Source organism: Muscardinus avellanarius, assembly GCF_963383645.1.
Source record: "Muscardinus avellanarius genome assembly, chromosome: 19".
Classification (NCBI taxonomy): Eukaryota; Metazoa; Chordata; class Mammalia; order Rodentia; family Gliridae; genus Muscardinus; species Muscardinus avellanarius.
The window spans coordinates 46767197-46838118 of NC_137805.1; the positions used below are offsets into that span (position 1 = coordinate 46767197).

Here is a 70922-nt window from a genome sequence, read left to right on the forward strand (position 1 = left end):
ACAGATAGAGATAGAAAAAGGCTAAAAGCTCCCCAAGGACACCGGTGGATGGTACAGGCCTTCTCCAAAGCAGGCATATACCATGTAACCCCTGACCTTGTTACCTAAGTAACAACTGTGGCCATAAATCTAACCATGGAGATGATGGGTGGGTCTGTGCTAGCACTGGGTTGGGGAAGGTAAAAAGACTATTGGCCAAGCAGGATGGGAGGAAGGAGATAACGAGTCCTTATAAAAACAGCTCTGTGTTCAAAAACTTCAGTGTCTTGCTTTCAAGGTACTCCGCTGCATCCCTCTGATGCAGTGCTGGGAAGGTCCTGTCCCTTCTTTCTACCTTTGTAATAATAAAAATTGCTTAAGCTTGCAGAGTATAGTTCTGGCTATGTTTTTCTAAACTAGCTAAGAACAAGAACCCACGTCAACATCTTAATCTGTTACAAAAAAACATTTTTTGTTTTGTTGGGGATGCATCCCAGGGCCTTGTGCATGCTCAGTACATACTGTATGACTGAGCTACATCCTCAATGCCTATGTTTTTATTGATAAATTTACAACTCTACTTTAGTGTACCAGTATTGGGAAATATTGAATGTGCCAGTATTGGGAAATATATTTTAAAAAAAAACCTCTGGCTGGCCGGGCGTGGTGGCGCACGCTTGTGATCCCCGCGCTTGGGAGGCGGAGACAGGAGGATCGCGCAGGTTCGAAGCCAGCCGCGCTGGTTTAAGAGACCCTGTTTCCAAATAAAAATATAAAATAGGTCTGGGAGTGTAGCCCGGAGGTAGAAGGGCTTCCAGGAACCCCAGTACCACCAAAACAACAACAACAACAATAAAAAAAGAACCTCTGGTATTAGGAAGCTAGAAGCTTCAAGGAAAGGGCTGCAGATTTCCAGGTGCCCTGGGTGATTAGCAAGAGAATAGAAGAAGCCAAAAGCCTAGGGTCTTTTTACATTTCTAAGAGAAGGAACTTCCTCAAGGATGTGGGGGGATGTCTTGAGCCTCCAAGAAATCCCAGACTCCGATATCAATGAACACACTTTGGAGTGTAACAAAAGGTGTGAGATCTGTGCTGGAGACAAGGCAGGTCTACAGGAATCTCCACATTAAAAGACCTGCCCTGGAGAAAGGGCAGATCTAGTCGGGTCAGAAGACTAGTTATAAAATACTCTGTATCTGAAAAGACTTCGGTGACTTCTTTTCAAGTCACCCCCCCATACTATTTTGGGTATAGGGCTGTATTAATCTATATTCTATCTTTCCATCTTTATAATAATAAAGTGGCTTAAGCTTGCAGGGTTTGGACTAGAGTTTTCTATACCTAGTTCAGAACAAGAATCTGTGGCCACATCTCTCTTACCATAACTGAAACAGCTTCAGGAGCCCCAAAGGGCACCCAGAAGTAACAGTTTCCCAACTGTAACATTTAGGGGTCAAGCAGTTAATGTAAGATAACCTGATGTACTGGTTGGGAAAATGGTGAACACACTTATATTACCTACCGGAGAATAACCATCATTCAAAGTTAAAAAAAAAAGTCTATCAGATTTGACTGGCATAAGTGCAGCCAGCTGGAGACTCTTCAGCCAACTCAGTTTCTCAGGTGACCATGACTAGGCAGAAAATAGCTCTGTAAATGTTAACCCCCCACCCATAAGGGATTTTTTTCCCCATTTGTTTCCTGTCATGGGGCCCTCTAAGACCTGTATCACCAAAGGACTGGGCTGCTGTTCTCTTGCTTGCCAGAGGCAGCCTTTTAGGTCTCCCTTCCCCCTGCCTGTAAGAACCAAATAACCCCATTTTGTTTCTGTTAGCCATTTTCATTTACCATCCCCTCCTTTTCTTCCCCACTGTGCAAAAGCAAATTGTGTTGCTCAAGGTTGAGACATTAAGCTCTTGCCAAAATATAGATAACCACCAGTTCTGCTTCTATAAGATGGCTTGCTTGCTCTGGCTCATCCCAAGTCCACCTGCATATTTTTTTTTTCCTTTATAAGCCTCTCTCCCTGGCAGACAGCGAGCCTCTCAAGTCTGAAATTTTGGACTGAGGGTACCACCTCTGGCCAGCTGACAAAGGCTTCTTATTGGAAATTTCCTGGGCTCCCATGTCTTTCTTTTCTTTTCTTTTCGTGGTACTGGGGTTCCTGGAAGCCCTTCTACCTCCGGACTATACTCCCAGACCTATTTTATACTTTTCTTATTTTTGGAAACAGGGTCTCTTAAGCCAGCAGGACTGGCTTCGAACCAGCGCGATCCTCCTGTCTCCACCTCCCAAGCACGGGGATTACAAGCGTGCACCAGCATGCCCAGCCATATCTCTCATTTCTTTCTTAACTTGGGTTATAACATTTGGAGGCCTTCGTGAGATTTGTGAGAGATATCGGAGTTACGGGTGGAACTCAAATTCTGCCTCCCCTGGGGCTGGCTAGGAGGGTAGATTGGAGCTCCTGAGAAGACATTCCTCAGCTCACTCTCTGCCGCCACACTAAGCCCATGATTGGACACCCTCCGGTGAAGCCGCCTGGATTTCTGGTAGGTCGACCATCTGGGGAGTCCAGACAGGCTGGGCTCAACCACTCACTCTGACTCCAGGGTTGGGCCGAGACATCATCCTGGCCCCATCAGGTTTTTCTTTTTGTCCAAATGTCTCTTAATCTTTGTTGTGATTTTCATTTCGTGATGCTTTGGTGTTGCTTTGGCGTGTTTTGCTCGTCATACTTGACGTTATGGGGCAAGGATCAGCGGCCACGTGCCCCACTGTCCTTCAGTGTTTTCGTGACCATTTTCAGGATTTTCAGAAACGCGCTGCCGGATGCAGCACATCAGTTGACTCTTTTGTCCTCCGCAGTTTGTGTGAGATTGATTGGCCAGCTCTCAATGTCCGCTGGCCACCAGAGGGCACCACCAACCTTCTTATTGCCCTCTGGGTCCAATGGGTTGTTTTTGGTTGACCCAGACTTCCAGATCAAGCCATCTTTATACAAATCTAGATAGATACCCTCTTTGAAAAAACCCAAGTTTGTCTTTCAGGTTGCCCGTGTGATTTCCTACCTTCAGGCTCCTCATGGTCAGTTGTATGTTGATGAGAGAGGGGGTATTGCAAAGGGGGTTCTTACCCAAAGCCTGGGACCTTGGAAAAGGCTGGTAGCCCACCTTTCCAAATTTTTGGACTACGTTGCCTCAGGATGGCCAAACTGCCCAAGGGCAGTAGCGGCCACAGCTCTGCTGGCTAAAGAGGCCTCCAAGCTAACAATGGGCCACGAACTTCAAATATTGGCACCCCATGCCCGTCCACAACCCGTCCACACCCGAGCATGACTGCTTTGAGGTTTTTAGTGAGTTCCAGGGAACAAGACCTGACTTAAAGGATTCACCCTGAAAACAGCTGGATGAGGAACTCTTCACAGACGTAACAGTTTCATCCTGGACGGTGTCCGATATGCTGGTGCCGCTGTGGTGACGGCCAACAAGGTAATGTGGGCTCAAGGCCTGGGACATGGGACTTCAGCCCAAAGAGCAGAACTGATTGCCCTGACACAAGCCCTCCGGTATGGGAAAGAAAAGACTATTAACACGGACAGTCACTATGCTTTTGCCACTGCCCATGTACATGGGCCATATACAAAGAAAGAAGCCTCCTAACTTTGGAGGGATGAGAAATAAAAAATGTCCCCAAGATTCTAGCCCTCCTAGAGGTCATCTGGCTCTCCAAAAAGGTGGCTTATTCATTGTCAAGCCCATAAAAAAAGCTCCCCTGAGGCTCGAGGCAACAATTTGGCTGATCAGATGGCAAAGGAAGTGGCCCTAAAACCAGTGGGGCCTCTACACATTTTGCCCACTGTACCTGACTGATTCCTTCCCACTCAGCCAAAATACTCAGGCCAGATGTCAAAAGATTAAAGGAGGCCGGAGTGGGAAAAGACTAAAGTGGGTGGCCATACTTCCCAATGGAAAAATTGTCATCCCTGAGGAAACAGGAAGGACCACTGTCAGCCAGGTACACAGTTCCAACCATCTAGGAGAGACCAAGCTATATGAACTCCTTAAAAGAGACTATTACATTGAGGGATTGCATAAAATAATCCAAAGTGCAGTAACCAGATGCTCAGTCTGTGCTCAGGTTAACCCCTGGTGGCACATGCCGATTTCAGAGACCCACTGGTCGCGAGGAACTTCGCCTGGTGAACACTGGGAAGTGGATATCACAGAGGTAAAACTTTGCAAATATCACTACCAGTATCTCCTCGTCTTTGTGGACACTTACTCGGGCTGGGTGGAAGCATTTCCTACCAGAATAGAGATGGCACAGGTCACAGTTAAGAAACTAGTGTTAAAAATCATTCCTCAATTTGGCTTACCCTTAACTGTGAGGTCCGATAATGGCCCTGCTCTCACAGCCAAAGTCATCCAAAATCTCTCAAAATTGTACAGGGCAAGTAGAAAGAATGAAGAGGACGCTTAATAAGTCCTAACCAAATTAACCCCGGAGACTGGCAAAAACTGGGTAGACCTCTTCCCCTTTGCCCTTTTCCAAGCCAGGTGTACTCCTTATGTGCAGGGCCTACCTCCCTCCTGACCTGGCTAATGCCCTTGGTAGGACCAAGGGTTACTGTCTGCCTTCTATGCATGGTCGCACTGCCTCCTCAAGCTTTTAAAACCCATGTTAATAAAATGTCTCGGGTTTCCTTCCATCAACTCCTGCTCCACTGATATACACCATTACATGCCGTGGATACTCTTGGCCTTAGAAACAAAGATTTGCTTCAGTATTCACAAAAACCAGTGGGAAATGTAAGAACCAAAGTAACCCTGTTTTATTTCTGTCAGCCATTTTGCACTGTTTCACTTACCACCTCCCTTTCTTCCCCACTGTACAAAAGTAAATTGTGTTGCTCAAGATTGAGACATTAGGCTCTTGCTAAATAAGATATAACCACCAGTCTGCTTCTGTAAGATGGCTTACTTGTTCTGGCTCATCCCAAGCCACCCGCATGTGATTTTTCCTTTATAAATAAGCCCCTCTCCCCCACAGACAGCACACCTCTCAAGTCTGAATTTTGGACTGAGGGTACCACTGCTTCCTATTGGAAATTTCCCTAGGCTCCCGTGTCTCTTAATCCTCGCTTATGTTGGGTTATAACACCCCCACCAATAAATTTCTCTTCCTTCCTGATCCTGGCGTTTGTGTGATATGTCCTGAGTGTCCACCCCCTTATAGTTAACACCCTGAGCTCTGGAATCTGACTGAATGCTGGGCCACTGCTCATAAGCTCTGTGACTTTGGGTTTTGGGGTTCTGTCTGCCTTAGAAGAGATCTTTCCAGGACAGCTAGGAACTGGGCCCCTGATGACAGGAATGTTCATCCACTGGACGGCCACTGGGAGGGATGTGTGCATCCGCGCCCTCTGGTGGTCACAGGCTGTGTGAGCACTGGTGCCAGTTAGGGGCCTACTGATCCAGGAAATCCAGCAGGAGGGTGGTCAGGGCTCATGTTCTCTGGATTCCAGTTGTTCATACATCACCACCATGGCTCGTGCCACACAAGCCACAATTCGTGTGTGTGTGGGGGGCACTGGGGATGGAACCCAGGGGCATTCTACTTCTGGGCTACACCCCAGACCTCTTTAGTTATTCAGAAACAGTGTCTCACTAAGTTGCTGAGAATGTCACTAAGTTGCTGAGGTTGGCTTAGAACCTGCAATCCTTCTGTCTCAGCCTCCCAAGTACGGGAATGACACGCATAGGCCACCAGGCCTGGCAACATTTACCTTTTTATGGTACTGGGGACTGAACCCAGGATTGTTCTGCTTCCTAGCTACACCCCCTGTTACAGTTTAAATGGTGGCGAGGGCTCTTTTTGTTATTCAACTAAGGTTTGTTGAATAGAAAAATTAAAACTAATAGGCAGCTTGTTGCAGCTTTAACAAAACTTTATTACAAAATCAGTAGGAAATAGAAAGAGAAGAAAAAACCAGCATGCTGGTACACATGCTGGAGAGCCCGAAAATGGAACTCTGACCCTTTTTGGGACCCCGGCCCTTAAGTAGATTTTTTATTGGTATTTTCTTATCAGTTTTACCAAGGCAATGGGCTAGTAAGTTATTTCTTAGCCGGGCGGTGCCTCTTTGTCTTTGGACAGTGCAGGGTCAAGAATCCACCTGGCTTCTGCCTCTATTGTATTGGGCAGTCTTAGTTGCTCATCACCTATGAGTTCTTCAAAGCAGCACATGGAGTTTACCTTCCTATGCCCAGGCCAGGCCACAGAGGAGAGGAGGTACACAGAGGCGCTGACTGCCTCTGTATAGTTTTAGGGCTAAGGCTTCAATTGACTCGGAGGCTTTTACTATAGGTTAATCATTAGAACGAAGGGCAAAGAGAGAGGGGAACTCTGCATTGTAACAGCTGCCGCCCCTCCCTGCCCGAGTGCCTGCACAGCACCTAGGCCCTGACTACTTTTTTACATTTGGGAACTAATATCAAAGTAATTTTCCAGTACTTTCACACCCTAGCTTTTTTATTTTTTATCTTGAAACAAGGTTAGGGTTAGGGTTAGTTTTTGAGACAAGTCTTGAGCCTACAACTCTCTTGTCTCAGCCTCCCAGATATTGGGATTACAGGTGTGTGCCACTGTACCCGGCTCCCCCTTACCTTCATTTATCTAATATGTGGCTTCCTATATTTAGTTCAAAAAAATTCTATTAAAGCAGAAAGCTTTACATATTATTTTAGGTTATAAACCCTAACCACAAAGTAAATTGTAGTGTAACCCTTTCTTTCTTCCTTCCTTCCTTCTTTCTTTCTTTCTTTCTTTCTTTCTTTCTTTCTTTCTTTCTTTCTTCTTTCTTCCTTTTTTGGTGGTCCTAGGGTTCCCAGAAGCCCTTCTACCTCCGGGCTACACTCCCAGACCTATTTTATACTTTTTTATTTGGAAACAGGTCTCTTAAGCCACCCACCAAGGCTGGCTTCGGAACCAGCGTGATCCTCCTGTCTTCGCCTCCCAAGGGCAGGGATTACAAACATGTGCTACCACGCCTGGCTCTTTCTTTCACCTTTTTTTTTTTTTTTTTTTTTTTTTTTTTGAGTACTGGGGACTGAACTCAGGGGCATTCTACCTCTGAGCTGCTACATCCCCAGCCCTGTTTTTTTTTTTTTTTTCTCTCTCTTTCTTTCTCTCTCTCTGTTTTTTTTTTTTCTTTTTTTTTGTGGTACCAGGGATGGAACCCAGAGATGGAACCTTCAAGAAAGTGCTGAAAGTGTAACTCTGAGGTAGAGGCCCCCCTGGGTTCAACCCCCAGCACCACAAAAGAGAACAAAAGTGTTGTTCCTTTGCAATTCAAAGTTCTTTCCTGCTACATCCAGGTGCACCTGAGTCTGCGTCTGCTAGAGTATTTCTGCTTTCTCTGAAAGACAAATTGCCATTAAATAAACAGTCAGAACAACCACAATAGAAAACTAAAATGCTGAACTGCAGTCATTTTCACCTGTAAGAGAGGCTGAAGAACTGGCCTCAGGATGAGAGGCCTTTTGCTGAGGAAGCCTGCTCCAGGGCCTTTGGCCACTGGAGGCCATGTCCAGGGTCATATCTAGAATAGAGAGGGATAGAGTGGCCTCAAACATGTCCATAAATTCTCTGATACTCTTCCTGTAGGAGCGGGGGTCTCGTTCTCCTCTTTGGAATGGAGCAGGCTTAGCAGTCCATCTCTAGTGAAGAGGACAAGGCAGAAAGTGATGGTGTGTGGCTCTGAGATGAGGCCAGGAAAAGACTCTCTCTCTCCCCTCATATCACTTGCTTTGGGCAAGTCTGCTGCTGTATCACGAAGACACTCAGTCCAACAGAGAGGCCCATGTGGCCAGGAGCCGAGAGGCCTCCGCCAACAGCCATGTGTGACCCACCTGAGGTTCCCTGGGCCCAGAACAGCCATGTGTGTGACCCACCTTGGGTGCCCTGTTCCAGAACAGCCATGTGTGTGACCCACCTTGGGTGCCCTGGGCCCAGCTGAACCGTGGATGAGACCATTCTGGGAATATTTTGAATGTCATCTCCTGAGAGCCAGGACCATCCGGCCAGCCACTTCTATATTCCTGACTCACAGAAAGAGATAATATGTGTTTGTTGTTTTAAGCCACCAAACGGGATATTTGTTATGCAGTGATAGATAAACAAATATAAGAAGAAACTAAGGGAGCTGAGTTTATAAGGGAAACGGTGCCTTCGTGAAGGAAGGTTCTTATCTGAGACAAGCACTCTGTTGAAAAGCCTCGAATTCCACAGCTGAGAAGACCGAGCTCCCATGAGGAAGATGTCATGCAGTGAGTTCTGTGGCTGCTGCCCTGCTGTCTGGGCTCAAGAAGGCCGTGGGATTGTGACTGGTCTTGGCTAATTCTCATTCTGTGTCACCTGGAGGCAGGGGCAGCCTCCAGTACAGCCCCAGGCTCCTCCTCCGCCGCTTCATCAAGTCCCCAGACTCTCACAGGTGCCACTGAGGAGCAGCAGCCCTCCCCTCATCTTTGAACTTGAGGTTTTATTATTTATTTATTTATTTATTATTTTTATTTTTTGTGGTACTGAGGGTGGAACCCAGGGCCTTTCTACCTCTGGGCTACACTCCCAGACCTATTTTATACTTTTGTGGAAACAGGGTCTCACTTAGTTGCTGAGAGCCTCACTCAGTAGCTGAGGCTGGCTTCGAACCTGCGCGATCTTCCTGTCTCAGCCTCCCAAGCGCGGGGATTACAAGCGTGCGCCACCACGCCCGGCTGAACTTGAGATTTTAAAAGTGACTTTTATAAAGCCCGCACGCAGACTATTCTATGATGAGCCACTTTATAAGTGAGCTCCATCTGTATGACCAGGAGTAAGTCAAGAAGATCTGCCAAGGGTCAGTCTTTATATGGAGATTGTATTAACAAGATGCAATGGGCAGAAGGCTGGGAAGTCTGTACTGTGCTGGCCGTGACTGCATGGGATAATGATTAGTACTCGTAAAACAGCCAGCTAGGAGCAAGTACCCCCCTGTGCACCACCACAGGTGTCCTTGCAAAAAATCATCTCCGTCAGATACCTGGAGAAGCTGAAGTACTGCTGAAATGCTGACGGAAGCACCCTGGGAAATGAGCGTGCACCCGGGAGTCACACTCAGAGTCCAGCTGCAGAGTCCTCACCTCATGACTGTGTGAGTCTCTGCCTTGAGGGATTCAGTTGCCGGAAAAGTTAGTGAGAGCCAGCCACAAAGCCCCAGCCTCCTGTCTTGAGCTTCTTGTTAACTTAGAGACACTGGTCTGCCTCCAGTAAGAGCAGGTGTAAGGGCCTTTCTCCTTCAGATCCTTCTGGACACTCCTGGCCATACCGCCTTCACACACTCAGATATTCATTTAAGTATCTTCCAAGGTGAAAGTCACACCGACACCTGCCTGGCAAGTGTTTGAAATGTATGTCTACTGCACAGTGATGGTAAGTGGCCTCACTCAACTAGATTTGCTGAGCACCTATTATGTGGTAGTTACTGCCTGAGATGCTGGGCATAAGAGACAGGAACTCTCACCTCCTGGGGCTTATCCTCCAGCGAGGGAGCGCTAGGAGTGCATGAGGAGAGAAAGACAGAAACCGCCGTTTTGGAGCATGCCGAGTAATAGGAAGAAAAAACAAACAAGAGGAATGTGTGTGAGAGAGCAACTTGAGAGGGGCCAAATTAAGAGCGTGCTGTTATCGACCGAACGTTTGTGTCCTCCTCAAATGCACCGGTTGAAGCCTCAGCTCTCAGGGCTCCCATGTGGTGATATTTGGAGATGGGGCCTTTTAATTATAATGTTTAATCCATTGATATTTAATGTGACAGTTAAAATAGGATTTATGCATTTTGATGTTTGTTTTTTTGTCTGTGTTATGTTTTTTTCACTTTTTTCAAGATATTTTTGTTTTCTTTTAGCTATTTGCTCAGGCTGATCTTGAACTCCTGAATTCAAGTGATCCTCCTGCCTCAGCCTCCCAAGTGCTGGGACTATAGATATGTGTCACTGTACTTGGTGATTTTTTTGTGTGTTTCTCTATTTCTTTTCTTTTTGTTTTGTTTTTGTTTTTGTGGTACTGGGGTTCCTGGAAACCCTTCTACCACTGGGTTACACTCCCAGACCCATTTTTATATTTTTATTTGGAAACAGGGTCTCCTAAGCCAGCGAGGCTGGCTTCGAACCTGCGCGATCCTCCTGTCTCCGCCTCCCAAGTGCAGGGATTACAAGTGTGCGCCACCACGCCTGACTCTTTCTTAATTATTGACTGACTCTTGTATAGATACGTATTTCCTAGTGTACTGTTTTAATTCTTTTACTATATTTTTTGTGTTATTTTCTTAGTGGTTGCCCCAAGGTTTACAATGAACACCTTAGCTTTTAAGTCTATTTTGGCTTAGCATGAACATAATTTCAATAGTATATAATTTTTTTGCTCTTGTGGAGCTCTGCTTAACCTCTTTCTCTATGCTTTTTTTTCATATTAATTATATCTTTATACATTGTATGCCCATCATCACAAATTTTTAAGTTTTACATTTGTCTTTTGAATAAAAAAAAAGAGTTACAAACAAACAAAAACACACTGTCGTGTATATGTGTGTGTGTGATACTGAGGATTGAACCCAGGGGCATTCTGCCTCTGAACTACGCCCCCAACCCCCTTTATAAATTTTCTGTTTGAAACAGGGTCTCAGCAGGTTCCTGAGAGTCTCACTACAATCCTGAGGCTATTCTTGAACCCGTGATCCTCCTGTCTCAGCCTCCCAAGTCTGGGATTGCAGGTGTGAGCCAACACGCTGGCCTGTGCTGTCTTTGTGTTTATCTAAAGCTCACTTTACTGGTCTCTTTATTTTCAGCCCCCCGCCCCAAGCGTTTCCATATCGAGTGGCCACAACTAAGGCACATTCTTCCTGCTGGAATCAATTCACCCTCCTGAATTCCTGGTGACCCTCAGACTCCCCAGCCTGAGTCATGGGCAGGAGCCCTGTGTGCCTCGCTCTCCCGCTTCCAGGCCCACCTCCAGGCGCCTCTCAGATCTGCTGCTTTCACATCTTGTGTGGCAACCTGTGGGCCAACATATGTGTCCAGACTGTTACATCTACCCCAGCCTCCTGTGTGTGCTTCCAAGGACAGCGGGGGACCGCCTGAAGTCCACACACACCTGAAGGACCCGAGCTGCTTGGACGTGAGGTCCAAGCTCTGGTGAATGGCCCTGATCCTTCAGCCCAGGACTTTCCAGCCTCCCAGCCCTGTGTGAAGATGAAGAATGATGAGACCCCAGTGCAGGGAAAGAGCAGCTTTATTGGTGGGAACATGAGATGTCACACAGGCCTGGTGGGAAGGAGGGGGAGCAGGGCCCCAGGGAGGAGGCCGCCTGGCCACTTCCCAGTGCACCGGCGAGTCTTCTGGGCAGAAGGGAGTGGACTGAGCGGTGAGAAATTATTCTGTTGGAAGAAGAGCCCAGTTGGCAGAGAGAGCTGAGGTCATTAACTCTTATTGGTATTAGCCCATCATCAAACCACCCTCCAGAGGGACAGAGGAGGCTGAGACCCGACAGCTAGGGGTCTGGTCTCAGCCATCTGGCTGCTCAGGCCTGGGCTCGAGGCTAACTGTGCATGCATTCCAGTGAGTGTGTGTCTGTGTACCTGCGCAGATCTGTGCGTGGTGAGTCTGTGTATGAGTGTGCTGGTGGTAGAAGGCACATATCCATATCATGTATGTGCTGGTCTGGCTTTGTGTGCACATGTGTGTATATCTGTGACCATGTGTGTTTCTCTTTGTAGCCATGTTGCTGTGACACCTGTGTCTCTCTACCTCTGCAAGTTTTTCTGTGGATCTCAAGCCCTGTGTGTTTATGTGAATGTATCTTTCTTTTTTTTAAGGAATTGAACCCAGGGTCATTTTACTTATGAGTTATACCCCATGCCTTATTTTATTTTATTTTTTTAAATTTTGAAACAAGGTCTTGCTAACTTGCTGAGGGTGGCTTAGAACCTGTGATCCTCTTTCTCAACCTTTCAAGTACTGGGATTATAATCATGTGCCACCACAAGTGGGTATTATTTGGATCTTAAATGTTGCCCGAAGGCTTGGTCCCCAAGGTGGTGTCATTGGAGGCAGGGCATGGTGGGGGCTCTTTAGGTCACCGGGGTGTTCTTTGAGGTACTTGTGAGATCTTAGCCCCTTCCTCATTCTCTTTTTGTTTTGTGGACAATGGGGTGGGTTGTTTTGCTCAACCACAATGTGCCCCTTCACCACAGCCCCAAAGCAAGGGGAGCTGATTGATCGTGGAGTGGAACCTCCAAAACTCTGGGGTAAAAGAAGCCTTTCTCTTTATAAGTTAATTATTTCAGGTATTTTGTTACAATAGTGGGAAACTGACTAATACAAATGAAATTGTCTCAAAACCCTTCTGGGGACAATTCTGTCTTCTTTCAGGAGACCAACAGCCAGTTTCCAAACCCTGAGAGCAGTGCACAGTACTCACCAGCTCAGTAGAAGCCAGGTCCCCTCCCAGGAGGCCTAGATCTTGATGACAAATGTTAATCCATGGATCAGTAGGTCTAGGAAGGAAGAAAAAAAAAAAAAAGAAAAGAAAAGAAACAGACTAGAGTCAGGATTCCAAAGTGAAGGAGTCCAGGAAGAGCCCACATTCCTCTTGAGCTAGAGTGTAGCCAATGGTAGCACTGGAGACCTGGGCATGGGCGGGCCAGCAAGGAGGGGCCAGGCCTCCTACACCCACCTACCCAGCTGTTCTGTCTCAGGGCTGAGGTGTATGCAGGATCCCTACTTCAAAATTACATGGGTAGTTCAGGGAAACAAAGAAACTCAAAACAGAGAAAACTGAGGCCTCAGCTAGAGGTATCCAGCTGTCCTACGGTGACAGGGACAAAAGCCATCTCCTGCAGAGGTGGAGGGAGGGCTCAGAAGCAGTGCTTACCAGCAACGTCATGCACCAGGGTGACGTCCAAGTGACTGAGAACCTCATTGATCAGAGGGCACACCTGACCCAAGGGCAGAGAGGGGAGTTAGGTGAGGGAACATTTGGCGGAGACTGGGAGCAGCAGCATCTCCAGGTGGATTCTCTGGGGAGGATTTCCTACCATTTTTCTGTGTCTGAAAGCATTTCTTTTCTTTTTCTGTGGTACTGGGGATTGAAATCAGTGGCATTCTACCTCTGAGCTACACCTTCAGCCCCTTTTTTTTAATTTTATTATTTGGAAACAGGGTCTCACTAAGTTGCTGCGGCTAGCTGCTTGTCTCAGCCTTCCAAGTACTGGGATTATAAGTGTGCACCACCACGCCTGGCTGAAAGTGTTTGATTCTGAGCAATTGCATGGATGGATGGTATGTGAACATGAGGCAGAAGGATAAGCAGTCTGAGGAGTGTACCCCGAATCAGACCCGGAGCCCAGCACTCACTCTGTGACAATGTGTCGCCTTGCGTGTGGAATGCTCTGGGCTGCTGCATTTCTAATGGGAGGTACCCGAGCGTGGCCTGGAGGACCGCCTGTCTGTTGCCATGTGGGCTGGAAGGGGATTTTTTCAGGGCAGAAAGCAATGCATTTCAGCTGCAGGGTGGACATGCACAGGTCCTGGCCCAGGGTCTAAGCCATTATGCATTTGGAAGAAAGGAAAGTGGACAGATGGACCAAAGGGTAGATGGATGGATGGATGGGATCTACTTCTCAAACTGAGGGCCTCAGACTGGCTCACTCCAGAGTTCTCGTTCAGCCTGAGAAGTTCTAGGACATGATCAGGGACTCCCCCCCCCCTCCTCCTCCTCCTCCTCCTCCTCCTCCTCCTCCTCCTCCTCCTCCTCCTCCTCCTCCTCTTCTTCTTCTTCTTCTTCTTCTTCTTCTTCTTCTTCTTCTTTTTGGTGGTACTGGGGTTCCTGGAAGCCCTTCTACCTCCGGGCTACACCCCCAGACCTATTTTTACATTTTTATTTGGAAACAGGGTCTCCTAAGCCAGTGCGCGTGACTGGCTTCGAACCTGCGCGATCCTCCTGTCTCTGCCTCCCAAGTGCGGGGATTATAAGCGTGCGCCCCCACGCCCGGCGAGGGACTCCCACTTCTGCCTACTTACCTTGCCCTGAACCAGCTCAGGAAGGACTTTATTCAAGAGATCCATGAGGGTGTCCAGAAGGCCTTGAATGGGAAGGGGAGCAACTCTGGAAGAGAGAAGCCATGAGTGTGATGCAGAGGCCTAGGGTTGGTTTGTAGAATTCTTCAGAGACCTTCTGCTCAGTAACAGAAACCAGGCTTGTCCATTCACACCCATGGACAGACAAACAGCAAGGATCACATCCAAGGGAGCTGTGTCCTACACAGCACACGCATGTGTGCCTAGAATAAACACATATTTCTAGTACACAGCAGGTGTGCAAGAAGGCTCTGTAGATCCATCAATGTATGAACAGTGCTTAGCACACGGTTGTCATGGGAATACAAGATATATGTGAAGCACAATACATGTATTCAGTATGTTAATCATGATCCAGGTGAATCCCATTTGTTATGTATGAACTCAATCTCCCCATGTGACAGGTGACTAAAATGAGCAACTTACCTATTCTACCCTTTAGCGGGACAAAGTGCTCTCGTACCTATCATTTTAGTAGATCTTATCAACAACTCTAATATAGTTCCATATTATAGATAAGTAAGCCAAGATCTAAACTATAGAAGCAGCATTCAAGTTCACAATGAAAGCCTTTCATCTCCCCCATCCTTCCATAATAGATGAGGCTGAAACACAGTTTTTTGTTGCTTAAGTCAATATAAAATTGTCATCCTGGCCTAGCAACTTATAAGTGACTACCCCATCTATTTACTTCTCCATCTGCCCACACATCTATCTCTCTAGCATTCTCTCCACCCATCTACCCATCTTTCTCTCCATCTATCCATCCTCCCTTTCATCCTCCCATCCATCCATCATCCATCCATCATCCATCCATCATCCATCCATCCATCCATCCATCCACCCATCATCTATCCATCATCCATCCATCATCCATCCATCCATCCATCCATCCATCCATCCATCCATCCATCTTCCCTCCTATCCTCTTAGTCATCCATTCTTCCATTGTTCCACCTTCCTAACCATCCATTCATCACCCCACCCTGTTGTCTCTAGGTGGGAAGACCCAGCCCATTGGTCTCACCCATTGAGCAGGGAGATTTTGAGGCTGCCAGGGGAGTGGGTGCAGTCACCGAGGACCAGGTGGATCCTCCCCTGATTGTTCCGCACGGCTAAGACTTCTGCAGTGATGTTCAGCTGCACGTCCAGCTCCAGTAGACTCCCGACCACGAGCCTGCAGGGGAGATGTCCTACTGGCACCTGGCACCACCATGTTCTGAGGTGGAAGGGTTTTTCTCCTTGCCAGGAATGTCCGCCTCACCTTACTCCATCCTAACCACAATTGTACTTATCTCGCTTCCCAGAAGGGGACACCAAGACTCAAAGAGGCCAGGTGAGCTTCCCCTATGATCCAAGGTTGCTCAGCATAGCAGCAAATGAGCCCGAGTTGAAGGTTCGGTCCGGTTACACTCTAGCGCCCCCTTTTGGCCACCCATGGCCAGCAAATCTCCCTCAGAGGGCTGTCCTACTGCCCCTTGGGACATACTCACGTATTCACTTTGAGTATCAAGCCCAGAGGGATGGTGACATAGAGGCGATGGCCATCAGGGCTCTGCACAAGGCCAAGTTCCAGTAGCTGGGGATTGGTGACCTTTATGCTGTTCAGGGAGTGACATTGGAGGGATAAATGTCAGCTCAAGCCTCAAACCCAGAAGCTACCTTTACCCACAGTTTACCATTCCAGAGGGGCAGCTGCCTACCTGAGCCACCGGCCAAAGCCACATGAATTCCTAGCCACATAGCCACCTTCCCCATCCTCTTCCTGGATCAGATCCTGACTTATATATGACCCTTTCTTCACCGCAAGTCTAAGCTGTTCCAGAATAGAGACTGGGTCTGGGCCAGATTTGCATGCTTACTCCAGCTCTGAGCCTTGCAATGTGGCTGAACTTGACACTCTATAGGATGGTGGGTAGATTGGCATGTGGTGGGCCAGTGCATGAGAAAGTGGTTAGATGAAAGGAAGGAAGGGTGGATGGATGGGTCAGTGGGCAAATGGATGATGGATAGGCAACTGCACAAAACTTATTGGTGGGAATCAGTATCCTTCCAAGGCAGATCAATCCCCAGTGTTCATCATGGGACCTTGGGCACAGGGAGTCAGGGAGAATTCAGAAAAAGTAGCAGAAAGCCTTCTTCAAACCATGGTGTTGGTGATATACAGCTCCCCAGTCCTCCCAACTGTCTTTCTCTATGGGTACTCTCATCTATTTTATAGATGGAGCCAACAAGCCCAGAGAGAATAAGTGCCTGGTCTCAGGTCAAGCATATCAAATCTGAGATCAAATTTAAGTCTGTCTGTCTGTCTGTCTGTCTGTCTGACTGACTGACTGACTGTCTCCCAATCAGGGAGCAAGCACCTGGTGGGTAGGAATCTTAGAAATGGCTCAGTTCTGGTCCTCAAGACCTCAGCTCATGGGCACCATGTTTTCCAGTCTCGCTTCCTGCTTCGTGAGCTTGGGTATCTCCTGGGAAGTTCCACATGGAACCTTCCTGTGGACATCACCTTGCTCCTCATTGAACTGACACAACGGAAGAGGGCAGCTTCTCTTCTCTTCGATTACATCAGAGGCTCCTTGTTCTAAAGGGTTCCACAGGTGGAGGAAACAAAGTGACTGTGGTATGGGGATAGACCCGGGCTTTGGGCTCAGGGAAGTTAGAGTTCACTTCCTCACCTTGCATCACTCTGGTGGTGTAAGCACAGGCGCCACGTCGGTGACTCAGTTTCCCCACCCGCAAACTGGCAATTATTACACTGACCTCAAAGGGTCGTCATGAGGATTATAGATTATGCTGGGCTCCTGGGACATGCTCCAAAACTGGCAGTGGTTACTTGTACAAGAGGGTCAGTGTGCCCTGCCAGCTTGGAGGAGGGTCTCACGACCGAGTCCTGGCTGCATGCTCAGGCCATGCTCATTTCCCTCCTTTGGGGCTGCCAGGATGTCAGCTGTGGCAGGAGACCAAGGCCCTGTTTAGGCCAACTCACCTGATGATGTTGTTCAGGAGAGGGATAGCCGACGTCACTTTTCCAAGCAGGCCCCCAATCAGGCCACCAGAAGTGCCTCCTCCGGTATTCAGGATGTCCAGGACTGGAAGGTCTCCCAGAATGCCCAGCAGATTTCCAGAGAGCAGGCCACTGCTGAGAGCTGGAAACGGGCAGGAGGGCCGCAGAGGGGCAGCTCTGATGACTCCAGGTCCTTACACCCTCCTCCCACTCATGTTCATCCTGTTTCTTTTTGGATGGCTGGACACACGTGTGCACACGTGCATACACACATGCTCACATGGGTGAAAGAGGCCATCACAGACTTACCACCTGTCAAGCTTCCAGCAAGATGTGCGGGATTGGAGGGCTGGGCTGGAGTCAGAGCCAAGGGCAGGGCCTGGTCCAGGGGCAAAGGCAGGCCCTGGCCCAGCGGCACAGGCAGGCCTGCGAGCTGGGCTGTGGTCTGGGCCAGCAGCCCGTAGAAGACAAGGAGGCCCCCAACTGGAAACATGCCTTTCTATCTGTGGAAAGAAGGGTGAGCCCAATGTGCCTGGATGTCAGAAGCACCTACCTCTGCCTGCCTGGTCACACGGGGTGTGGGGCTCTCACTTGTCCCCCAGTAATAGTACTAACACTGCTGGGCATTTTCTCCATGCCCGGCAACAGGCTGGCGATTTTACACTTGGTAACCGATTTCACCTTCACCACGTCCTGAGACCTGGAGGAACAGACACCTAGCGACTGCAGGTAAGTCCTCCAGGTCGCAGGGACACAGTGGAGAGAGCATTTGAAGCCAGCGCTGTCTAACCTGGAGGACTCTCTTCAAATTGAGTGACCGTCACATAGACCGTGGAGCTCACTCTTCTCACTATGGCTCCACCAACCCCAGTTCTGCTCTTCAGATAAAGTCACCCAAAGGGTTAAAGCTGCCGGGGCTGAGGAGGGGACTGTCCTGCCACGGTCCCTGCTCAGGGGATGGTTCTTTGCTCTGGCTCAGGCCAGGATGGCTTGTGGATACCCTTTCAAATCACATAATATCCGGAGCCCCGGGGCACGGCCATCACCCCGGTCCACACTGGCAACCCAAGTTAGAATTCTTGATTTCGTGCTTTTGATTTAGGGCATAAATAGCACTCATTTCTCTATTAGTATTGCTGGTCTCTTAGGGAAGCAGAGTGAATGGCCACCCCCATGCCCACAAACATGCCAGTCCTGTTTCTCTTCCAAGGTCCCCAGTGAGTACCCTAAGTACCACCTGCCAGTGCCTGTCCCACAGCGAGACGCCTGGCACCCCTGCCTTCTGGAGCAGCGGATGGGCATTGGAAGGGGCAGCCTCACCTGGGCAGCTGTCCTGGTTGTCTCTTCCCTCCTACTCGCTCAGCCAAGGAGGCAGTCTCTTTATAGCATGGGGATCAGGAAGTAGGACATTGGGTGATGGGCTTCTAGTTGATTCAGAATTCTGCAATTCTGTGGCATCTTTCAGGGCTCTCCAAAATAAACAATTGCCAGTCACTTATCAGGTGAGTCAGTTAAGCTATTTGGTCCACAAATTAAACAGAGAAAAACTTGAGATGGGACATTACTCAAGACTTCATGGTTTTGCACATGGGGTTGAGGTTGGGACCCATGCTCCCAGGTGGCCAAGAAGACCATGTTTGGAGTCTCGGAAGGGGTCCTCATTAGAGCCCAGGAAGGGGCCTCTGTCTCATCTCTTGGCCCTTTCCTTTACTGATTTGATTCTTTTTTTTTTTTTTTTTGCAGGTCTGGGGATGGAACCCAGGGGCATTTGACCTCCGAGCTACACCCCCTGCCCAATTTTTTATTCTTTATTTTGAAACGGGGTCTCACGGAGTTGCGAAGGGCCTCACTAAGAAGCTGAGGCTGTCCGCAAACTGCGATCCTCCAGTCTCAGCCTCCCAAATGCTGGGATTACAAGCGTGCGCCACCACACCTGGCTGATTCGATTCTTTTTTTCCAATTGGAGAATACTTCTTGTTCCCACAAAGTCAAAGATCAAACCGTAGTGGACTTCCCCATCTCTGGGGAGTCCCTCGATTCCGGGGAGGATCTCCCGTTTTCTGAGCCCCCCATGGTGCGTGATGGTGTGACTGCGCATCTCCAGGGAATCTGGGAGGGGGAGGTTTCTGCTCCTCCTCTGCGGAGGAATAAACAGATACTCGTTAGGACAAGTGACCCAGAGAGGACGTGGCAGCTAGAACTCAACTCACTGGATCATAGCAGGAAGCCGGATGCCCACAGCTTAGGAGCAGAGTGGATGGCTACCTGCCCGTCTTGCCCTGTGCCAGGTCCTCCTGGCCCCATGTGAGTGAGGGGCATGAGCTCTCACATGGTGGTGGGGGCTCAGCTGCACAGCTGGCATGGCAGGACAGTCGCTCTCGTGCTTTCTCTTATCGCTGAGCTGAGGGGGCCCCATGCTGGCCGCTTTGGTTTCCCATCTGTGACGTTCACGGTCTCACACTTCCTACTCTTATGTGCTGGAAAAGACTGTGCAGGTTCCCAAGCCGGAGGGATCCTGTGGCATCCAGGTTGCTCCCCTGGCCCTCTCTTTTACCCTTTCCCTAAAGAAGTAATAGACATTTGTCTCCACCACTTGGACCTTTGGAGACTGTTATAATTGGAAAACCCGAGGTGAGGGGAGGCTGGGGTCTTGAACTGGTGAAGTCAGCTCTCGCCCTGCGAGACCCCACCTTGCAAGCAGAAGCAGAGAGCGATGTTGGAGCGTTACACCATCTGTGATAGCCCCTGGGGAACAGGCTCGGGGAGGACAGCGACCTGCCCAGGGTCCCCTGGGCTGGGAGAAGGTGAAGTCAGGCTGCCGTTTGGGGCTGTTCAGTCTCAGTGTTCCTGGGGGGCAAGTTTGCACGTCAGTCTCAGTTCTGAAAGCACCTGCCTGCGTTCTCTGGAGCCCTCCTGCAGGCTGTGACAGGAGGCAGCTCTGAGTTCCACTCCTGGTTCAGCATGTTACCAGCTGCATGACTCAGGGCAAGATCTCCTCCTCCTCCCCCTCCCCCTCCCCCTCCCCTCCTCTCCCTCCTCCCCTCCCCCCTCCTCCCCCTCCTCCTCCCCCTCTCCCTCCTCCTCCTCCTCCTCCTCCCTTTGTAAAGTGTTTGTTTGGTATTGGGGATTGAACTCAGGAGCATTCTACCTCTGAGCTATACTCCAAGCCCTATTTAATTTAATTTAATTTTAATTTAATTTTATTTTATTTTTGAGGATCTGGGGATGGAACTCAGGGGCATTTGACCTCCGAGCTACACCCCTTGCCCTATTTTTTTTCTTTATTTTGAAACAGGGTCTCACTAAGTTGCAGAGGGCCTTACTAAGTAGCTGAGGCTGTCCACAAACCACAATCCTCTGGTCTCAGCCTCCTGAATGCTGGGATTACAAGTGTGTGACACCACGCCCAGCTCCTATTTTATTTTGAAATAATGCTTCACTAAGTTGCTGAGGCTGGCCTCAAACCTGTGATCCTCCTGTGTCAGCCTCCCGAGTACTGGGATTACAGGCATGTACAGCCACACCTGGCTCTTTTTAAATTGTTAATATTTTTATTGTAGCCGGGCGTGGTGGCGCACACTTGTAATCCCTGCGCTTGGGAGGCAGAGACAAGAGGATCATGCAGGTTCAAAGCCAGCCTCGCTGGCTTAAGAGACCCTGTTTCCAAATAAAATATAAAAAATAGGTCTGGGAGTGTAGCCTGGAGGTAGAAGGGTTCCATCCCCAGTAGCGCACGCGCGCGCGCGCACACACACACACACACACACACACATACACACACACACACACACAAAATCATTGTTAGTAAGAGCATTTAACATAAACCCTGAATTCTTAGCAGACCTCTAAGTGCACAGGACATCATCATCGACTTGGGATCCAACACTGTACAGAAGATCTCTAGAACTCACTCAACATTTTCCCTCTTTGAGCTTGGTTTCTTTACCTATAACACAGAGCTTATACCCCCCACCCCTGGGACTGTGAGAGGGTTAAAATTGATGGAAACAAATGTAGTTCTTACTCCACACCTGATGCAGTTGGCACTGGTAACAGAAGGGCCTGGAAGGGGCAAGACAAGGCGGACAGGGCCTGGGCAAACCTCTGGACATTTGGGGCTGAATCTGTGTTTGCCCCCCTTCCCCACTGTGGACCTCAGGATCTGCACAGAGGTCCACTGTCCAACAAGGTCTTCCAGAGGAAAGTGTGATGAGCCCACAGCTCACGAGTCCCAGAACCTCAAAATGAAAAGACAACTTGAGAACCCCAAGGAGGGGTCTTGAGGAAGCCCCTGAGCCTGCCCAGGAGGGGCCAGGAAGAATGGGGACAGAAACTGCCTCCGCTAGCAGGGGACCAGCAGCCTCACTGACGGCCCGGCCTTCCTGTGTTTGCTCTCTGAGTCACGAGCAGGAAGAACCCCAAGCTGGGGGAATGTGGCGTTTAGGGTTGCAGATCCGTGGTGGAGCGTTTCGGATTAGGGAGCTCGAGTTGAAAGATGGAGACAAGAAGTTCTCTGGCCTTATTCTCATCTCTGAGCTGTTGACACTTCCTTGTTTGAGCTTGTCAGTTTAGCTGAACGTGTGTCTCGTCATTTCCCCTAAGTGCGCACGTGTGTGGGGCAGAGGGAGGGGGACCCAGCCGGGACCCAGTGTTTAGGAAAGTGAACTCTAGAACCCGCTGGCTGAGCGCTGCCCCCTGGGACATTACCTTGGGAAAGTTCTCTCTCTCTCTCTCTCTCTCTCTCTCTCTCTCTGAGCCTCAGCACTCTCAAGAATAATGGGATAGGAGTTTTCTTTATTTTAACCTTTTTATTGGGTGCACTGTAGTCATATATCTCAATGGAGTACAAGATGGTAGAGGCACACATGCACACAGCACTCAGTAGGAGTTTTCTGTCTCCTGGAGTTGCTGTGAAGCGTTTATGAAGCGTTTATGTGACTCCAAGTGTAAGTTCCAAGTAAAGAGCTCAGTATAATCAAGTGCTTAATATGTGCTGCTATTATATTATTATTATTATTATTATTATTATTATTATTAATTTTGCAGTACTGGGCATGGAACCAAACAGCATTCTACCTCTGAACTACACCCCCAGCCCTATTTTTTATTCTTTATTTTGAAACAGGGTCTCACTGAGTTGCAGAGGGCCTCACTAAGTAGCTGAGGCTGTCCACGAAGAGTGATCTGTCTCAGCCTCCTGAATGCTGGGATTACAAGTGTGTGCCACCACGCCCGGCTGTGCTTTTTTTTTGTGAGTCTGGGGATGGAATCCAGGGGCATTCTACCTCCGAGTTACATTCCCTATTTTTATTCTTTCTTTTTTTTGTGTGTGTGGTACTGGGGGTGGAACCCAGGGGCTTTTCTACCTCCGGGCTATACTCCCAGACCTATTTTATATTTTATTTGGAAACAGGGTCTCACTAAGTTGCTGAGAGCCTCACTCAGTACCTGGGGCTGGCTTCGAACCTGTGCAATCTTCCTGTCTCAGCCTCCCAAGCTCTGGGATTACAAGCGTGCGCCACCAAGCCTGACTGTGCTACTATTATTAAGGGTTATTTCCCTTTGCTTTCTCCACTGTTGGATGGGTAAGGGTGAGAATATTTAATAATTAGACAACAGCCAAATAAGTAGCAAGGTAAATGACATTTAATAAACATTTTCCATCAACCTAGCACATGGCAATGGTTTCTCGTGTACTCCTAGTGGGCATCCTGCATGGTAATTTTTTTAACTGTTAAAACTGTTAAAATCACTCCTAAGAATGCGCATGTATGAATAGTCAAGTTTCACAAACCGAACTCTCCTCCCTGCAACTAGCACCAGGTCAAGAAACAGAGTGTGACCAGCTTTCCAGAAGCCCCTGGCGTTGCTCACACGCCAAGGCGATCCCGGCGTTCACTCTGGCGGGATGAGCCATGAACGATCTGATATCTTTCGGAAGGAGGGATGTGAGTTCAAGCGCACGTCTGTCTTCCTTGCGGAACTTTACGTGCGTGAGGCCTAGCTGTGCGACCCCATGGCGCTGTAGGCCATTTCCGTGGGTCACCGCCCCACGAGACGTGCACCTGCTGTGCCCATTCATTTGGTGAGCATTTAGGGGAGGTGTTAGTGTGCGGCGGACACAAACATCCTTGTTGTCTGGTGCATGCGTGCATTTATTTCTGCTGGGGACACAGGTCTCAGGACTGCTGAGTCACGGAGCCGGCCCACGGTCAGCTCAGGTCTGGTTCCTCTCCCACCAGAGGTGTGCCGGAGCTCCAGTGACGCCATAGCCTGAGAGATGTTTGTTTCTTTGTTTTGGGGTTTGAACCCTGGGGCATTCTACATCTTAACCACACCTTCAGCTCTTTAAATTTTTATTTAGAAATAAGGTCTCACTAAATTGCTGAGGGCATACTAAGTTACTGAGGCTGGCCTCGAACCTGCGATCCTCCGGCCTCAGCCTATCAAGTATTGAAATTACAGGCACACGTCACCATACCTGGCACCTGCAAGATTTTAATTTCCATTTTGTAGACAATAAAGACTAAGAGGTAAAATACTTTTGTTCAAACAAATTCCCAGCCCTAAAACCAGGATTCCCCTCCATATTAACCCCAAATCCTTCCTGAGCTCACACTCTGTGCCAGGGCTGGGGACTCAGCGTGGGACCTGTATCCTCACTGAACTCCCAGTTGGGCTGAGTCTAATGTGAACTTGGGTCTGTTTGGCACCAGAGTTTTTGCATTTTCGCTTTGTTGCCCTCTCTCTACACCCCCTTGACCATAGAGGTTGCTCAATAAATATAGGTGAAAGAATGAGCCGGCTGTGGTGGTGCACGTTTGCAATCCTAGCACCTGGAGGCTGAGCCAGGAGCATCAAAGGTTAGTGGCCAGCCTCAGCTACTTAGTGAGGCCCTTTGCAACTCAGTGAGACCCTGTTTTAAAATAAAGAATAAAAATGGGGCTGTGGGTGTAGCTCAAAAGTAGAATGCCTCTGGGTTCCATCCCTGGTACTGCAATGAATAAATAAATGAATAAATAAGTAACAAAAGAAAGGATGAGTGGTGGGGAATCTCAGGCCTGCCCCCAGCACGGATGAGCAGTCACAGATGGCTGAGAAAGGCCAGTTTTCTCTGGGATTTTTGGGCCAATCCAGGATATTTGTTCCCGGGGCTGAGGTGGGGAGACTGGGGTACCTGTCAGAGCTAGGGTTTATTGTGGGAGAGGACAGGATGTCCACAGGAGCTGGGGTCAAGTTTCCAGGGATAGCAGAAGTCCCAGGCCGAGAGACCTGAGGATTCCGGAGATGGAGTCTCTTTCCGGCCAGCAGCAGGGCTGCGGGACCCCCAAGCCGGTGCTCCGGGCTTGGCTGGGTTCATGGCTGGTCAAGTTCAGGAGCAGCTTCTTTCTGTTCTGTAAAAAGAAGGGGCAGCCCAGTCCCCAGGGGATCCTTCCAACCCCTAGGTGCACAGTGAAAGGAACTTTCCTCCTTCCAGGACGACCAAGGGTTGGCACCGGGAGCTTTCACGTCCCTCCTTGCAAACCATATCGAATTATTTACTGTTTGTCCTCTGCGCACAGCCTGGAGCTGGGCAAGGGCAGGGCCCTAGACTGGTCCTCTGCCTCTCGGGGGCTGCTCTTGGCCTAGAGTGGGGCCAGCGCTCCCTCTGGCATTGGGAAGGACTTTTGGCAGAAGCCAGAATCTGCAAGGTCCTGAAGGTCAGGGTGACTTGGCAGGCCCGCTCAGTAGGAGACCCTTCCACTCTCCTGGCGCTCCTGAGGACCATGGAGAGGAGACCCTACTGCTTCTTCTCCAGTGCCCTCCCAGCAATGAAGACACCCCTTGACAGCCTCACCAGGGCTCAGGGTCTGCGGCCCCTCTTTTAGCACCTGCCAATCTGAGGACTGCCCCTGGGATGGACCAGACACTCACCCATGAGGCCTTGTAACAGTTTCACGTCCAGCTGCCTGAGGATTTCACCAATCAGAGGGCATACCTGGGCCACCAGCACAGAGGGAAGGGTCAGGCTATGGGCTGGGAAGGAGCCCCGGCAGCAGGGAGCGTCAGTGCCCCGGAGCTTCCAGCAAGAACGGTGGCAAAGTGGTGCCTCACATTGAGTGCCAGCTCTACACAGCACTGCGTGCCCTGTCGCCCTGAATCCTTACAACCACCGCGTGAGGTGGGGGCCATGCTGCAGATGGGAGCCACGGCTCAGAGGGCTAAGTCCCTTGTCCAAGGCACACTGGCAAAATTGAAATTTTTGTGTGGTATTGGAGATTGACCCCAGGGACAGTCTACTTCTGAGCACCCCCAGTCCTACTTTATTTTTTAAAATTTGAAACAGAATCTCACTAAGTTGCAGAGGGCCTCACTAAATTGCTGAGGCTGGTGGTGAACCTGTGATTCTCCTCTTTCAGGCATGTGCCACCATGCCTGGCTAAAACTGAAAATTTTCATTACAATTTTTCAGTTTCTAAAATCCAAGATTCAAAATCCTCTGCTAGCCAGGCATGGTGGCACATGCTTGTAATCCCAGTACTTGCGAGACCGAGACAAGAGGATGGCAGGATCGTGGTTAGTCTTAACTACTGAGGCCTTCCGAAACCTGGTGAGACCCTGTTTCAAAATAAAGAACAAAAATTAGAGCCAAACGTGGTGGCACACGCTTGTAATTCCAGTACTTAGGAGGCTGAGACAGGAGGATCGCAATTCACAGATAGCCTCAGCTACTACTTAGTGAGGCCCTTTGCGAATCAGTGAGACCCTGTTTCAAAATAAAGAATAAGCCGGGTGTGGTGGTGCACGCTTTTAATCCCAGCACTTAAGGCTGAGACAGGAGGATCACACAGGTTCAAAGCCAGCCTCAGCTACTTAGTGAGGCTCTCAGCAACTTAGTGAGACTCTGTTTCCAAATAAAGTATAAAAATAGCTCATAAATATATCAGCTATAAAAAATATAAAGTATACTTTTATAAAGTATAAAAATAGGAGTATAGCTCAGAGGTAGAAAAATCCCTGGGTTTCACCCTCAGTACTATAAATAAATAAATAAATAAATAAATAAATAAATAAATAAATGTAAAGAATAAAAAATAGGGCTGGAAGTTTAGCTGGGAGGTAGAATACCCCTAGGTTCCATCCCTAGTACTGAAAAAAAAAAGAATAAAAAAATAAGGCTGGGGGTGTAGCTCAGGGGTATACTGCCCCTGGGTTCAATCCCCAGTACCAAGAAGAAAGAAAGAAAGAAAGAAAGAAAGAAAGAAAGAAAGAAAGAAAGAAAGAAAGAAAGAGAGAGAAAGAGAGAGAAAGAATCCTTTACTAAATTGCCCATAGATATGCCCTGTCCCTTGGACTTACTCAAGGATGCTCAAGACACCAATATTATTCTCAGACTTACCTGACTTTCTACCAGATGTGGGATTTTTTCCAGGCTCCCTTTGAGGGTGTGGAGAAAATGTTTCATCTTGGGTGGGATACCTCTAAAACACAACAGAAGGAGTCAATCCAGGCAACGCCAGTGCAAGCTGGTGTGTGTCGAGTACACTCGCGTCTTATTTCTCAGCAGGCCCCAGGTAAGAGGTATCGTTATCAGCAGTAGTCAAAGGGGAGCTCAGAGAAGTGTTGTGAGTTGCCCAGGGTCACACAGCAAGGAAGGGCACATTCTGTGGGAACCGTGTCAGGAAAGCATCAGTGACCGCGGCCTTTCCTGTCAAGAATGTCTGTACAATGGAGGTGTTCAATGAATAAATAGGCCAAAATGCATTGGTAAGTAAATGGGCAGGCATTTGCCGAGGTCCTAATTGGTCATCATTCTGTAATTCCAGAGATAAATCTTGTCCTCAAGGAACACATGATCTGATGAGGTTGGCAGACTTGGTAGGCCAGTCTACTGAGCTTTGCTAAACTCTGATTTTTGTCATGTCCACCCTGTGTCCCTAGTGTTAGGCACGGGGGCCAGCACATCATAGGTTCTTGGGAAATATCTGAATGAATAAGTGATGAGGGAGGGAGTGCTTTAGGGAAGGCAGGAATTGCATTCCAGGCAGAAGGGTCGGCATGTGCAAAGGCCCGGTGGTGTGGAAATGCAAGGAATGTTGTGTGTGGGTCCTTCAGAGACACTGAGGGTCAAGGGCTGCAGAATCAGCCGGGGGCTTGAATGCTGGGAATTTTCTCTCCATTCCAAGGGTACTGGGACATGGTGGCGGTGTTGGAGCAGGGGCTGGAGGCATGACCAGATTTGCACATTAGAAAATCACTTCTATGCCGGGCGTGGTGGCGCACGCTTGTAATCCCCGCGCTTGGGAGGCAGAGACAGGAGGATCGCGCAGGTTCGAAGCCAGCCGCGCGAACTGGCTTAGGAGACCCTGTTTCCAAATAAAAATGTAAAAATAGGTCTGGGAGTGTAGCCCGGAGGTAGAAGGGCTTCCAGGAACCCCAGTACCACCAAAAAAAAAAAAAAAAAAGAAAAAGAAAATCACTTCTATGGCAGGGTAAAGAATGCAGTGGAGGAGGCCAGGTTCCAGTCAGGGAAAGGAGAGGGTGGCAGAGGGCATCTGGGCACGGGACACTGGAGGGTCAGGTCCTGGGGAAGGGACCGCTGTGTTTGGGGAAGGGCAGTGGGCTCACTTGGCGAGAACTGCTGTGCGGACGCTGCTCGGCTCCGTGCGGCACTCGCCCATCACCAGATCCCTCCGGCCAAACTCGTCCTTCTCCAGCCAGAAGTCCACAGCCAGGCACATGTGTTTATGTGTCCTAATGATGTTGTCGTTGAAGGGCCTGCAGGTGCGAGAGAGGCGGGTGGGAGTGGCCCGCACGAGAGCGGCTGTGTTGGCCGAGATGGGCACTCTCCCCTGTCAGGGCTTCACAGGCTCTCTGGGCCTTTCCAACAAACCAGGCCCATTAAGACCTGAGGTCCATGATCAAGGAGAAAGTGGCTGTTGGCCAGGGTGACTTTTTATGGTCCTGGGACCAGAACAGGGCTTTAGCATCCCAAGCACCTGCTTCACCACTGAACTCTTCTCCAGCCCAGTAGACCAGCTTAGGAGCCCTGGGAAATTCACACATTGAAAGTTAATCTCTGTTTTTAAAATCGCTGCCATTTAGCTTCAGTCTCCCTTTCCTTGGGGCAGTGATGTTAAAAGGGTCATCTGAACAGGAGGAGAGAGAGGGGTCATTGACGTAACTCATGTTTCCTTTTATCAAGCCCTGGGTGGTGAACTCATAGGAGGGAGGGAGGGAGGGAGAGAGAGAGAGAGAGAGAGAGAGAGAGAGAGAGAGAGAGAGAGAGAGAGACTGGAGATTGAACTCAGGGCATTGAACTCTGAGCTACACTCCCAGCCATTTAAAATTTTTATTTTGAATCAGTCTCACTAAGTTGCTGAGGCTAGCCTTGAACCTACGATTCTCCTATCTCAACCTCCCAAGTACTGGGGAAACCAGGGTGTGCCACCACGCCCGGCTTCATGTAGGTTTAGATGAGCAAATGACCTGCCTCCCCTGGCCAGTGAGTGCCATCTACATTTCAGCTGGAGAAACCGCAAGGCGCGCAGAGTGGACTTGCTTGAGGCCACGCAGCGGTGAGTTCGGAAGCTGGGATCCGAATTCAGGTTGAGGTCAGGAAGCCTGGACCTCCCAGGCTCCCAAATTTCCCCCTAGCTCCCCGGTCCCCAGTGAGGAGGAGCAGCTGCACCTCACAGGTGCCTCTCCTGTGGACTCACCGTTTCAGTTCAATGTCAAATTCAAGTGAGATGTTTGCCGAGAACCACTCCTTATGGAAAAACATCTGGATCCCACCGCAGTCCAGCTGCACGTTGGTGATGTTGGTGCTACACAGGAGAAGAGCAGACATCCGTAAGAGTGAAGGGCCTCAGAGAGGCCAGGAATCTAGCTGAGAATCCACGTGGCCTGTCTGCAAAGCGGGCCTGGTGGCTGGGCTCAGACCTTCATTGTGTCACAGCTGCCCTGTCCCAGAGTCCCCTGAACATCTCTGCACAGCTTTCATGGGTGCAACCCATAGCCCAGCTGTTGACGACCTCTCCTCTTGGTGGATGGCCCACGATGTGCCCAGGAGCCTGGACCCCGGGGCTGCCCTTGACTCCTCTCCATCCCTCACCACCGCCTTCTGCCCATCAGCAAATCACGGTGGCTCTGCTTGTGAAGTTCTGCCCGGAGCCTGGCCGCTTCCGCTGCTCTCATGTGGCGCCACATCACCTCTTCCCAGAGGTGCCTTGACTTCCTGGTTCCTGCCATGACCTCGGCCTCTACAGCCTCTTCTCTGTGAGGCAGCCCGAGGGCCGTCCCCACCCCCGGCCTCTGCTGGTTTCTCATTACTCCTCACCAAAATCCAAACTCCACACCAAAGCCCCCAGACCCTTAGGGCTGGGCCCCATCTGCCTCCACAGCCCAGCTCCTGTGCCTCCCCGCACTCCCAGCCACTTTTCCTCAGACGCACCAACCCCCCTGGCTGCTCCCCAGGCCCTTCCGGTCACTTCCTCTCTTCTGCATCTCTTTGGAAGGCTTTCCTGTTAAGTCCCTCACTCATCCTTGCTAGATTTGTTCTCACAACAGGCCTCGCCACCAGAAAATACTTACTTTTGGTGGCCTCTCTCCCTCACTAGGGTGCAAGATCCAGAAGGCAGTGACCTTATGTCTTGTTCACAACTGTATCCCCAGTACTTGGGCAAGTCCTGGCTGCAGTAGGTGCTCAGCGTTACGTGTGACATTTGTTAAAGGAATGAATGGAGGCGATTGTGGTCGTACGCATCATAGGAAAACCCTGCTGGTCGCTACTGGTGCTGATGAAGACGTAGAGAACCAGCGTCTCTGATTAGGGGAGGGAGCCCAAGGTCAGAGCAGCAGGTCTGAGGGACGGGGTGACAACAGACAGGAGCAGGCCCCATTCTGGGGGGCAGATCGTAGCTATGGATGGTTACATAGCCACTGTGCCCACCAGAGGAAGGTGTGTGTCCCTCAGAGGCAGGGACAATTACTACCCATGGCACGAGGGGACTCCAGGCTGAAGCTCAGCGTACTCAAAGCTTTGCCCAGAGCGAGGGAGCGGTGACTTAGATGTCCTGGCCTCGTTTGACACCCACATGTTAATCCAGGCCGTGCCCTGGGCATCCCTTGGTAGGTGAATCTAGAGTGACCAAGCGGCCTTCGTGCTGGTGAAGTCCAGATTGCAATGCAGACATGTTGGCTCCTGGGCTGTCCAGCAGAGAGCTCTGCGGCCTCTCCCCATGGCCTCTGCTTGGGGCTCGCCCGTCCTCCTGCCAGGTTGTCTCTTCTCCTCCCTCTTCACAAGCGTGCACCCTGCCCTCCTGATCGCCCAGAGCGTGCCGGGCTCCGGGTCTCACCTGATCTCTTGCCCCTGCTGTCTGTTCATGCCGTTGATCAGCCAGCCCACCATCCCCGGGGCCACCTTTCCTGAGATGTTCAGACTGTCCAGCAGGCGGAGGTTCTGGATCCGGCCCTCTGCGTTGTGCTTCATGAGGCCCTGGGAAAGAACTGGATGGACAGGGGGCCAGTTGTAATGCCAAGTGGAAAAGGTGGGCTGTGGGGTTGGGGACCCGGCTGCAGACCAGACACCCCCTTCTGGCTAAGTGACTGGCCGGTGCAGGTCAACATGTCTCCCACTGAGATCCATGCTTTTCATCTGTGAAGTTGTACTTTGCAAGATGCAAGAGACAGAGACAAACACTGCAGGTGGTCGGGCCAGTGCCGGCGGCCAGAGGAGAGACTCTGAGCCCACCCTGCGCTGTGTCGCAGAGCTTACACAGGTGCGGATCCCTGTAGACGCTGCTCAGAGACAAGAATGGGCAGGTCACTGTGAAGAGTAAATGCCAATCACCGCACCGTGCCTCAGGAAAAAATGGCAGGACCCAGTGGGGCTTCCAGGAGAAAAAAAGCAGCTGCCCTTTCTGGGCTCCAGGTCCTCCTGCCTGGAATGGGCTGGCCCGTGACATGCTGGAGCTCACCACAGGGGCGGTGGGCTCACTGCCTTCCCCTGCAGTCAGGCCCCATGCAGGGAGGGGGGACTGCAGAGCAGCAGACACCATGCTCTCCCCCCCAGGCCCAGCCCCAGGCCCCTCCCAGCACTCCTAGTTCCTGTCACCTACAAAAAGAAAGTACATCTGGAGTCTCAACAAAAATGAGGAGACTGCAGGCTGAAGCGCTGCACACTCAAAGCTTTGCTCAGAGCCACAGAGCGGTCAAGCACGGGAGCGGGGACTCAGATATCCTGCTCTCGTTTGACACCACATGTTAATCCAGGCCGTGCCCTGGGCATCCTTTGATAGATGAGTGGCCAAGCGGCTTCCCTGTGCTGGTGGCAAAGCCAGGATTGCAATGCAGACACGTTTGCAAAAAACAATTTGTTTGTGTGTGTGTGTGTGGTACTAGGGTTCCTGGAAACCCTTCTACCTCCGGGCTACACTCCCAGACCTATTTTTATATTTTTATTTTGGAAACGGTTTCTTAAGCCAACGAGGCTGGCTTTGAACCTGCGCGATCCTCCTGTCTCCGCCTCCCAAGTGCGGGGATTACAAGTGTGCGCCGCCACACCTGGCTAAAACCAAATTTTTAATTTTGTTATTTTAATAAATGGATTTCTACTCTATTAAGAGAAAAAGAAAATTGTGTTATAATCTGATATAATTTATTAGCCAATAAAACTGTACATTGTAATTTATCCCAGAAATTCTAGGATGGGTCAATAGAGAAAAATCTGTTAATAAAATTTATCATTTAATGGATTAGAGGAAAAAACTTTTAGATGCAAAAAATTTTGTCAAAGGCCAATAATTTATGACTAAGAAAAATGTGTAGCTGGGCATGCTGGCACACACCTATAATTCTAGTACTTGGGAGGCTGAAACAAGAGGATCACAGGTTAGCCTCAGCAACTTAGCAAGACTTAGTGAGGCCCTCTTTTTTATTTTATAAAAATAAAAAGGATTGAGGATGTAGCTGAGAGGTAGAATGCCCCTGGCTTTAATTCCCAGCACCAAAAAAAAAAAAAAAATTAAAATAAAAAACAGAAAGAAAAAGAAAAATATTAAATAAAACTAGGAACATAAGAAACTGCATTAATGAAATTAAAACTGTATTCCAAAAGCTTACAGAAAATATCTCATGTAGTGGAGAATTCTAGATACATTTCCATTCCTATAAAAGGCCCTAGTAGCCAGCCAGGCATGGATGGTAGCACATGACTATAATCCTAGTACTTGGCTGAGACAGGAGCATTAGAGGCCTGAGGCCAGCCTCAGCAATTTAGTGAGGCCCTCAACAACTTAGTGAGGCCCTGTTTCAAAATAAAAAATAAAATAGGGCTGAGGATGTAGCTCAGAGGCAGAATGCCTATGAGTTCGGTCCCCCAGTATAGTGCACGTGCACACACACACACACACACACACACACACACACACACACACTGGCTATGTGAAAAAAGGCATAGAAAGTATGGGGAAACATCAAGAAGCAGTAAAGAGAAAATTGTCACCACAGATGATATTATAATCTAGATTAAAAAAATCTAACAAAAAGAGAAACTATTAGAACTATAAGAGGTTCACAAGACTTTTAGATGTTAAATTAATTTTCAAAAATCAAGAGTTTTTAAAAATCTCATCTGTGCCATAACACCAATGAGAAAATATAATAGAAAATGGGCTAACATTTACTGTGGCAACAAAGACTATAAATTCTCTAGGAATCAACATATCATGCTCAAAACATTCATAGGATTTTAAAATTCAATTATGGGATATAAATTGGTTTCTAGATTAATGATGTACTAAGTTTATGACTGAGAGGCCAGGGTCAACCATTGCAAAACTATCAATTCTTTCTAACTTAGCAAATCAAATTTCTAGATGAATTTTTAAGGAATTCAATGCACTCCAAAATTCACTTGGAAGAATAAAGGTCTCTCAGCTACAACAGTATTCTCCGAAAATGTTGTATTTTAAATTCTATGTGATCGATATAGAAATTGATACCCATCTGCAGCGTACAGTACACAGAGGTGAATTCTCACCCTTAGAAATCTGACCATTTAGTAGATGGGTGTAGAGCACTGCCTTACTACATGGACAGAAGCAACTGGATCTCCACTTTGCACACATACACAGACATAGCCCTCACATAGATTAACCCTGGATACATACGGAAAAACTATAAAAATGTAGAAAAACCCAAGTAGAAAATGACTGGAATAGGGCAAGGCCTTAAGACTCTTCAAATACAAGCTATAGGATGAGATCTTGATGAATTTGAAAATATTCCTGTCTAATAAGCAAAGTTAATTGATGAGAATTTGAGAGAAATACAGTTTGTCCTCTGTATCCACAGGTTTGCAACCTTAGATTCAACCAACCAAGGACTGAAAATATTTGAAAAAAAGAATTGCATCTGTACTGAACATGTATAGACTTTTTCTTGTCCTTATTTTCTAAACAATTATTTACATGACACTCACATATCAAAAGCAATCTAGAGGAAGAGGCTGTGTGCAGGTTCTGTGTGAATACAGTATCATTTTGTAAAAGGGACTTGAGCATCTGCGGTGTCCTGGAACCCTCCCAGTGGATGCCAAGGGACTACTGGCATTAGGTTAGAATCCAAAGCCGGACGTGGTGGTGCCGCTTGTAATCCCAGCATTTGGGAGGCTGAGACCAGAGGATCGCGGTTCGTGGACAACCTCAGCTACTTAGTGAGGCCCTCTGCAACTCAGTGAGACCCGGTTTCAAAATAAAGAATAAAAAATAGGGCAGGGGATGTAGCTCGGAGGTCGAATGTCCCTGGGTTCCATCCCCAGACCCACACACACACACACACACAAAAAGGTTAGAATCCGATTGGAGACAAATGTCAAGAATACACTAGCATCTCAAAATAAAAGAGGATTAAAAAAAGAAAAAACTCAGAAAAACAAAAAAGGGGCAAAATATAAGATCAGGTTCTTCAAAAAAGTAGAAACATTTGGCAAAATTCTTACCAGTCAGATAAAACCAACTTAAAATACTTCGACATCACTCCACTGCACCTCAGACTAGAAGAAAGCTAGAACAATGGCCTTATACCCTGACGTGTGTCTTCCTCTCCTCCCAGTGTGGTGGTATTTGGAGAGGTTAAATGAGGTCATAGGGTTTGATAGACCTGATAGGACTGGTGTCTTTATAAGAAGAGCTAGCTCTTCCTCGGAAAGGCTGTGGACAGTAGAGGAGGCGGAAAGAGAGGCTTCCCCAACCCTGCCAACTTGCTAGTTTCCATAACCGTGAGAAAATAAATGTCTGTTGTTTAAGCCCCGCCTGTGGCCTCTTCTGGCCACGCTGGCAGGCTGGTTCAGATGCATGCCTGCCAGCAGAGGTGACCATTGGGACACAGGGGCGCTCATTGATTACTGAAGCAAGTCTAGACCAGCACACCACTCGAGGGCAGACTCTGGCAATTTTAGTTAAATTGAGTTCCATCTGCTCCTGGGACCAGCCATCTTCCCTCTGAGTGTGTCCCAGAGAAATGTCCCTCGTGGTCTGGCAGGGACATGTACAAGTGGTCATCTCAGGGTAGTTTACAACAGCGGGAAGTTAAGGATAGCCCGTGTCCAGCCCTAGGGTAATGGCCAAGCAGACTGAGGTTCAAGACCTATGGGCCTCTCTGCACCCGCAGAGGTAGCGCAGTTATCAACGGCATAGTGTGTAGTGAAGCTGGAAAGCCCAGAATGAGCTACAAATCCAAACGCTGCATGTGAAAGCATGTTTCCACACACACAAAACACATTGCTGTGCCACCAAGGCCATGGGGAATAGAAATAAGACTAAGAGGAAAACAAGACAAAAGAGGAGCCATGTGCTGATTCACAGGAGTGACAGTGGGCTATGAATTGATGAATTGACATGTGAGTAACTCAGTCTCACTGTTCTGGATTCGAGGTGGAAAGAAAAAGAAGAAAACGAGGTAAGGGGGCGACTCGCGGTCAGGTGTCTGCCAGTGGGGCCCAGGCTGTGTGCCTCCCCCAGGACAGTGGCCACGTGCAGGGCAGAGCTTACTTCTCGCCAGGGTGGACTTGCTGTCCGCTTGGGCCGTGGCCAGGCCAGGCCAGGGCTGCTTGTGTAGTATCCAAGGCAGGACCAGCAATCCGAGGAGAGTCAGAAGTCTCCAGAGTGGACACATCTTGGCTTCTGGGACCTGCAGGCGTCAAGAGGGGTCAGATGGGGCCGAGGAAGATCGCAGAGAGAGCGGCCACTTGGCTGGATGGGCACATGGCTTTCCGTGGGAAGATGACAGTGGAGGGAGCCCCTAGCATGCTGTGGAAGGTGGCGTGATGGACTCCAGCAGGGCTCCCAGGCTTGCTCACATGGCTCTCAGGCAGACTGCTGTGGGCTGGCCGAGGCTCCAGAGAGAGGCTGGTTGCTTGGAGACGCTCACCAGAGCCCACTGTTGGGTCATCCTCTCCCAGGCCCTGGCTCCGCCTGAGCGTTGGTGACTCTTCAGTGAATGAATGAATGAATGAATGAATGGCTCAGGATGGCTGACCCTGGGCTGTCCAATTGGACTGGAGCATTCCTAAGAGCAAGACCAGTTTCAATCCCTGTCACAATGCTCATTTGCTGAAAATTAAGTGCTAATGATGTTTTGTGAGGGAGGACACTGGGAATTGAACCTAGGGGCATTCTACCTTTAAGCTACAAGCCCAGCCAGATTTTATTTTTGTTTGGAAACAGAGTCTCACTAGGTTGATGAGAATCTCACTACTTGCTGAGGCTGTCCTTGAACCTGTGGTCCACCGGTCTCAGCCTCCCAAGTACTGGGATTCCAAGCGTGTGCCTCCATGCTTGGAATGAATGGTTTTGAGTGATTTAACTGGATAGATGAACGAGGACAGCTGAGATCTGAATCTTCAAATATGAGTTTCTAGCGGGCAGAGTGAACGTCTAACTAATCCTCACGTCTATGGTGTCTACCATGTTTGCCACATGCTTATTAAGTGGTACAAATAAAGGAATGATTGGATAGATGGATGGGTGGATGGATGGATGGATGGATGAGCCTCATCTTTCTGGATAAGATTTAGAGGAGGGGACCAGAGAGGCTTAAAGTTGCAGCACCAGGTTTTCCAAGGAGCCCTGGTCTTGTGGGAAGGGGACTCAGGGAATTCTGTCCAAATGCCCTGTCCTCGTACTCTCAAGGATGGCGCCACAGTCCTTTGGAGCAGCTCCGATTCCTCTTTTCTCATCGCCCACAGCCCATTAGCAGGGAGATCCTGTCTGCCATCCAGAGCAACTTCTCCTCAGCTGCCACATCTTGGCCTGGCCTCTTGCAAAGGCATCCTGACTGCGTCCCCAGTTCCCATCCCTGCCCCTCTGTAGCCCCTTTCCTGGCAGCATCCTGAGCAGTCATTTGAAGACAGAACGTGGACTGTGCTGCTCTGCTCAGAGCTGCCCATGTTTCCCTTCACACACGGAGCACATGCTCCCCGGTGTGCAGCAGGGTCCCCTGTTCTTTCTCACGTCACCTCATGCCCGGGCCCCACAATTCCCCTGCTGTGAGCACCGAGACAAAGGCATTTGTCATGACCCCGTGCTGTCCCCCCACGCTGCCTGGTTTTGTAAGAGATGGGACTGAAAGTCTGTGTTCACGGTGTCAGCTTTCTGCTATTTGAGGTCCTTTGCTCAGGGTTCACACTCCCTTTGGGGATGTTTGTAGAATATCAGTTACTTTCTTGTGAACTGTCGAACTTTCCTGGTCTTGTGTAACCAGTTGGAATTTTGTTATTTTCTTGTCAAGAAAATTGGAGAAGAGCAGGCACCATTGAGAAGGGCAAATCTATTGTCCTTGGCCCTTTGGACGTCTCAGCTCTGGGGTGGGGACAAGCGTTCTGCCTCCTTACCACTGTGGTTCTCACGGAGTCTCCAGACCCAATGCTGTGGGACGTGAAGGTGCCCAGAGCCAGATGCACCGCAGTGAGAACAGATTTAGAGGGACGCGGGGCCCCTCTCAGGGGCGAGCGCGGGATCTAGGGCCAGTGTGATGCCCAATCACGTACAGCTAAGAGATGTGCTTTGAGAGCCGGGCGCGGTGGCACATGCTGGTAATCCCAGCATTCAGGAGGCTGAGACAGGAGGACTGTGGTTCGAGGACAGCCTCAGCTACTTAGTGAGGTCCTTTGCAACAAGGTGAGACCCTGTTTTCAATTAAAAAATAAAAAAATAGTGCTGGGGGTATAGCTCGTAGGTAGAATGCCCTTGGGTTCCATCTTCAGTTGAGAGAGAGAGAGAGAGAGAGAGAGAGAGAGAGAGAGAGAGAGAGAGAGACAGGCTTTGGAGTCACTGGACCAGGGGCTCAGTCTGCACCTGTGTGTCCAAGGGGAGGCCACAGCTGTCAGGAAGGACCACCCTGAAGGATGTCTTCCCAGAAGACCCCAGGGCCAAGAAAGCTTATTCACAAGTGTACCCTCAGGGACCTGGTCTGGGATTCTGCTTTTTCTGGGCTCTAAGGCTTCTCCAGGTCCCCAGCCAAGGGCAGAGGGCCTCGCTCCAGGGAATAGTAGAGTGGACAGGAGCATTAGTGCAGATGCTTGAATCTAATTCTACAGGTGTGTGTGTGTGTGTGTGTGTGTGTGTGTGTGTGTGTGTGTGTGAAACAATCAGAGAAGACCAGAGACTGAACTTAACCTAAAGACAGTTTTTCTTAAAATAGCAAGGCTAGCAGAGGACCAGCCCTTTCTGGATGGAATATCAAGTCTGATGAAGGTGCTGCTGAGGCTTCTGCTAGGGTGGCCTCAGGGAAGAAGTCAAAAGGAAAAGCTGGTTTCGGGGGCATTGCAGTGTTTTGGAGGAGGGGTGGGACTTGTAAAACCAGAGTCCTGGGCCACCTCTGAGTAACTGAGTCAGATCCTCCATAGGTAGATCCTAGATCCCTATGTGTGGGTGCAGGGGGACCCTGCACTGAAATGATGACATTGTTACCAGCTACCACTTATTGAGATGACTGACCTGCAGGGGTGCATTCATGGTTTCTTATTTAATCCTCAAGGCACCCTTCTGTGGTAGGTGCCAGTTTTATTAGCCTCCCTTTGCAGAGGCACAGGGATGCTGGGTCAGCAGCTGGGGACGGGCTGGAGCTGAGTGTGAGCCAGGCGGCCAGCCCTGCAGGGGGCAGGTCAGAGGAGCTGCAGCAGCTCATTCTCCGCCAGCTTCCCATCCCACACCACGCCCCGCCCCGCTCCCTAACACGATCCTCGCTTCTCCACCCGTCCACCAGACACTGGCGTTATGAGGAGAGGTGGGAAGAACAGTGATTCAAGACTGGTGCCGAGCTCGGAATCTGGAGTTACCCGTCCAAGGGCACTCAGCTGGCAAATGTGGTATCGGACCTGAACCCAGCCCTTGTGGCCACTAGGAGGCTCCATCTTGTCTCTGAGTAAACTTGCTCACAGTCCTTACTCTTCACCCTAGACTGCGTGCTTGCTTTGCCTAGTTATCTTTCCTCTCTAGACACACGTCAGTAACGACCCCAAGGGACACGCAGAGCAAAGAGCAGAACTTTCCCTGAGCTGGAGTTGATCGCCAGGCTCAGCAAGGGCTGCAGCTGTCACCATCGCCATGAGCGCTCTAGACCACGAGGGGCAGGAAGGAGCCCAGGATCTGGCCTAACAGAGGTGCTCTCAGGAGGAGACGAGGGAGGCAAGTCTTTAGGAACGAACAGCCATTTAGTTTCACCTGCCTTCAGTCAGACAGGAGGAAAGAGGAAATGTGCACAAGGTATCCTTAAAACTGCACATCAGACCTGCTCAATTACTAATTTCATTCTTAAAAAAAAAAACTTGGCTTCTCCTCTGCTTCCCAACAAAGAAACCAAGTTTTTTTTTTTTATCCTTGTCTTTTTTTCTGCTTAGTTCTCATGGTTGCAGAGCTAGATTCCCCCCATTGGGGTCCCCTTCTGGAAATCTGGGACCTGTCCATAGGAGAGGACTGTGTGGCCCTGGGAGTGACGCCGGCTCTCCTGTGCAGCAGGTCCCGGCTGGGAGCGCTTGCTCCTCAGTGAGACGGCAGTTTTTACGGAGCAGTGAACAAAGCGGACCGAACCTCTGCCTTGCTGTTGTTGTACTGGGGGCTGAGCCGCATTCTACCTCTGAGCTGCACCCTCACCCCCCATTCTATTTTTTATTTGAAACAGGGTTGCACTAAGTCGCGGAGAGGCTCACAACTTGCTGAGGCTGACTGCGAACCTGCGATCCTCCATCCTAAGTACGGGATTACAAATATGGGGAACCACACCCAGCTACTCCTGCCTTTACTGAAACTGCAGTCCAGTGGGTAGACGGGCAAATAAACTAAGACGCAATAAGATGATCTCATAGAATGAGGAGCGCTATGAAGGAATTAAAATAGAGATGGTGCCTGGGCGGGGTGGGGAACACCCGGGCGTAGATCCCCTCTCACTTGGAGGTGATGAGGACGGTGGAGTGTGCTGGTCAGCGCCCCAGCCTTGAGTTGGAAAGTTGTGGGAAGAACAAGAAAGCCAATAAAACCAAAGTGACCGAAAAGGGAAAAGACAGGGAGGAGAAGGTCAGATACACGCATAGGGACAGTTCCGGTGTATTCTCTTGTGCCATGGTGAGACAGACACAGGTCTGAATCCTGACTGCTGAGTCTCAGTGGTGTGGCTTGGGCACATCCCCACACTCTGTTTTCTCATCTCGTGACTCAGATGGAAACTCAGAGTGACTGAGGTGTGTGTGTGTGTGTGTGTGTGTCTGTGTGTGTGTCTGTGTGTGTGTGTGTGTCTGTGTGTGTCTGTGTGTCTGTGTGTGTGTCTGTGTGTGTGTGTCCGTGTGTGTGTGTGTGTGTGTGTGTGTGTGTGTGTTCTCTAGAACCATAAACAAATAAACTTTTCCTTCTCTAAATTGTGGTCATCAGGCATTTGGGGTCACAGCAGTGAGGATGCTGTCTGAAGCAGGATCTGGAATGTCCCCCAAAGCTGATGTGTCCTTAGTTCTGGGACCTGAATGTCCCCAAAGCATGGCTCCCAGCGCAGCAATGTTCAGAGGTGGGGTCTTTAAGCAATGATTGAATCCTGAGGGCTCCAACCTCATTGGGGGATGGATCCATTGATAGGTGGACACTGGGAAGTGAAGCCTAGCTGGAGGAACAAGCCATGGGCGTGTGCTCTGGAAGGGTTCATCTTTTTTGTGGTCCCTTCCAGTCTCTCTGCGTCCCTGATGCCAGAAGATGAGCAGCTACCCCCCCACCCCCCATGATCACTGCCTCGCCTCAGGGCCAAGGAAATGGAAATGGCCAACCATGGACGTGAACCTCAAAGTATGAGTCAAAAGAAATGGTCCTTTGTCTAAGTTGTTCTTGTCAGGTATTTTGGTAGAAAGATGCAGAACTGACAAACACAGGTGCTAATTGTTACAGGACCTGAGCAACAAAGCACAGGGTAGGGGTTCCCTGTATCAGACGTGCAGGAGGTTGCGTATGACCCAGAGCAAGTTATTTTAGGGAGTTTGGGAGAGGAAGCCAGTTTATAAAAAACTGAGCAGTGGATGAAGGTGAGGAAATAGAGGTAGTGAACATTTTTTGAGAAGATTGCTGAAGAAAAATAGGGTTATCAGGGCCAAGATGCGCTTCTCCCTTAAGACACCACCTTGCAGTCTGTCCTTGCCAAAGGCACACAGAGGCTGACACCAAAGTCCTTGCTGCCCAGGGGGACACTGGGGCCAAGAGGACGGATCTACCCAAAGTCATAGGATCAGTCTAGAAACAATCAACCCTGACAAGACAAGAAGCCTTGTGATTAGCTTTAGGCAAACGGGCCCAAACATTCAGATAAAGGCTGAATGCACCCTCCCTGCCTTCCAGACCCATCGCCACAAGGGGCCCCAGTGGCATCTCTGGCTACTGCTGCCACCGCTCCCGCAGCGCCGGAGAGAAAGAACACTCTGCAATTCTGAGCTGCAAAGATTTTTATTGTGGGGAATCAGCATGAGGGTTTTGGCAAGGATTTGCTGGAAATAACTCCCATACCCAGAGAGATCTTTGAGTCTGGGGCGGGTGATGTGATTCCAGGCAGGGTAATCTAAAGCTGGTGGCAGTCGGGAGGAGGTTCCTATGAGGAGACCAGCAAGCAGGACCTGACCCTGTGTGAGACAATGCAGGTGTTAGTGGACTCCATGCCCTTCTAAGCAGACTGCAATTGTCCTGAACTAGAACCTGTCCCAGCCCAGCAACGCCTCATCCCGCCCGCCTGGCTGGCGCCCCTCTCCGCTCTCCATGGTCCTGAACCACGCCTGTGCCTGCCTAGTATTTTCCCTGGACCCCTTTGTCAATCAAGGAGGAAGGATCTTCTTCCTTCCCGTGCCTCACCAGTTGCCTCTGTTGATCAAAAGACATATTTCTACGCTGTACATATTTTTTGCCAGAGTGAAGAACATTTTATTCCTGACACTTTAGTGAACATACCTTTGGAATAGATTTCCAAAGTGATTCACTGTGTACAAAGAAGTATTAAATTAAGAAACACAATGAATTGTCATGACATTCTTTTATCAGATTGCAAACTTCTACAATTTACGTGCAAGACCAGTGAAGTTTCATGGAGTCTTATGATGGATTTTTAACTTACTCTGAAGAAAAAAAGGCTATTTAAAATACATATTTCTTAGTTTTAATATTGGAAATTCATTCACATTTATAAAATACTTTCTAGCCAGGCGTGGTGGTGCACAATTGTAATCCCATCATTCAGGAGGCCGAGACAGGAGGATCGTGGTTCATGGACAGCCTCGGCTACTTATTGAGGCCCTTTGCAACGCAATGAGACCCTGTTTCAAAATAATGAATAAAATAATAAGGCTGGGGGTGTAGCTCAGAGGTAGAATGCCCCTGGATTCTATCCCCAGAACTGCAATAAAGTAATTTCTATGCTAAATTAGGATATGGAAGCCATAAATTTGAGATTTCTGATGAAGTCCCAAATCTCATCACACTTTGTGACGAGTGGCAACAGAGATGCATTGGTGGGGATAGAATGAGACGCTCTAGGCCTTCTGGAGTTTTGCAGCTGGCAGTAGATTAGCTGAGAGCTGCACTCTCCAATGTGCTGGCACCAGCCACATGTGAGTCTTATCACCTTAAATGCAATTGGTCCAAACTGGAATGAGCTGTAAGTATACACACCAGGTCAATTTGGTACAAAAATGAAATGTCAAATATATCATTACTATTTTTTATATGAATACATGTTGAAGTGAGAATTTCATAGATAGGTTGGGTAAATAAAATATACTACTATAATTATCTCTGTGTTTTTTTTTTTTTTGGTGGTGGTACTGGGGGTGGAACCCAGAGGCTTTCTACCTCCAGGCTATACTCCCAGACCCATTTTTTATATTTTATTTGGAAACAGGGTCTCACTAAGTTGATGAAAGCCTCACTAAGTAGCTGAGGCTGGCTTCGAACCCGTGCGATCCTCCTGTCTCAGCCTCCCAAGCGCAGGGATTACAAGCGTGCGCCACCACGCTCGGCTCTATACTACTATAATTAATGTCATCTATTTTTTAAAGTCGTCTTTGCCATGAAATTCAAAATTGCACGTGTGTCTCTTATTTTAATTGGAGAGCACTGTCTTAAAGAATTACATTATTAAGCTATTCAGCCCAATGATGTGGATTCAGTTATGCTATTATCCATTCGGTTTCCTATTGTCCTCTGTCATAAACTGTACTTTCTCAGCGGCTCCACCTGTCACATGTGCCCTTATCCTCCAGAAAGGACGTGTGCAGATCACGACAAACTCACCCTTACTTCTCAAGGAAGGCTACCTCCACCTCCCACGACTCCTCTGACCAGCGCTCAGCTGCTGTCCTGTCCAGAGCACCAGATATTTCCTGTTCTTGTGTATTTGCACACACAGTGTCCTCTGCTCATAATACTGTTCCCCACCAGAACCTTTTGATCATCCTTCAGTGCCCAGCTCCTCTGTAGAGCCTCCTGGAAATCCCCTGGCGCGGCTTCTGGGTCTCACTTTGATACTCCCACACGGCCTCAGCCATAACACCTTACTGCACGTGAAATCCCCCATTTCCTGGTTTTATCCATTACTAGGCTGGGGGCTCTCAAAATCAGGGGCCGAGTGTGATTTATCTTTATACTCCTGGCCCTCAGGGAAAATAGGGAATGGGATGAAGTCCCTGCCTCGTGCAGTCTACATTCTAGTGGAGTAGACAAAAGGGAAATGAGTATTAGAAAAGAAAGTTTGACCTCAGTGAGTATTGTGAAGAGGAGTAAAGCAGGAAAGAAACTGGCACCTGTGTCTCTTCTGAGATACTTGAGATGAAATCCAAGCAGAGGGAATCCCACAGGAAAGAGGTGCAGATAATGCATGATAACCAAAATGAAGAGTGATATCTTATACAGACCTCCCTTTTTACATCACTCTCTTGAACACACCTCCTGTAAACGAGCTCCCTCTCCCTCTCACTCCATCCCCCCCCTCTTGCTTCAAAATGGAAAGCTCCTTCATTCCTGTCTCAGGACCTTTGCACATGCCCATATATTGTGATGTTTTTCTCCTGTGTCTTGGTACAACTCCTTCTGCTTTATCATTCAGGGCTCATCTGAAATATCTTTTCCTCACAGAATGTCTGGCTATAGTAATTTGATGTCTCTCACTGCCACCATCCCAGTTTCTTTCCTCTCTCTCTCTTTCTCTCTCCTCTCTCCTCTCTCCTCTCTCCTCTCTTCTCTCTTCTCTCTCTCTCTCTCTCTCTCTCTCTCTCTCTCTCTCTCTTCTCTCTCCCCTCTCTCTCTCTCCTCTCCTCTCCTCTCCTCTTCTCTTCTCTCTCTCTCTCTCTCTCTCTCTCTCTCTCTCTCTCTCTCTCTCTCTCTCTCTTCACATCCTTTTGCTTTGTTTCTTCCAATTACCTACCACTCTCTGGAATTTAGTTGACTGTAGTTCTTCATTTACTGTTAATGTTCACAACTAGAATGCAAGCTTCTGGAGAACTGTCTTTGTCTAGTTGGTTCACAGTGTATTCCTAGAATACACAGCAGTGTCTAGCATGAATGCATGGATGAATGCTACACTTATCATGACCATGAGCCGAGCACCATCACTAGGAATGGAAATATGCTCTGGTGTCTTACCTGACAGGTGCAAGTGTGGCTCCCTCACTTTGAAGATATGTCACTGGTAGTACTTTCATGGATCTTCTGCAGAGTTTCACCTAGAATGCAAAAGAGATCCCTCAGACAGTGGGGGTGAAGGAGGATCAGAGGGACCAAAAGATAGTTCTCCCACTTCAGCTAGAGCAGAGCAGGATTGGGGGTTAGCCAGCATGGGGCAGAAGGCGTGGGCTGGGAGGTTTTTTCACTGGTGGTATTTTCCTCCCTCCCTCCCTCCCTCCCTCCCTCCCTCCCTCCCTCCCTCCCTCCCTCTCTCCCTCCCTCCCTCCCTCCCTCTCTCCTTCCTTCCTCCTTCCTTCCTTCCTTCCTTCCTTCCGTCTTTCCTTTCCTTTCCTTTCTTTCTTCTTTCTCCTTTATTTCTTGTACTTGGAACTGAACCAGGGGCATTATGCTTCCAAGCCATGCTTCTAGCTGTATTTAATTTTTTATTTTTTATTTGAAAACAGGTCTCAATAAGTTTCTGAGAGTCTCACTAGGTTGCTGAGTCTGTCTTCAAATCTGTGATCCTTCTGTTTCAGCCTCCCAAGTACTGGGATTACAGGCATGTACCACCATGCCTAGAATCACCACCATGCCTAGAATTTCTTAGCATGCTGGGCAAGGCACCCCCATCCACTGACAGTTTTGTTCCAGGGCAGCACAGCTGCTGGTAGCCTGGGCCCTGAAGCTGCCCACGTGGCTTCTCTCTAGCCCTGCCACTTTCTTCCATGGAAATATGGCCATTAAAAAAAATTCCCTTTGTCTCTGTTTCCTCATCTTTAAGATACAGAAAATGATAATACTCACCTCATAGAATTAGAGAGCACTCATCTATAGGAATCTCTAAGGCACCTGCCATGTTGTAAAGCACTTCATAAGAGCTTAGTTTTTATTGTTATTATTTCTCGCTAAGGAATCTTGGATAAATTGTTTTAAACTTCCTGGGGTAGGTTTCCTAATTGATAGACTGGGAATAGTCTCTTCCTCCCAAATTAATCAGTTAAGAGCCGATCACTTACAAGCTGATAGAATGGAACGAGACAGGGAAGTCGGTGTGGTGGTGGTTAGAGTCCCTGTTTGCCTGGGCAGCTCTCCAAAGTGGAGGCCCAGTGGAAGAGGGAGGGTGTTGGCTGAACTGCCTCAGTCACATCGATTTTGGATGAGCCTGGAGACCTAATCTTTGGGAGTTTTAGGGCCCGCCCATATCGAGCTTCAAGTAGTGAGCTCCTCCTCTGAGCAGAGGCCAGAAAATTGGTTGAGAGGGCCACTTAAGGAAACTTTAGAAACCCAGCATGGCATTCTTGGCAGGACTAGGGCATACTGAGTGAATGAAGGGTATATCTTTCAACCCAGAAATTCTACTGGTTTTTGGAGTCCCATTAGAGGTTTCGGCTATAGAGATTCCATCTTGTATTTGTAGTTTTGGGTCCTGGGAATCACAGAAACTTTTGGTAACCAGAGTAGAGACAGCTAGGAGAAAGTTTTTGCTCCTGGACTGAAATTAGGCTGATTTTCTGCACATAAATTAACAGTATACATTTAAGTAGATGATAAAGGAGGAATTGGGTGGATCGTCTACCCTGGAACAGCCTCTGTTCATAACCCAGTTTCCCTAGAATAGCACTGAATCCAACAATCCTTGGCTAGTAGGGGGTTCCAGTGGTTGGCACAGAACCTAACCCAGGCGCACTGGACCTCCTCCAAAGATTGCAGGTAAGCTCATTAGGCTTGTTATTTTCAGGGACCATTCTACCTTAGCAGGGAAGAGATTCTGGGTCTAGGAAAAGTGTCAGTGTGGGAGAGGGGGAAATGAGATGAAAGATGGACCCTGAGCCCTCTCCCGGAGTGTCCAGTCCCTCGTTACCTGTAACACTTAAACTAATATCACTGTGATTCTCCAGGTTAGAGAGAGTTTTTTCAATCATAGGACACATCTGAAAGGCAAGACAATGATCACAAGTCAGAAGAGGCTCTATCATAGGAGCCCAGGTTGGGGTGATTAAGGCCTGTTTCCTACGCCAACCCAACCTATGTGACACCAGCTAGAAGGGCTTAGGAACAGACTGCTATGAGGTCCTGTGCCAGCTCAGCCACTTGGCAGCTGCATGACTTGTCCAAGAAGTTGTCAGCTCTTTCTGAAGCCCCTTCCTTCCTTCCTTCCTTCCTTCCTTCCTTCCTTCCTTCCTTCCTTCCTTCCTTCCTCCCTCCCTCCCTCCCTTCCTTCCTTTGATTGAAACCAGGGGCATTCTAACTCTGAGTTACAACTCCATCTCTATTTTATTCTTTTATTTTGAAATAGGATCTTACTGAGTTGTTGAGAGCCTCACTAAGTTGTTGACACTGGCCTCAAACCTGTGATCCTCCTGTCTCAGCCTCCCAAGCATTAAGATTATAGGTGTGTGCCACCATGCCTGACTCTGGAACTTTTTCTTAAATCTGCAAATAGAGATAATATCATTGCCTAGAGTATGAGGTTGTTTGAAGAATGAGATAAGAAAATTAATAGAAAATACTTAACACAGCCCCTGTCAGCCATTGATCTTAGGATCATTTCTACTTACTGTACAGATAAGGAAACTGAGTCTTGGAAGTCTTACCAACTTGCAACCTGCCACACAGATGCTGATTTTGACTAAAAGAATTAAACAGTGCCTGTAAAGCAGGCCACCAATGCCTGGTCACAGAATGGGAACTTAAGAGATGCCCCTCATCTCTTCCTAATTCTCCTTTCTAGATGATTTCCCTCCTCTTCACGAGAAAGATCCAGCCCACTACTTTCCGGGGCTCAGCTCAGAAGTTGAAGTACCCTGGGTCTGTATACATACCATCTTTTCCACATAATAGGCAACCGTGCTTCTCAGGTGGCTCCTTATGCTTCTAAGGTAGTTTATTACTTGCTCTCTAATGACGAAAGAAGAAAATTCGCTGGACACATCCATTTATCCTGACCCCTCTTTCCTCCACATCACTCTTCACTCAGTGACCTGAAGTCGCTGAAACCCTACTCCCAGCATCCACAAGCACTCCACGCCCCAGCCTTGCTCTCTCCTCCCACCTGACAGCTCCTGGGCGCTGGACGTCCTGTTTAAGTTACCTCACCCTCATCCCTGCTGCCTGTCAGCACCCCTGCCGGGACTGTTCTGTGTCTCTGCTGGGACGCTACTGCCACTGAAGCCCAGCATGGTGGTACACACCTGTAATCCCAGCACTTGGGAGGCTGAGTACAGGAGGATCTCAGGATCAAGGCCAGCCTCAGCAACTTAGTGAGATCCCCTTTCAAAATAAAAAATAAAATAGGGCTGGGGTTGTAACTTAGAGCTATAATGTCTCTAGTTCAATTTTTTTGTGTGTGTGGTACTGAGGGTGGAGCCCAGGGGCTTTCTACATCCGGGCTATACTCCCAGACCTATTTTATATTTTATTTGGAAACAGGGTCTCACTAAGTAGCTGAGGCTGGCTTCGAACCTGTGCGATCCTCCTGTCTCAGCCTCCCAAGCGCGGGGATTACAAGCGTGTGCCACCACACCTGGCCCTAGTTCAATTTTAAGTAACAAAAAAATAATAAAATGGATTGATGATGACTACTGGATCCTGTTAAATGTGACCATCAGTCTTCATTAAAAAAAAAAAAAAAGTTTATCTGGGCATAGTGGGACACACCTGTAATCCTAGTCCTTGGGAGGTTGAGACAGGAGGATTGCAGTTGCCAGCCTCAGAAACTTAGTGAAATCCTGTCTCAAAATTTAAAATAAGCCGGGCATGGTGGTGCACACTTGTAATCCCCACGTTTGGGAGGCAGAGACAGGAGGATCGCGCAGGTTCGAAGCCAGCTGCGGGCGCTGGGTTAGGAGACCCTGTTTCCAAATAAAAATGTAAAAATAGGTCTGGGAGTGTAGCCCAGAGGTAGAAGGGCTTCCAGGAACCCCAGTACCACCAAAAAAAAATTAAAATAAAATAAAATGGCTGGATGTATAGCTAAGAGATAGAATGCCCCTGGGTTCATCTCCAGTACAGAGTTAGTTTAAAAAAGAGATAATGAATTTAGAAGAAGCCTCCAAGCCCCAAGTTTGTAAAGGTGCAAAACCTCAGAAAGTCTTTCCTCTGAAGAGGAAACAGGACAGACTGAGGAACAGACAGTAAAGATGTGGAAATCATAGCACCTGTGGGATTTTCCACCTACTGAGGAGAAAAATTGTGAAAATGAGAATAACCAACTTCCGGGAAGATGGCAACCAAGTAAAGCAGTGTTTACGAGTCCTGCTAAAACTCGATCTCTGTTGCCACAAAATCAGTGCTTTTCATAGCCAGAAAACACCATCAGCAGAGAAATAAAAAAACATAAACACATGGGACAGAGAAAAAAAGACTAGAAGAACAACCAGAGACCAGAAATCAAGCCCGCAATGTAGCAGCGGAGCCGCGCTGGCACCATCTTGCCTCACAGCACCAGGCTCCCGAGAGGAAAGGTAAACAAGGAGCTCAAGTGAGCAGCTGCAAATCATTCTGGTGTAATTCAGCAGTTCTTTCAGTGCAATGAACATCTAAAACTCCCAGTGGCCAAGCTCATCACACTTTCCAGAGACTCAGAACAGAGCTCAAAACCAGAAAAGATATACACCAGCCTCACGGCCAAGGGTATGGCAGCGGCGCCATATTGCCAGCAGCGCCAGCCTCAAGGCCGAGGGTTTGACAGTGGTGCCATATTGCCAGCAGCAACAGCGAGTTCACCGCGCCCCGCTATAGCTCCAGATCTGCGTGCACAATAACTGTGAGTGAAATTGCAGCCTCTAAAGGAGAAATCTCCATACTGCACTCCCAGAGACTTGCGCAGCTTTGATAATCTCCTTGGGTTGGATATTTTGCAGTCCAACCCAGTGAAGAAGTAGTGGTGGCAGAGATACCACACCCTAGTCACAGCTCCCTGTGGGAAAACGCCCAGCTCGGCACCCCCACGGTCTCGCACAGCCTTGATTAAGTTCCTGGGTCTGAGACTTTGCGATACAACCCAGTAAAGGAGTAGTGGTGGCTGAGATTACAACAGATTTGAGATACAGAGCACCCTAAGTGAAGTCTTAGTGACCCAGGGAAGGCACAAAATTTCAGAATTCATGGGAAAGAGGAACAACAATAGAGCAATGAATGCCCACAACCCCATATTATCAGAACCTGATAACACAGAAATTCAGAGACCTCCAGAAGATCAAATAAGGAATATAACTGTAGAAATAATACAGGACTTTCAAAAAGAATTTAGAGAGAGTCTAAAACAAATAAAGGATGCAGTTATTGAAGTAGAGGCATCAATTCAAACTATAAACAATTGATTAGACCACATCAAGAATAGAGACTAGCTCCTAGAAGATGAGATCACTCCAAAAATGAACGCATAATTTATAACTTAAAAAAATATCAGCCGGGCGTGGTGGTGCACGCTTGTAATCCCTGCACTTGGGAGGCAGAGACAGGAGGATCACGCAGGTTCGAAGCCAGCATGCTGGCTTTAAGAGACCCTGCTTCCAAATAAAAATATAAAAAATAGGTCTGGGAGTGTAGCCCAGAGGTAGAAGGGCTTCCAGGAACCCCAGTACCACCAAAAAAAAAAAAAAAAAATCAGACAGCAGGAATTTGACATTGAAGAAATATGGGCCCATTTTAAGAGAGATAACCTAAGAATAATCAGAATAGAGGAGGGAAAAGAAGGTGAAACCAAAGGGTTCAATAATCTCTTCAAAGAAATAATAGCAGAAAAATTTCCAAACACAGAGCAAGAGGTCGATACACAGGTCCAGGAAACTTATAGAACTCCCTTTAGACAGGATATGAGAAGAGGATCCCCACACCACATAATTGTCAAAATGACTAATGTGGAAGCCAAGGAGAGAATCTTTTTTTTTTTTTTTTTTTTTTTTTTGGTGGTACTGGGGTTCCTGGAAGCCCTTCTATCCCCGGGCTACACTCCCAGACCTATTTTATACTTTTTATTTGGAAACAGGGTCTCTTAAGCCAGCACAGCTGACTTTGAATCTGTGTGATCCTCCTGTCCCCGCCTCCCAAGCAGGGGGATTACAAGCATGTGTCACCATGCCCGGCCCAAGGAGAGAATCTTAAAGGCAACAAAAACAAAAGGCCAAGTGACATTCAGAGGCAAATGAATTAGAATAACTCCAGACTTCCCAAACCAAGTCATGAAAGCCAGAGGGGCATGGAGTAACATATTTCAAACTCTGAAAGAAAACAACTTCCAGCCAAAAATTTCCTACCCAGCAAAACTATCCATCAAATTAGATGGGGAAATAAGAAGCTTCCATGACAAACAGAAACTGAAGCAATTTATGTCTTCAAAACCAGCACTAGAGAAAATACTCAAACAGATTAACTACAAAGAAGAAATAGGTAATACACACCAGAACCAGAGAAACAAGATTTTCTATTCAGCAGACAACTAAGCAAAGAAGAATATATTCATGTGTTTATAGGTTAAAATCTTTGGAGATTCATTAGTTATTTCAGTCTTTTAACTATTTCTAAATTGTATTTCTAAATTGTGTTGTTTGCTTTTATTGTTGCTAATTTTTAGGATCTCTAGTTGGAATATTAATATACCTTCAGATATAGCATTTGGAAATATTTTATCCCATTCTATCAGTAACTTTTAACTCTGTTTACATTGTCTTTGGATGTACAATTTTTTTTATTTTTTAGGAAGTTTGTTTATCCGTTTGTTGCCTGTGCCTTTGAAATCATATCCAGGAAATCACTGCCAATTTCAATGTTGTGAAGTTTTATGACCCAGGTTTTCTTCTAAAAGTTTATAGTCTTAAGATTTACATTTAGGTCTTTTATCTGAGTTAATATTTGTATATGGTGTTAGGTAAGGGTTCATTTTTATTCTTTTTCATGTAATTATTATTATTCAACAATATTTAATGAAAAGATTATTAATTCCTTCACCAAATATTCTTGGAAACTTTGTCAAAATAACTTGACCATATATGGAAGAATTTATTTCTAGGCTTTTTATTTTACTCCACTGGTTTATATATCTGCCTTTATAGCAGTACTACACTGTTTGAATTATTGTAGCTCTATAAGGTTTGAAATCAGAAAATGTACATCTTCCAGCTTTGTTCTTTTTCGAGATTGTTTTGGGTATTTAGAGTTCATATTTCATGTTAGGATAGATTTTTTCTGGAAAAAAAAGTATGATAGTTTTACCTTAAAAAAAAGAAAAAAAATATCTTCTGGTAAGAAAGAAAGCAAAAAGAAATACTGAAATGTTATCTCTAAGTGATCAAAAGTTTGATATCAGACAAATGAATCTGTTATGTGAGATTATCATTGTTAATTTTGGATAAATTGCTATAATACTAGATGTCAACCACTAAGCCAAGCATGGGAAGGAGGGATGGGGAGGGAATGGGATGGGGGTTGGGTAGGGGCTAACTGGGCGATGTGTGCATGTATGTCTACACAAGTTTTTATCCCATTATGATGTATGAATACAGTGCACCAATAAAAAATTTAAAAAATCCTTCTAGTCAATAAAATTACTTTAAAAAAAAAAGAGAATAACTGGTGCTGACTGGGGGGAGGAGGGTGCCCAGCGCTGGCTGGAGACTTCTCACACAGTTCTGCATAACTGGCAAGGTGTTTGGTGAGTGATTTGATAATGCCTTAAAATTTATACTTGTACAACTGTCTACATTTTTGAAAAATCTTAGTAACCCATGATAATGAAATAATTCTAGTTTGGGGACAACGTTTACACCAAAATATTCAGGATTATCTATAATAGGGAAAAATTTAGACACAATCTAAATGTCAACAGTCAACTAATTCTGTTTTCTTTCTTTTTTTTGGTACTATTTGGTGAACCTCTTTTCATTTCCATGACATGACTGCTTTTATTTATTTAATTAATTAATTAATTAATTATTGTGCTACTGGAGATTGAACCCAGGGCATTCTACCTTTGAACTGCACCCTCAGGCCTTTTTATTTTTTTTACTTGGAAACAGGGTGTTGCTAAGTAGCTGAGGGATTCATTGAGTTACTGAGGCTGTCCTTTAACAGGTAATCCTCCTGTCTCAGTCTCCCACGTACTGGGAATAGCATGTGCCATTATACTTGGTAAATGATCACTTTTTTTTTTTTTTTTAGTGGTACTGGGGATGGAACCCCAGGGCATTCTACCTCCAGGCTACACTCCCAGACTATTTTATATTTTTTATTTGGAAATGGGGTCTCTTTAGCCAGCCTCTGCTGGCTTCAAACCTGCGTGATTCTCCTGTCTCAGCCTCCCAAGCGCCAGGATTACAAGCGTGCGCCACCACACCCAGCAAATGATTACTTTTATAACAAACATTTTAAAGAAACATAAAATACTATCTGTAACACACACACACACACACACACACACGGCTTATTTGGTAGGATATTGTTTTATTAGTGATATTTTCAGGTGTCACCTCCCACACACACTAACGGGATAATCATAACCAGACGGACACACAGAAAGAAAGAACAAGAACTCACAGACTTGTCGGCTGCATGTGTACATCCTCAGGGGAGAGCTTGCAATTTCCAAAGATGAGTTGATATCTGCCTTCTTGATCTTTCTGCACATAAAACTGAACTCTGAAATCTGACTTCATTTTTAAGGTGTAAAGAGAAATGCCTGGGTACCTGTGGGAGGGGAAAGTAAAGGCTGATGGGCCAGAGATAGCCGCTGCGGGCTTACTCCCTCCATTTGTTCTAGACCCAGTTCTGCCCTGTCTGCGCAGTACCACCCATAAAGGCCATCTTCTCAATCTTCAGAAGAGGCTTCTAGAGAATGGAAACGCCCTTCCAAGCCCTGCGTCCCGCTGGGGCCAACAGCGACATCCAGGCAGCGCAGACAGTGGCTCCTGCTGCCTCTGGCTCTGGGGACAGTTGGAAAGGGAAAGCTTGGTTCTAAGTATGACCACCTACCAAAACGGAGAAACGGCCAGACTGGGAGGGGAAGGGGACTCGGGGCTAGTTCACAGGAAGGGGCAAAGGCTAGGGGAGGTGAGCAATAGTCACTCTTGTTGAAATACTGGCAGTGATACCAAATAAAACACTCTGTGGGCCAAATGTGGCCTGGGTGATCTCTAGACTGTGGTGCCCAAGGTCTCTAGATCTTGAGCACGGTCTGTGTCCTTAAGCTGAGTCGCATTGGTAGGAGCCCTGAGGACTCCTGAGGTTCCAATAAAGGACGGGGAGAGAGGGTGGGGAAGGAAACCTCCCCAGGGGTCCCAGATCTGAAGCATTCTGTAGGCGGCAAGCTGAGCCTCTCTGCCCCCCTCCATGGCTAAGGCTGTTTCCCGCACCCGCAGCGCTCTGCAGAGCATCAGCACCTGCCATACTTACTTGAAAAGCAACTCGAATGATATAGGCACCATTAGGCTGGCCTCGTGGCTCCTCGGGTTGTTCTCCAGGTAGAATTTACTCAAGTGAAACCCTCTCAGCTGCACCCTGGGGTGAGAAATAGCACGGTGGGGAGGTTGTGACAGCTGGTGTGGGAAGGGGGCTCTGTGTGCACAGAGGCAGGTCTCCCGCAGAGCAGAAGCTGCGTGTGTGCAAAGGCCACACTCACCCACCTGTCCTGGGCCACACAGTCACTCTGTACACCCACAGGGAACACAGGCCCCAGCAAAACTCAGCACATCTCAGGATGATCCTGCCCCACCCTTCGCCCTGCTCGGAAAAGGCTGGGTAAAGGCGCAAAAGCCGGACGCTGCGCAGCCGACATGTGGGGAAGGATGTATGCAATGGAGGATTAGCCACCAAGTGCAGACAAGTAGACGGTGTCAGGTGCTAGGCACTGGGAAGGAAAGGCCCGAGAGGGTGACGTAAGGAAGAGCAGCCTTTCAGGGTGGCGAAGGAGACCTTGTAGGCTGAGTCAAGAATGAAGTGCGGTTGAGTCACGAGGACAGCCAGGGAGGAAAAGGCCGGGCGGAGGGCAGAGCCAAGGTCCCGAGGCTGAGGTGTGGCCGGTGTGCGGTGCAGCAACAGGCGGCATGGCAGCAGGCAGAAAACCAGGGAGCAGAGCAGGACGCGAGAAGCAGCTCAGACGAGAGGCCGGGACGGTCAGACACTTCCCTATGGTTTTTTTTTTTTTTTTTTTTTTTTTTTGAGGTACTAGGGATGGAACCCAGGGGCATTCGACCTCCAAGCTCCACCCCCAGCCCTATTTTTTATTCTTTATTTGGAAACAGGGTCTCACTGAGTTGCAGAGGGCCTCACTAAGTAGTTGAGACTGGCTGCGAACCGTGATCCTCCTGTCTCAGCCTCCCAAATGCTGGGATTACAAGGGTGTGCCACCAAGCCCAGCTCCTATGTTTTGAAAGTAGGGCAAAGCAGGCTGGCCAGAGCAGAGAACAAAAGTAGAAATCCGCAGTTGAGCCTGTGATGTGCTGAACTTGACATGCTTATGAGACGGAGCCCTTCTACATTCTCGCAATCAGCCCAGCCCCAAGGTTTGCTTGGTGTCGTCCCTTATGAGGGCCATGTGGTCACTGTTTTTCGGTTACCCGTGACCGGGGCCCCCTGGTCACAGGGTCTGCAGTAAACAGTTTGCACATAGTATTTTACTTAGTGCCCCCAGCAGCCCTATGGGGGGCGGGGTGATGCTTTCAGAAGAGAGGAGGAGAGACCGATGATGCTGTCACAGTGGGCAGGGGTCAAAGTGACGAGGAGGCAGAAGCCCCATTTCTCCCCGTGTGTCTAACTCCGCCCCGGCCTCCTGCCTCCATCTGCGGTGGGAGTTTCTCCAGTGCTGGGGATGTGAGGCTGGCAGAGCTGGACAGGCTCTCAGCTGAGGGACAGGCTCCGCAGTGTCAGTGGACACAGCCTGTGAGAAGCCTTTAAAGCAGGGCAGCCTAGACTCGGGCTCAGGACACTCACTGTACTTGGGGGCTGTTGCCCAAGAACCAGCTCCCCAGCTGGCCTGGCAGGTCGGAGCTGCTGATCTGGAAGGTGCCCAAGAACTCGTTATTGCTGGTGAAGTTTCCTCTGCCAATAAAGTTCTTTATGAAGAGCTTTATAAATTTATCTGAAAAAGATGGGGTCCACAAAACCCAATTTGTCATCAGATGCCAAAGATTGTGGGAAGCAACTTTGACCTCTGAGCGTGTCCCACGGGTCCCACGCACACCTTCTGCTCTCTGTCCCTCTCTTCTTTCTGGCCTGAGTGAGGCCCGGTAGGTGCCAGCTGAGGATGAACCCCGCCTTGTGGCGCCAGTATTCTAGTGGGATGAGGGGACGTGGGTGATGAAGTCGTAGGTGAAGGACACGCAGGATTCAGGTGCTAACCAGCGCTGCGAAGGGTCTGACTCACAGCATTCAGCAGCCCCGGCCCAGCAACCTCACGGGCTGGTCAGCAGACGCACTGGCTGCAGCTCTGCACCTGGTCATGGGCTCCCAGGGTGTGCCAAGTATTAACTCTTATTATTTTATTTTATTTTTGCGGGTCTGGAGATGGAACCCAGGGACATTTGGCCTCCAAGCTACACCCTCTGCCCTGTTTTTTATTCTTTATTTTGGAACAGGGTCTCACTAAGTAGCTGAGGTTGTCTGAGAACCGCAATCCTCTCATCTCAGCCTCCCAAATGCTGGGATTACAAGCGTGCACCACCATGCCCAGCTTTATTTTACTTTTTGATACTGGGAATTGAACTAGATGCATTCTACCTCTGAGCTACACCTCCAGCCCTTTTTTTTAAATTTTGAAACAGGGTCCTGCTAAGTTGCTGAAGCTGGTCTTGAACCTGCGATACTCCTGTCTCAGCCTCCCAAGTACTGGGGTTTCAGATGTGCACCACCACGCCTGGCTCAGGTGTTAACTCTTTAAATTTGGGTTTGGGAGGAGGCAGAGTCCTCCAGGTAAAGCAGGGGTGGCTGGGTGGTGAGGACAGGCTCCAAGTAGGGGATATGACCTAAAAGTAGAGAAAAACATGCCACTATTTTGGATGGCCTGTGGGCATTCTACTGTTTTCAGCTGATTATTGGTCTAGCCTAAGAGGAAAAATAAAAGGCAGGGTGAGAAATCAAGAGTACTGGACGAGGGTGATAACTTTGCAGGGAGCTCCAAAGATTTTCTGAAAAGGTGACATCTGAGCAGAGACCTGGAGGAAGGGCAGCAGCCATGTTTGGTGGTTGGGGGAAGCATGCTCTAGGTAGAGGGGCGGCAAGCGCAAAAATCCTGAGGTGTATGTACTGTGTTATGGAGGCAGCTATGGCAAGAGGGAGCAGGTGAGGTGGGAGGTGGGAGAATGGAGCAGGGCCATTCCATGTAGGTCTAGATCCTTTGATGGTGGCTCTTAAGAGACAGGGCAGGGAGACAGAAAGGGAAATCTTTGATAAGTGAATTAAATAAGTGGCAACCAGAGCGGGTATGTCAGTGGTATTAGCTGCAGTGCAGGCACTGTGCCCATAAGAATTGGACAGGCAGGGCCCGGGGCCTGGGCCTCCAGGAGAGGCTGTGGGTCATGACCTCGGGCAGGGCGGCTCACCATTAAGCATCTCCTCAGCACAGGAGAGGGCGAGCAGCCCGCAGAGAAGGAAGATGCCGGAGACCTTCAGCATCATGGGTCAGGGACCTGCAGGGGTCAGGGAAGAAGAGAAGGTCAGTTGTGGGGCTCCACTTGAGAGAGTCTTCCCAGAGCTTGGGTCCAAGGTGGCCACAGAACCCCTGTGGACCCATTTCACTGATGTCCATTTTACAGATGGGGCCGCGGAGGCTCAGAGATGCATTTCTTTATACTACAGTGCTGGAAGGGGAGGAGCCGAGCCAGGAGCTCACTAACTGAGGTCTGTGACCCACAGTCTGCGGGAGCGCTGGGCTGGGCTTGTCCCGCAGGAGGCAGCCTTCCCCTGCGGAGCCGCACTGCACCCTGAAGGGTGTCACCTCAGTTACGGGGCGGCCCCTGCGTCCTGCACCCTGCCCTGCAGTGGGTCCCTGGGACTCCGGGCGAGCTCTCCACCACCTGACACCGCTGTGTGTATCTCCCGATGCGGCCTAGCCTCAGGGTCAGATGGCTCGGGATGGGTCCCGGCCCTGCCACTTCCCTGCTGGCTGACTGGAGCGGAGCTGCCCTCAGCTGGGAAATGCACACAGACAATGCGTTCTTCCTCTGGGCTTTGTCCTGAGCTCCCGGGCTGGTGTTCTCACACCACGAGTGGCCAGCCTTGTGTTGGGAGCCTACGGCTATGATAAAAAATCACTTGGCAATTTCAGAAATTTGCTGGGATGGAGCCGGCTCAGCGGTGTGGAGTCAGGCTGGGGTCGAGGGCAGGTCTGGCGCATGTGGGGACCTTGCTCCTTAGCTCTGCCTCTGGGTCACAGCCTGAGTAAATGGCACGTACCCTGTGCCTCGGTCTTTAGTACCTTGACATCCCCACCCTACCTCAGTGGGTCAAGACCTGCATAAAAAGGTCGGCATGGACTCCCGGGACTTTCAGTGGCATGTTAAGTGGGTCCTCCTGGGCCCTGAGACTAACAGGGAGACACCACAGGGACTGGTCCGCACTCCACACACGGGGCGGGTTCAGGGACGACGGGAAGCCCAGCCCCTAGTCACGCTCCTATGCAGAGCAGCCCATATGGTTCAGCATTTAATCTTGGCAATCTGCTTTTGGATGAGTAGAAAAATTAGAAAATAAATGTACAAAGTCAGGGAAAAGCAAGTGGAAATCAACTCACAGAAATAGCATCTGTTACATTTTCTTTCAGAAGTTTTTCTTTATGCCTGTATTAACTTATGTGACTTTATGAAAGCCAGATGGCCTTTCCAGGTCCCTGTGGAGTCACTTATTCAAATCAGAATATCCTAACGGTCCCGTTGGCCAATGTTCACTTAATTGGTTTCCTCCTTTGCACTCTCTGTTATTTTCAGTTTCGTGTTTTATCCTAAAAAGGTGTGGGGGTGAATATACTTACGGTTTTGTTTTTTGTTTTTGGCTCACCTGATTTTCCCTGACACATTTCCCGGGAATAGCCCGTCTTGGAGTTGTTTTTATAAGTGTGCCACCATCCCCTGGCTGAACCTTCTCACCCTGCCCCCAAGCCCTCAACAAGCAGTTATAAACCCTCAAGGAATATAAGTCCAAATTCTGTCTGCAGAACTTTGGTTTTGAGTAAGACAGAGTAGCTTGCCTCAGATCAACCTCCTTTTAAAATCAACTATAGCCGGGTGGTGGCGCACGCTTGTAATCCCCGCGCTTGGGAGGCTGAGACAGGAGGATCGCGCAGGTTTGAAGCCAGCCGCGCGCGCTGGCTTAGGAGACCCTGTTTCCAAATAAAAATGTAAAAATAGGTCTGGGAGTGTAGCCCGGAGGTAGAAGGGCTTCCAGGAACCCCAGTACCACCAAAAAAAAAAAAAAATAGGTCTGGGAGTATAGCCCAGAGGTAGAAAGCCTCTGGGTTCCACCCCCAGTACCACCAAAAAATAAAAAATAAAAAAATAAAATTAACTGTCACAGCTGCCAGGCGTGGTGGCGCACGCTGGCAATCCCAGTACTGAGGGTACTGAGACAGGAGGGCTGCAGGTTTGAGGTCAGCCTCAGCACCTCAGTGACACTCTCAGCAACTTAGTGATGCCTAGCTTCAAGTTTTTAAAGAAGGGGTTGGGTGTGTAGCTCAGATGTAGAATGCCCTGGAGTTCAATCTCCAGTACTATAAGGAGAAGGAGGAGAGGAAGAGGAAAACTGTTGAAGGAGAAGAAGGAAGTTCCTTTAAGTGGCTGACCTCGCTGGAAAGCCTGTTTCTGTCTTCCTCTCTTCTTTTGCCTGAGTAGCTACTCATAAGACATGATGGCTGAATCTCAGCAGTTATTTTGTTAGCATGAAGAGGGAAACCACGGCCTAGGGCTAGCAGAGGAAAGAGGTGACAGGGATCTCCAGCAGGGTTCTGGACTCTGTGGTCGAAGCTGTGTTTCATGTTCTAAGCTAGAACCACAGTTGGAACCGGCCACATGTTCTCCATGTTCACAAAGCTTCAGTCCAGTCTGGCATCTGAGAAAATGGCAGATTGGAGAGAGAGAGACAGAGACAGAGACAGAGAGTCATTGCAACCTTACCTGGTGTTCTTCAGTGAGTGTAAAGAGGCCCTGGTCTCTGTGGGTTGATCTCCATGGGCTTGCTGCGAGGCGGGCTTTATAAATGGTGAGTGGCCCCACCACCGGGGAGACGTGGCACCGGGTGATGGACAGCTGGGGAGCGGTGGGAGCCCTCCATCTCACCACATCCATCTGACACTTCCAAAGCAAACACGGCTGCACGGAAGCCTGGGAAGTGAGGAAGTGGGGACTCAGCAGCAGCCCAGTGCAAACACTGCTGCAGAGAGGCCAGCGGAGTGTCAACAGCACACGAGCATCTGCACATCGTGAGTGTCAGGGGTGGAGAGGTGTGCGGAGGTGGAGCGCCCGAGGGGCCTGCAGGCGGAAGGCCTGCTCTGAACCAGCTTCCCTTGGTCACCAGCGCTTGGTGGGCCCTGTGGCTCCAGGAGGGAGCTGCTCAGTCAGTGCCAAGTGGAGAGGCCAGGGGGTCCTGGCCTCGTCACCCCCATGATCCCTACTCTCGAGTTCTAGGCCAGCCCTGTCCATGTCTTTCTGTGTGATACTGGGTAGCTCCAGGCTTTCCCTGGCCCTCCATTTCCCCGCCTGCAGTCATGGTGGCTAACATCAACCAGACAGCTGCACAAATGCCCGGTGACTCCTCAAAGCATCCTCAGGATAGAGGAACTAGTATTAATACTGTTCACAAAGGAGGAAATTAAGATTCAGGAACGTCATAGTGAGGCTTGGTGGTACACACCTTATAATCCCAGTGCTTGGGAGGCTGAGATGGGAGGATCACAGGTTCAAGGCCAGCCTCAGCAACTTAGCTGTTCGAGACCCTTTATCAAAATAAAAAATAAAGTAGGGCTGGTGGTGTATAGTTCGAAGGCAGAATGCACCTAGGTTCAAGCCTCAGTAACACACACACACACACACACACACACACACACACACACACACACCTTTAATGAATTTATAAAATGTAAGAAGAAGAAAAATATTGGAGTGAATAAAAATTGTATTATAAAATACAATAATGCAATTAATGAGCAAAACTAAAATTTGGGAAATTTAATTCCAATATTATGATAGTAAACAATCGCATAGTATCTACTTTATTTCAGACAATGTTGGGAATAACTTACAGTTATTAATACCCTTATGTTTAATTGGTGCACTGGGATTGTACCTGACAGTGGGATGCACAGTGATCCGCTCAGGTACCTGCACAACATCATCTGGTCTGTTCCTCTCCCCAGCCCCCCCTTCCCTGAGCCTCCCACTTCTACAGTTCTCTCCCAGTGCTCACCAAGCCCCCCTTTTATTCTCTAGCTTCCACACAAGAGAGGGAGCCTGCGCCCCTTCACTCGCTGAGCCTGACTGATCTCACTTTGCACGATGCTCTCCAGCTCCATCTATTTTCCTGGAAATGACTCTGCCGCCGCCGCCGCCTCCTCCTCCTCCTCCTCCTCCTCCTCCTCCTCCTCCTCCTCCTCCTCCTCCTCTTTATTCTCTTCCTCCTCCCTCCCCCTCCTCTTCCTCCTCTTTATCCTCCTCCTCCTCCTCTTCCTCCTCCCCTCCTCCCCTCCTCCTCCTCCTCTTTAAGGTACCAGGGATTGAACTCAGGGGCATTATACTTCTAAGCTACGTCCCCAGACCTATTTTTATTTTTTACTTTGAAACAAGGTCTCACTAGATTGCTGATCTCACTAAGTTTCTGGTCTCAAACCTGTGAGCCTTCTGTCTCAGCCTCCCAAGCACAGGGATTACAGGAGTGTATCATCACACCCAGCTTCGTTGTTCTTTAAGGCAGGGTGACGCTCCACTGTGTGTATGTACCACATTTTCTGTATCCATTCATCTGTTGACAGACGCCAAAGCTGGTTCCCTGGCTTGGCTGCTGCGGCCGTGCTGCTGTGGTGCGTGTATCCTCGTAGTGCAGCTGGGTTCAGGCTTGGTGTTGTATGCTCTGTGAGTTTGGACAGATGGGTAAGAAATGTGTGTACCACTAGTGTATCAGACAGAACAGTTTCAGTGTCCTTCAGATCCTCGTGTTCCTCCTAGTCATCCCTCCTGTCTCTCCAGCCCTTGGTAACCACTGTTTTGACTTTTCTAGAATGTTGTAGAATTAAAATCATACAGCATGAAGTCTATTCAACCTGGCTGCTTTCTCTTAGCCATACACGCATTTATGCTTCTTCCCTGTCTTTTCGTGGCTCGATAGCTCTTTATTTATTTTTACCACTGAAGAAGAGGCCTGTGCAGTTTATTTATACCTTCACCTGTTGAAGGGCATCTTGGTTGCTTCTTAATGGTTACAATTATGAGTTCATTAGCTGCTAAAAACATACTGTGCGGGTTTTTGTGTGGATGTAAGTTTTCAGCTTACTTGAGTTAACGCCAAGGCATGCAATCACTGGATCATGTGGGAGACACTGTAAGTTCCCATCAAGTGATGTCTCAATCCCTATTGACAGCCACTTCTGCCGACAGAGCCCGGGTTGGATGGACAAGGGTGCACAGAACAATAGGGACAAATGTTGACTTTGTCCTCTGGTCTGGAATAGGAGCCAAAGGGAATCGCTTAGTTCCTGCTTCTGCAGTAGGGCTTTCTCCTTCCTGCAGCTCTTTCCCTCCTGAGCAGAGGAGGGCAGATGCAGGCTGGAGCCTGGCCCGGGGGCTTGAGTGGCAAAGGCTGCACACAGATGCCTGCAAAGGGTTCCCTGGCTCTCCTCTCTTGTGATGCCCCTTCCCCAGGAGCCACCCTTTCCTGGTCTTCAGCCCAGCAACCCACCACAACAGCCCGTCCCTGGGTGGGACTCTGCAGTCTCTCACCTGGGCTGGATTTGGCCTTTGTCTCCTTGGCCCACCTTGCACAGCACCCACAGAGGAAATGAGAGCTGAGACTGTTTCTCCCTTGCTCTTAAACCTTCCTTGGCTCCCTTGGGCTCAATGGGCACCTGCTCCTCAAGCCCTCCTGGAGCACACCTTGCCTTCAGGCCGGGAAGAGGCCTCTTTTCTGCGTTCCTCTCTCATTTCTTTATTGTTTCTTTATAAATCCGTGTCCCCAGAAGGCTGTGCACCTCTGTGGTGATGGAGGCGGGCCCTCTCCTCTCCACCGGTCCTCCTCCAGCCCCTGCGACAGCTGTGGCGGGAAGCGGGAGCACCCTCCCTTTGTGTTGAGCTGGGCCTGCCCAAGTCACCTCTGAGTTGTCTAGAAGCAGGCCCCTCACTGGATCCCGCCTCGGTGAGGCACTCAACCCTTCTGAGTTCTGGAAATGTGTTTTGCTTCTTGCAACAACATTACCACAGAAGTAAGAGTTGCCCCTAACTATTTTTTCCAATTTCCACATGTTTCTATCCAGTTTCAGCGTTTTGCATCATTGTGATTCCAGCTAATAATCCTAAAGCCTGTATTCTCCCCCAGCTAGAAATCACAAAAAAAAAAAAAAGTGTCTACCAAGTTAATGTCACCAATGACTTCTCTAGTTGGGAACTTTTGACTTTTCCAACAGGATTAAAGTTTATTTTACTGCCATTCCAAGAGCAAACATTTAAAATAAAAGTGTCCATCTACCAGCGGGGATGTGGTGGAACATGTATACTCTCTCGTCATAGTGTAAATAGAAAGATCCGGCTTAGGAAATAATTTTGTGATGTGTTCCTGGGGTCACCAAATGTCCCAAGGCACAGAATTGATAATTTTGATCCTGAAATGTCACCTTGAGGAGTGGTGCAAACACTGGAGCCTCGGCCCACCCACTCAATGTCCTCGGGGCCGCCGTTTGGCCCATAGCCCATCACTTCTACCAGGTGCCAGGTGCCTGGCCCAGTCCTGCCCTTCAGCCCCCAAGCCTGGTTTACGAGACTTTTCCTGCTGTCTCCCATTCAGCTGACGTGGCGGTGGGGTGTGACTGGGAACAGCAAAGAAGGGCGACATTTGCTCAGCTGTGCACTCATCGGCTCAGTTCGTGTCCGTCAGTGTCCTGTCCTCGCATCCTCTGATCTTGCACTGGGCACTGGGGCTACTGGGAAGAGCAAAGTCCCTACCCCAGGAAGCTTGTGGGGCAGAAAAGACTTAGAACGGTGGAAGCCCCAGTGACGAGAGTGGATCTGCGGTCGAGGCCGACCTCTCAGTGTTCTATCTTAGGCTGTCTCTGTTGCTATAATAAAATACCTGAGACTGAGTAATATAGAGAGAATAGAAGCTCACTGGACTCATGGCTCGAGAGGCCAGGAAGTTCCAGGTAATGAGGAGGGCCTTTCTGTGGCATCATGGCCTGGTAGAGGGCATCTGTGGTGAAACAGGGCAGGTGTGCCAGCTCAGACCCTCCATCTCTCCCTTCCTATTAAGACACTAACATCACGTCCTGGGGGCCCCATCCTCATGACCTCATCTAACCCTAACTGCTTCTCGCAGGCCCCTCCTCTCAACAGCATTAGAATGAATTTGGGGATTAAGTTCCCAACATATGAATTTCTAGGGGACATACTCAAACCACACCAACCTGTGTCAGCAAACACAGTATCTGTTTTGGGGAACATTAAGGACCAGCCCCACCTGGATGGGAGGCAACTCCTCAGTAGAGTCTTGAAGGCAGAGGAGGATTTAGCCAGCTGGAGAGGGAGGGACAGTGGGAACGAAGGATTGGCACTGACCCAAGTCAGGTTCTGCTCGGTGGGAACCCAACATTTTGGGCACCTCCTGTGTTTTCTGTGGCATGTGGGGCTGTCATAATACCTGACCAGAAAGGAACGCTCAGTCCTCTCCCTTGGCCAGCAGCGGGAGTGTCCGCCATGCAGGAAGCTGACACCGAATGACCCTGATTCACCTCGGACCAGCTATGTGTGGCCTCTGGCAAGTCACCTTACCTCTGAGCCCCATGGCCACAGCTTCCCCAACCACTCACTGAATCGCTTAGCAAGAACCAGAACTCAGTGGCACTGCAGGCATGGAGGTCCGAAACGGGGTTCCCTGGCAGTGCTGACGTTCAGACTGGAAGCTCTTCTGCTGCTGGGACCATCTGTGCGTAGGCCAAGGCAGCCTCTCCCTACCACCTGCAGCAGCGCCCGCCCCATCCAACTAGTGAACACGGAAAGAGTCCAGACATGGGCCCCAGGTGTAGGACCTCCTGTCTAAGACAGTGCCTGGTGTGCGGTAGAAACTGAGTGAATGTTCTCTCCTTCCCCTTCATCTCTGGAAAGAATGTTAACTTGCTGGGAGTGGTGGCACACACCTGCAATCCCAGTACTTGGGAGGCTGAGACAGAAGGATTGCAGGTTCAAGGTCAGCGCATGGTAACTTAGACCCTGTTTCAAAATAAAAATAAAATAGTGCTGGGTATAGAGCTCAGAGGCAGAAGTCATTAGGTTCAATATATAGTGAGAGAGAGAGAGAGAGAGAGAGAGAGAGAGAGAGAGAGAGAGAGAGAGAGAGAAGCTAACGCCTGCCATATAGGATTAGGAAGGGTTGTCAGAGATCACTGAGAAGGCTCAGAGAAGGGATGTTAAGGTTTGGATCTGAAATGTCCCCCAAACCTCATGGTTGCCAAGGCAACGATGTTCAGTGGAAACATAATTGAATTTTGAGGAATTTAGCTTCATCGGTGGATTAATCCATTTCATGTGTTAATAATTTGGACATTGTGTGGTAACAATGTGTGTGTGGGTGGGGGGACAGGTCACTGGGGGCTTGAGCTACATCTGCCCTGGTCCTTTCCCTCCTCTCTCTCTCTCTCTCTCTCTCTCTCTCTCTCTCTCTCTCTCTCTCTGTTGCCATGAACTGGGCAGCTGTCCTCGGCCACTCCCTGCTGCCGTGATGTTTCTGCCTGGAGCGAGCTGACCATGGACTGAACAGCTGAAGTCATGAGCCAAGTCAACGTCTTTCCTCTGAAGTGTTGTGTCAGGTTTTCCGGTCACAGTCGTGAAAGGGTGACTGACACGGGGAGGTTAGCAGCCCAGTCTCCACACTGTGTCTTTACAAAGGAGGTGCGGCCGAAACAAAGCAGCCTTAACAAGGAGACCGCAAACACGGTGCTCTCAACACACAATCGATTCCTTCCTGACATAAGCCCAAAGGTGAGTGGTCAGCAGTGCTGGGGCTCCCACCTGTGGCGGGGGAGGCCAGGAGGAAGTGGACGACTTCCTTTTAAGCGCAGAGTGGAATTTGTATTTCGCTTCTGCTTATTTGCCATTGGCCAGATCTTAGTCACATGTCCACAGTCACTGCAAGGGAAGCTGGGATGTGTAATCTCTGGCTGGGAGGCCCCGTGCCCAAGTAAAACTTGGGAAGGAGAGAGGAGTGACAGCCTTCTAACCTCACAGAGACAAGGTAGAAACCCAAGATAAACCCGGGCCACAACTCTCTCTCATCAGTCTTTTGTTTTTCGGTGTTGGGGATTGAACCTGGGGCATTCTACCTCTTAGCTAGACCCCCAGCCCTTTTTACTTTTTATTTTGAATCGGTCTTGCTAAGTTGCTGAGGACCTTGCTAAGTTCCTGAGGATGGCCTCAAACCTGAAATCCTCCTGTCTCAGCCTCTCAAGTACTGGTATTTCAGTTGTGTGCCACTCGTGTCAGTCCTTTTACCAATCAACAAACCTGAAGGTAAGAGGTGATAGCACTAATTTCACATCGACGGGCAGAGGCTGACGTCACCTAGGGCTCGCTTAGTGTTGGCCCTGGTTAAATATCCGACCCTTTGGCTCATTTAATCCTCACAAAGCCCAGCTGAGGTCTGACTATTAACTAGTTCCATTTGACAGGTGATGGGACAGGTTCTGAGGGACTAAGCTGCCCGAGATTCTAGAGCTAGAAGGCAGCAGGCTGATTCGCACTCACATCTGCCTGGCTCCTTCCCCACCTGTGCTGAGAAACAGTCAACACGGGTCCTGGGCAGGAGGGTGTAGGACAGGGCTCCTTCTACAGAGGAGGCCCTGGGTGAATGTGTAGCTGGGTAGGCACTGTATGGCCCTTCTGAGCCTCCGTTTCCTGTAGGGGTGAGAGCCCCCCAAGCTGTGGCAAAGACCCAGCTGTTTGGCAAAATGGGCAAAGGTTCCTGGGTGTGATCCCCTCCTGAAAGAAGGGCTCCCAGTGTCACCAGGCCATCTCCACATGAGTGTGTAGCCCACACCACAGCCAGCAGAGACGAACAGGGCCATGGGAAAGCACAAAGGGGAAACTGAGGCTTGGCATAGCATGGGGCCATGAGAACAGCCCCGAGGGACCTGTCCTGATTGAAAACATGTGGAATCAGGAAAGTAGTGCCCCTGGGGGTGGCAAGACAGATGCCCCGGGGACTGTCTCCTCTCTGAGCCAGGCTAGTCTGTCCAGGGTTCCTGCAGCCATGGGTTGAAATCCTGGCTATGCCACTTGCTTATCATGTGACCCAGATGAGTAGTCACTTTGCCTCCATGGGCCTCAGTTTCCTCCTCTTGGAGTAGGGCCCTGGGAGGGGAGAAGGGGACCCTCCAGCTGGTGGCAGGGTGTCTCTGGTCTACAGGCATGGAGTGGAGGGAGGAGCTAGCCCAAGCGTAGGTGAGTGTCCCAGGGTCCTGGACCCTGAGAGGGAGGCTGGGCCTCTGTGCAGCCTGAGGACCGTGCTGTAGCTGAGGGCGGGCGCTGGGAGGAGGGATGGTCCTTGTAGGGGCAGTGCCAGCAGGATCCTGGCCCTTCAGAGTATGCCATCGGCCTCTGCCCTGAACCCGGAATCCTCGGCCCTGTGCACCCAAGTCCTGGCAGATTAGGCTCCCGATTCCGCCTGGGTGCTCGGCCTCTGGGGACGGGTGGAGGAAGGCACCGCCCTGTTCAGCTCTCACCGCCTGGACCAGCCCCTCCACAGCCGAGCCAAGCCGAGCCGCGGGACCAGCTTCCTGCCCTCCCCATGCTTCAGTGTCCCCATTTGCAAAACAAGGAGGGGAGGGGGGCTTGGTACTCCTAAATGTCACTTTCAGCCGCCGCCCCAGTTGCCCCTCCCCCGTGAGGTGATGCCAAGGGAGGGGTGCCACAGCCACATGGAACTGTGCAGAGTGTGCTTTTATTGCCAGGGGCAGGGTACTGGGCGGAGACACTGTCCCACTGTGAGGAGACGGGCATCCCGGGGAGGGGGTCCTTCTGCAGGCGCTGGCATTCGCTGGTTGGGTAGTGGCAGTATCCTCCCAGAGAGAGATGCCAGGAGGGAGTGAGGTCGAGGCACGGGTGGCCCCCTGGAACGAGAACACCGCGTGTCGGGACGTGCGCAGCAAGGGCGCTGCTGGTTGCTGGCCTGACTCCGCCATCCCGGTGCTTGGCACGGCCCTGGGGGAGGGGACTCCCAAGCTGGCACCTAATGCTCCCCATCCCCACTCCCTCGCCTTTCTTGGGAACAATGGCAGGTGTGAAAACATGACCAGTCAGGGTCACCGTGATCAGGAGCATGGATCAGTATGTGATCAGGGTTGGGGCTCAGTCTGTTGACCAGAACTGGGGCTCAGCCAACAACTGACATTAAAGCTTGGTCTGTAACTAGAATCTGGGCTCAGCGTGGGGCCAGAGTCACAGCTTGGTGTGGGTGTGATCCCGGCAGGCAGGATTGGGTCTCAGCCTGGGGAAAGGGGAGTAGCAAAGCCTCGCCTTTTCTCTGCCACAGGCACAGAACTCAGCTCCTCACCAGCAAGTGAGCATCATGGCGGTCGTTCTTTCCATCCTCTTTAGACGTTAACATCCAGGAGGAGAGCTCCGGCAGCAAGTTCAGCTGCAGGAACAAAATGAAGACTAGGCCTCAGCCTCCTCCATGGGACAATGGAATCATGACCAGACCTCGATGGCTACCCTGCGGGGCAGGTCAGTCTGAGAGCTGGGGCCCTCGGCATGCCAGGACACCTCCCAGGGCCTCAGTCCATTCAGCTGTTGAGTGGGTACAGTGATGGTACCCACTCCATGGGGCTGTTATGAGCTAAAGTGAGAGTGTGTGCAGAGCTCAGAGCGGAGGCCTAGGGGACCAGTGGCCATTTTCACAGAAAAGCCACCTCCAGGTCCACACCTTTTCCAGTGACCCCCTGTTCAACTACTCCAACAACCCCAACAACCCTGGCCATGCCTACCGACCTAAAGGCCAGAGAGAGCCCCCAGGGAGCAGGAGGAGAAGCCGCGGCCCCAGCCTTGCTCAGGATGGAGGCTCTTTCTGCCACTCCTGGGTCCCCCGACCAAACCTGCCTGGGTGAGTAGAGCTGCCTGCCTGTGGTGGAGAGCTCCCCTGCCCCAGCCATCACTTACTGAGGAGGCTCTCAACGACATTCAAATTCAAGCTGCCGAGGAGGTCATTGAGCAGTGGGCACACCTGTGAGCCAGAGAGAGCGGAGGACAGTCTGAGGACTCTCAGCTGGGAGAGCACTGCCTACCACTCACAGTGAGGCTCATTTCTAAAGATCCTAGCAGCCTAAAATTTGAGAACCCCAGAGGGCTAGAATCCCTAAACTTTATAACATTAGAATTCTAGAACCTGAAGAATCCAGAGAGTGCTAATGTCTCCAGAAATCTCTGAACCTTGGATTTTGGAATCTTGACAACTGACAGGGTCCGTGTGGCCCTGGGGACTGCTGGGCAGACTTCTCCCTGCAGGTCACCCACCACTCCACAGGCCTGGGGGAAGGCCTGAGAGTCTGCATTTCTCAGGGGTGCCCAGGAGCATGTCTGGAGGATGAGTCACAGACCCATCTGGAGGATTTTTCTTAGAAATTTAGGTTCCTGGGCCCTTTTTCCAGAATGCCAGATTGAGAATCTGTGGACTGTTGGCTCAGGAATCCCGCACATGGTACACCTGGTTGCGGATGATGCATAGCAGAAAAAATGAAACCCACTCTTTTATAGGTCTGTGTTCACCTTTAACTAATGATATGATGTCATAAGACATTAATTTTCCTTTTATGACAGGGACATAACTAAGACAGAAGCCTGCCCCTACCCTACCTCCCAGGCTGATTTGCACCCCAGAAGAAAAGGTGCCCAGAGAATACAGCCAGGCCTGCACCTGCCCTCGCCTGCCCCGGCATCTCCCAGGCCCGGGCACTCACCACGTCCTGAAGCACGGAAGACACTGTATTCTTCAGAGAGTCAAGCACGTTGTTCAAGATACGGTTGACAAACATGCTTTGCCTGGAACAGACAGGGAAGTAATCCAGGCCAGGCAGGTGGGCAGGACCGCCGAAGGCGAGCACCTTGAAATCGGGTGAGCCCTGGACTCTGAGGCGCCTTTATGGCCACAGATGGAGCCCTCATCCAGATGGACCATTACTTAGCACCCCAAGCCTGGCCAGCTGCTCACCCGGGGCCTTGGGGGAGCGTTTTCACACCCTAAGACTTCATTCATTCACTTAGCCCACATTTACAGAGCACCACGTGCCAGGCACCAGGTGGGCCCTGGGTGCAGCGGGGTAAGCGAGGTACAGATGGCCTCTAGCATGGCACCAGACACTCAGCAAATCTGGCCAGGCTGCCTCCTCCCCGCCTCAGCCTCAGCTCTGGCCTGCTGCCGCCACCTCAGACAGCATTCCCTGACTGCCAGCTCAGGGCGGGTTTGCACTCTCGGGGGCTGCTCGGCAATCTGCCCGTCCATCCCTCAGGGTGAGCTCCTTGAGAACAAGGACCTCGGCTGTCCTCACCCATTGGTTCTCCGGAGCTTAGGGCTGTGCTTGCTGGGCACATAGAAGATGCCCAGTACCTTTTTGGTTAAAAGAATGAGCAAAGTAAACACATTATTAAATCTATGATGAGAACCTGGGGCAGGTATGATGAAGGGAAACAATGGACTCTCATGAGAGCAGAGGGAATTGTGCTGACACTGTGAAGGGACACTGAGGGGAAGTGAGGGAAAGGTGTTCGAGGCGGACAGACATCTCATGTAAAGGTCCTGTGGTAGGAAAATCTCCATGTGCCTCGAAGCAGAGTCAAGGTAGGGCTAGGTCAAGTAGAGTCTACAAGGCCATGATATTGGCTCTAAAGTACAAGGAAGAACCTGGGAGGATCTGGAACAGCAGAATGATGACATTTTACAAATTCGGACACAGACCCAGCAAGTTGAATCCCCGGGGCTGCATGTGAGGCGGTACCCAGGGCTCAGGTGTCCAGAGTGACCTCCCAGTGTTTCCAACTAACATCGGGCCATGGAACTCTTCTCTGGATTTAGGGGATCTTTGGGCAACCTGTGATCAGATCCCTTGGCAGGGTGGAGTGATCTATCTGGTCATGGTCAGTGCGGTTGAGAGTGAAAGACTCGTTCTTTTCCCTAGCCAGCTCTAACCAGCCCCAGCCCGCAACTTCCAGAACATATTTCCTTTCTCAGCGGCTGGTCAGGGTCACCTTTTCTCTCTGTACCCATTTGACTGAGCCAAACCTGCTTTTTCAAGCACACAATGTTAATTCGCATGTTGTGGATTAACAGGGATGGAGAGGAGTCAGTTCTCAGGATCTCACTTTAGGACTTTTCTAGGGGTGGAGAGTGATTTGGGGGATGGTCTGAAATCACAGCCCATGGCAGGCGTTTATTCCCCCACTCCTC

At 49.3% G+C, this 70922-nt stretch overlaps 3 protein-coding genes across 3 annotated transcripts; all 3 read right to left on the minus strand.

The window, feature by feature from the left end:
• Positions 1-12530: 12530 nt before the first annotated feature.
• Positions 12531-17653, minus strand: BPIFA1 (BPI fold containing family A member 1; the record flags this gene model as incomplete). Its single annotated transcript, XM_080716527.1, has 7 exons — positions 12531-12571; positions 12949-13012; positions 14097-14181; positions 15181-15330; positions 15647-15754; positions 17143-17302; positions 17470-17653. The coding sequence occupies 7 exons, from the start codon at positions 17651-17653 to the stop codon at positions 12531-12533; spliced, it is 792 nt and encodes a 263-aa protein (XP_080572653.1).
• Positions 17654-25024: 7371 nt separating this feature from the next.
• BPIFA3 (BPI fold containing family A member 3) lies at positions 25025-35316 on the minus strand (the record flags this gene model as incomplete). The annotated part of the gene is made up of 6 exons (XM_080716528.1): positions 25025-25138; positions 26540-26621; positions 27769-27918; positions 28860-28967; positions 30498-30648; positions 35193-35316. 6 exons carry the CDS (start codon positions 35314-35316, stop codon positions 25025-25027), a joined length of 729 nt encoding a protein of 242 aa, XP_080572654.1.
• Positions 35317-44318: 9002 nt separating this feature from the next.
• LOC308277367 (putative BPIFA4P protein) lies at positions 44319-56921 on the minus strand (the record flags this gene model as incomplete). The annotated part of the gene is made up of 6 exons (XM_080716529.1): positions 44319-44374; positions 52852-52997; positions 53283-53327; positions 53703-53807; positions 55239-55386; positions 56846-56921. The coding sequence occupies 6 exons, from the start codon at positions 56919-56921 to the stop codon at positions 44319-44321; spliced, it is 576 nt and encodes a 191-aa protein (XP_080572655.1).
• Positions 56922-70922: the final 14001 nt, after the last annotated feature.